General features: G+C 38.3%; 1 protein-coding gene across 1 annotated transcript; it reads right to left on the bottom strand.

The window, feature by feature from the left end:
- Nucleotides 1-44658: 44658 nt before the first annotated feature.
- Nucleotides 44659-71723, bottom strand: LOC149828966 (Transducin/WD40 repeat-like superfamily protein). The gene is made up of 8 exons (XM_090017183.1): nucleotides 71652-71723; nucleotides 71395-71491; nucleotides 69760-69813; nucleotides 69591-69646; nucleotides 61220-61253; nucleotides 51482-51569; nucleotides 49854-49945; nucleotides 44659-44727 (listed from the first exon to the last, which is right to left on the bottom strand). The coding sequence occupies exons 1-8, from the start codon at nucleotides 71705-71707 to the stop codon at nucleotides 44659-44661; spliced, it is 546 nt and encodes a 181-aa protein (XP_089873309.1). The 5' UTR covers nucleotides 71708-71723.
- Between the last annotated feature and the right edge of the window lie 366 nt (nucleotides 71724-72089).

Genomic DNA, 72089 nt, shown 5'->3' with positions numbered 1-72089 from the left:
GAAAACTTCCCAAAGACCCGGGGTCCTTACAGTTCTAATTCCAACTAGATAGCCCAAACACCACAAACAAACTTGCAACCATCATCCATAAGAACCAAAACAATTTCTTTATTTATGAATAAGAGTAAATTTCAGAGACAATGTTTTTATTCGACTGAAAATAAAGTAACAACTGAAAAAGCAAGAATGATTGAAGAAAGAGTCACTATGTCCCCTGCTGAAGCTGTCAAGCCCAAGTATGACTCTCATCCATTCTCAGTAGTCAGACCAGCCTCACTGTTTACCCTTTCCTGTGAAAAAACCAACAAAGTAGGGTGTCAAACCAAAATTCTGAGCACAACTACTTCTAAAGAAACCAAGTGAGACAAAGAACATGGATAAGATTTCATGTAATAATTTGAGTGAATGCAGATATAAAATTTGCAGAATTTAAGTAACCATACATGCAACCAATTACATATACTCACTAGTCGAGAACAGTAAAGTAGTACCATATATCAAAAACTAAATAACCAAACCTTGCAGCATGCTTTCAAGAAGTAAATTATATACTACCACCATATCATATCATGATATAGAGAACAATTCAAATATTCATGATCTAATGCATAACAGGAAAATGCATGATTATGTGCAATGCATGATTCCTTTTGTTATCTTTCACTAAATTTTCATCTTTCCATATGCATGCCCTATTAAATGGGCGCAACTTTAAGTTCTTTTTAATTACCGTTGCCCGCGGATACACCAAACGGGTACAATCCCCGAGGTCAAGTAGGTCCCTAGAGTAACTTAGCACACAATTTGTATTTTATTACTTGGTTCCAACATAACCCTCGATCGAATCACCTTCGGAACATTAGACTTCTACATCTAATGTCGGAAACACAAGGGACACCTCACGCCTACAAGTGTCACTTCCTTGGTACCATAAACAACAGTTGTATCAAAACACATCACTCCCGGGTAAAGTGGCGGACTCTCCCTAAAACCGTAGCCAGGAGAAAGAACCTCAATATCGGGTTCAGGGGACAAAATTACAGCACACGGAGTTTTTGTATCCTCACAGTCTCTCCAAGACCGGATCTCTAAGATTCTCATATTCCAGATGAGATATCACAGAACGTATATTACATTGTTCTTATCCATTATATTTTTATTTAAGTCAATTCTTTAGGTTTGCAACACCATATGCAAAAGTAAAGTGAAAACCCGCATTCTCCCTTACGGGGACCCTTACGGGACACCAGCTCGTGAGAACAACTAGAACAGTGTAGTAGTGTGTCATACCAACTTATGTGGTTTAAGTGATGCAGTTAAAAACATATGTGAAAATAACCAAACCCACGGCTCTCCAGGCCGATGACGGTCCATTTAGGCCATCAATGCATCACATAACAAAACAAAAGTAGTGCTTTATTTATAACACTAGGCCAAAATGCCAAAAGCATATGCACTCATGTCATCATAAACCCAAACATATGCATGTCATTACTCATTCATATGCATTTTCACTATGTGTGGTACCTACATCATATACGTGTATTAACCAATGCATATTTCTTTTGAATGTGAGTGCACATGTAAAACTTCACATATTTATTAAGCATACATGCTCAAGAAGAAAATCAGTAACCGAGTCATGCTCGCATTCATGATTGCACAACCAGTATCATGAGATGCAAAAATAACATTTACCAATTACAGGGCAGAAGTGTAAGCTTTGCCATATGCTAGGGAAGTTAGTCGGGCTTACCAATCCCAGACTCGCCAACCTCCTAGCTAGAAATGTAGTCAATTCAGTTCAACCAACACATATCAACCAATCATATTGAAAAGACAGATTTTCAGGAAAGAAAATACAGTTTGCACAATTATCTTAATGCGCACAAGGATCGACCAACATTATCAGATCATTATCCAAAGCTCAGGGTTTCAAGAAACATTTACATGGTGCTTATACACAAACCCCATGATAAATTTGTCCATCAAACCCAATTATGTATGCAATACAGAAACAGACCTGATAACTTTCATGCATGAGCATCACTATCAACCTATCATGAATGAACAGGATTAACATTATGAATAAAATCAACCATTACGAACACAATTTAGCTTAATGCACGTGTCCCCACACGAATTCAAGATGCGTATCTCACGATTTCAGCGTGAGTACAGCCCACGCACACGCAGTTTTATAACAGAAGTTTCATTTTCTGCTCGGCACTGAAACAGCCCACGGAAGATGGGTACCCAACAAGTATTTTCCCAGTAAAAATTTCAGTTGGAAACTATTCAGATTTCCCTTTTCTTAATTCTGGACAGAAAGGTCGATTCCCCTTTTCTTTGTTCATTTGTACTATAGGCCAGCAAAAGCAAGTCATTCTTCAATTGTATGCATACTTTAGGAAGTGAAGTGCATCATGTGATATTGATCTTTTATAACTAATTATGAAACCAAAACAGGGCATTGTTCTGCATATAAACTAAACACATAAAATACAACAAACTGTAAATTATATACCCACAAAATGTTTGGCATCTCTGTATATCCTCTGTGAGTTCGATCACTTCCCAACAATGGTGGGTGAGATCAGTTATTACAATGGCATATGACTAGCGGTACTATACTACTGGTGGTATCTGTTAAAGTGTCCACTGAATAAAATTTCCTGACGCGTTTAAGAACTCGTTAAAAAGGGTTGGCCATTTTGGGCAACAGAAATGTGTGGTAACCCCACACTTACCCACTCTCTTTCTATAGACCGTTGGTTTATATATATGGATAACCCACGCATATAGGCACAGCTGATATCTAGAAGCAAAAAAATTAGCTTTATTCTATGTCTGGGAAACTCTTGATCTGCTAACCAGCAGCTCACATCTTATAACTCTAGTAAGACCATATCTGCCTAAGATAAAAATTCCAATGTCTGAGACAGACCATTAACAACTTAAGAGCAAACTTTGAGTCATAACTTAAGAAATGATCAAACTCCAAAGACAGAGAATGCAGCAACCAATAAGCTGACAATAACCCAGTCAGCTATCCAATTTAAGTGTAAAAATTGTCCATCACTCTTTGAAAGTTGGCTCAGAGAAACAACCTACTACTTTAATAAATATTTGCTTAGAGCTTGCCTCAACACGTTGGAGTTTGCTAAACAGAATCAACCTAATGAGTCAAAGAAGAGAATTAATGCACATACTTTAGTTATAACAACTCAATCCACCAGATGCCTTACACATCCATCATATCTATAGTTAACAAAAACATCATTCTTAACAAATTTATAAATCAAACGGGCCATTATCACCAATAGAAGTCTAAAGAGTTGCACAAACAAGAAACCCCCTTTATATCAGAAAAATCAAAATCGCACATCCCCTTCATAATGGAAATCTGAAATCCCATAGCGAATTTGGATTTTCACGAAATCGAAAGATAATCCCCCCCTCAAATTGTAAAACTGAAAACCCCCAAATCGGAAACCCTTAACTGAAAAATAGACCCCCAACCATTAACTAGGGTTCCGAAATGGGGTTGACAGCAAAATCCCCAAATCGGTTGTCGTCACTACCGAAACCCCCGAGTTTTCTCTCGAAACCATACACGGAATCGAACCCCTGTTCGATCCCTCACCAAGACTCAATGAAGAACCGTACCTGTTTTCAGTGGGTTTTCCGACGATCGGAGGCTGGAGACGCGAGTACGAAGCCGGCTGAAGTCGCCCCTCACTGTTGTCGTGACAGGGATGCTCGTCGTGGCCTTTAATGGCTGCTAGTTGCCGCAGTTTTCCGGCGACCACCTCTTCTCCAGTGCACGCCCAATCGACAGAGCGAGAAAGAGAGAGAGAGAGAGAGAGAGACCGAGTGAAGAGGGCGAGACCCCCCTCTCCACTCCCCCTTTATCGCCCAAACCCCCCTCCCCTCTTGCCGAGAGGCGCGGGGTCGGTTACGCTCTGCGTAACCCCCCTGCCCCTTTCTTTTTCTGGTTCTTGAAAGCAAGAATCGTGCCCTAGGCACGATTCCTGTTTAACGCCCCTTTTTAAAAAAAATGAACTCGGGTCCGGGTCCGAGCCCGCGACCAGCGACGTTGGGTCCATTATTAAAATGGACCCGGGTCGCCTGTGAATGACGGATCCTCAGTTGGATCCTTGTGGGTCCAACTGTGGGTCCGACCCCTTTGTACCATATATATATATACTATTAATTATTTATTTAATTAAAATTTAATATTATAAGTATAATTTAACACCCCATCGTGGGTTATTTACGGATTCTTTTATGGATCCGAAAGGTGGATCCCGGACCCATCTACGCACCATCGTAAATAGTTATCCCTCGAATTATTTAATTAATTAAAATTATTGCACTTATATATACATATAAGATTATACGAGGTAAATTTATTCGTGAAAATCCCTTTATGGGTCCTGGATCCAAAATTTGGATCCCAGGCCCAAATCATATAGAATCCCTTAAATTTTTCGGGTATTACATTCTATTTCTGCAAACATGTGTTCATGCAGATGAATTAATTGTCATATGATAATGTTCATGAACCGTTGGAACATTTACGATCTCACAAGTCTCCACTTCACAAAATGCATAATGAAACATGCATGATATCATGTCCAACAGCTTACTATGAATTATGCAAGCATCATGAAAAGATAATCTTAGCCCTTATTCAGTCGGAAAAATGTTATCTTCCACTTGGCCTAAAAGCCCCTTTATCCAAGACCACTGGTACAACACATTGAGCAAATATAATAGGAATAATAGCTTTGCAGAACAGCTGATGCCACCCATGAGGACAATAACAAAGAATAAATTCCAATAAACGCCTGCATGAAAATGACAAAGTCACTGGTTCAAACGGAGCTCCCTACTTTCATTTTTTTTATCCTAGCAGAAGAGACAATGCCATCAAAATCTGAAAGGTACAATATCCCACATATAAGGTTTAAAATGCTAGCTATCCCTAGTAGCATTTGCTTGATTTGATCGTCTGATATAGAATGTAATGCAAATTGTAATATTAAGTGCATGTGATCACAGAAGAGCTTACCCACAAATATGATCAAAGTTCAAACTGAACCAGATATTCTCCTACTAGAACATCAGAAAGGTGCAAAAGAATATATATATATATATTATTTCATTGCAGAATTTATATTAAGAAAAGTTCAAATATATCTTGGCAGAATCTGTCACCAAAAGTTCATTTGCACAATCAAAGTTGACAACAAAAACACTTTTATGATCAACTTTAGTGAATAAGAAGCAGTAACTCACATAAGATGGTTCAGAAGAGATGTAGCTAATATCAAACAGAAGAACATGATCACTGCTGCGTGAAGAACAAGCAACCTGTACAAATGAAAAAAAAATCAATTTCATGGGATGTGAAGTGCACAATTTAGAATTTTAGACATTCCAATTCATATGCATTCATAGCTTCACACCGTAAGCAAGAAAGTTGGACCACTAACCAGTCCAAGTTTGACTTTTTAAGCTTCAAAATCAAACAAGTATCTGCTTTCTTGAAGAAAAAGAAGTGATGATATCCAGATTATAAAATTATTTGTTTATATCTGTCTTTTACTTTGTATTACCCTCATGTAAAAGTTACTTTAGCCTTTTTATATTATAATAGAGTTTCTTTTATTTTATATTTTGTCATGTGAAATGTTCTCTAGTTTTTTTGAATTATTATAGTCAAATATATTTAACCTCTCTACTTATTCCTTAGTGATATTTTAAGCTCTTTAGTCTTGCCCTTTTATGTTGTCACATGTGGCTATATAACAAGTTCGTGTATCTCTTTCATAATTACCAAAGAAGTAGATGCAAGAAGCAATGCATGAAACACGAAGTGAGAAGCAAGAACATAAGAAATGATTGGATGCATAAAGCATTAGCTATGGGGTCAACTAAAATCCTAGGCTGATAGCTGTTGTGGACCCTCTCTTGTGACCAGATTCCCTTCACTTCATGCCCCAGCTGAGGAATCAGCAGTTGGGTGATTGTTGATATAATAATGAGAACTGGTGTGTTGTTTTCTATAGATTCAAAGAAAAGCATTAAGAAGGCCGGTTAAAGCTACTCAACACACTGGAAGGGTGGAAGCCTAATGGAGAACAAGATCAAGTTGCTTGGCTGGCCTATTACATGGGAACCTTTAATGCATCTTCATTTTGTCAGATCTTGCTGGAACCAGGGATGGATTGATTTCAGAAGCATGTTATTTGATGCTCTAGTCCTTCTCAAAGGGCTTAAACACTTTCATGGCCAATATCTTTAGACAAGCTATGCACTGAAACCAACATTAGAAAAAAAGGGTTACTTTTGGCCAGAAGATGTTGGATGTTTGAGAAGGACAAGGAAAGTGCACCACATCTTTTGGTTGATGTCCCTTCATGCAACATTCAGTCGAAAGGTCAGTTTATTCCTTGAATCTTGCATAAGATATCTTATTCCAGGTCCACTAATCTTCATAAGCAAAAGACATGGAGGCCATATGTGGAGATGGTGGATACAATCTGCATGGTGGTTTGTTTGGCTTGAGAGTGATAACAGTATCTCTAATGATTGTGCATCTCATCCAAAGTGTATTCACGCCCAAGTGATACTTGACATCAATGCTTTGGCCAAGTAGAAATGGCTCGGACCGGCATTCACTGGCTAGACCCCATTTAGGATGTCATACATGATGCTTGAGAATTACAAATAATTTGTATGTGTGACACTTTGTAGTGGATGTTTTCGTCTTTATAAATAAAAATTGTACTTTTCCCTTGTAGACATAAAAGAAAGAGAGAGAGAGAGAGAGAGACGTCTTGATTGTATTAGGTCTAATCTCCACTTGGTTAAATAGAGATTAGCCAAAAGAATGAATTTACATATGGATCCCTCATTATTTAGATAATACCAAAACCAGCCATAAGTATAATTAAACTTTAAGAGGTCGACTTATCTTAACACTCCCCCCCAAGCTGGAGCATAGATATCAATCATGCTCAGTTTGCTGCAGCATTTTGAGAAACCGGACCTGGCGAGAGGCTTTGTAAAAATATCTGCAACTTGATCCTCAGAGATTACATGCTTGGTAAAGATATGTCCAGCTTGAACCATATCTCTTATGTAGTGGCAGTCAATTTCAATATGTTTTGTCCTCCCATGAAATACCGGATTATTTGCTATATATGTAGCCGCCTTGTTATCACACATCATCACCATAGGAGATGAAACCTTTACCTGAGATTCGGCACTCGACCTAGCAACCACGGTTTGCTTCTTGCTTCTCCAAGAGATTAAGTTACCTCCCACAAATACAGAAAATCTTGTGGTAGATTTCTTATCCTCTATAGACCCGGCATAATCAGCATCAGAGTAAGCAACTACCTCCAGGGTACCCCCTTTCTTGAATAATAACCCTTTTCCAGGGGAAGATTTTAAGTACCTGAGTATCATCATTATAGTGTTTCAGTGTACCACTGTCGGTTTGTCCATGAATTGGCTAACCTTGCTTACGGCCAAAGCAATATCAGGTCTAGTCACATATAGTAACTTCCCTACCAATGAGCGATAACTCCTGCTATCAACAGGTTTTGACCCCTCATCCAATAAATAAACTTTGTGATCCATGAGAATATTTGCTGGTTTAGCTCCCAACATTCTTGTCTCTTTTAATAAATCAAGAACATACTTTCGTTGAGACAAAACCACTCCCTCACTGTTCCTGGCTACTTCTATGCCCAGAAAATATCTAAGTGGACCAAGATCTTTGGTAACAAAATGTTTTTGAAGATGAGCCTGTGTAGCTGCAATATCTTTCATGTTATCTCCTGTAAGGATGATGTCTTCTACATATACCACCATAATGACTAGACCTGAGTTAGTTTTCTTAAGAAATAATGTGTGGTCTGACCCTGACCTATTAAAACCAAACTTTGACATCACATCAAACAACTTTTGAAACCATGCACTAGAACTTTGCTTTAGACCATATATCGCCTTTCTTAATCTGCACACCTTCAGACACTCCCCCTCAACCTCAAACGCAGGAGGTTGTTGCATGTATACTGTCTCGGACAAATCCCCATATAGGAATGCATTTTTCACATCTAGTTGACACAAACTCCATCCATGGTGAACAGCTACTAAGAGAACAAGATGAATGGTGCCCATCCGTGCGACGGGAGAAATGTCTTAAAAAAATCAACACCATATGTCTGAGTATAACCTTTTGCTACTAACCTGGCCTTGTATCTTTCAATTGAACCATCTGAATTGTACTTAATGGTATATACCCATTTGCATCCAACAATGTCCGCATCCACTGGGGGATCAACAAGGTCTCATGTCTATTGAGATAGTAAAGCATCCATTTCATCTTGCATGGCCTGCTTCCACTTGCTATCGAGTATTGCCGTTTGATAACTCAAAGGAATAGTTTCAGCAGATAAGGCTGAGATAAATGCTTTCATCTGATTACCAATTCTGGCATCTGACACAAACTGAGACATAGGATATAAGGTACATTGTTGTGTCCCCTTTCGTAGAGCTATTGGCCTGTTATCATCAGCATGCATGTCATTGCTATCAGGAGCACTTACCTTAGGAGAAGAAGAAGATGGAGACACTGGAGGAGGTGGAGCTCTACGCACATACACCAATGGAGGATTGTGAAATCGTGAGGTAGGTGGAGTTGGATTCGGTAATGGGGGCACTGATTCCAACGAAAAAGGAGGAACGGGAAGAGAAAAGGAGTCATCTTGATCAGTTTGCAACTGAGCACCAGTACTGAAATAATATGGAATAGACTCCAAGAAAGATACATCTGCACTGACATACTCCCGACGGAAAATCGGATCATAACATCGATACCCCTTTTGATTCTTAGGATAGCCTATAAACATACACTTAGTTGCTTGAGTGGCTAACTTATCACGATCAGGTCTGAGTTTGTGCACAAAACAAACGCACCCAAATACCTTGGGCGAAAGAGAGAAGAGAGGTATATTAGGATATAGGATTTGCAAAGGAATTTGGTCTTCCACGGATGATAAAGTCATGTGGTTGATCAAATAACAAGTTGTGATAACCGCATCACCCCAATATGAAGCAGGAACATTGGATTGAATCATAAGGGTGCGGGTTATATCAAGGAGGTGCATGTGTTTTCGCTTAGCCACCCCATTTTGTTGGGAAGTATAGGCACAAGTGGTTTGGGGTTGAATGTCATGGTCTCGATAAAATTGCAATAGTGCTTTGGTTTTAAATTCAAGGGCATTATCAGTGCGAATAATCTTGACAACATATTCAAACTGAGTTTTTATTTCAATTACTAATGATTTGAGGATACTACAAACTTCAGATCTTTCTTTTATTAAGAACACCCAAGACAACTTAGAAAAATCATCGACAATAATAAGGTAATAACGACATTGGGTCCTGGTAGGAATCTTATTGGGATCCCATACATACACATGAAGAAGTTCAAAGACCTTATGACTGCACTGACTCTGACTAGAAGAAAACGAACTCCGATGATGCTTGCCCAACTGGCATGCTTCACACTGGAATGATGTAGTAGACGGAATTTGAGGAATGACATGACGAAGCTTCAACAATGAAGGAAGTCTGAGACGATGATGCCACTGAACAGGACTCGAAGAAGAATCAACTGCAGCATAAATGTTTCCCACAGGGTGATGTAGATAGTAGACTCCATTTTCTTCATATCCTCCACCAATCTTCTTCCCCGTCAGCAAATCCTGAAAATGACAGCACACAGGATCAAATATTACTCTACAATTTAGTTCTTTTGTAAGGCAACTCACGGATAATAAACTTTGAGGAAATGAAGAAGCATGAAGGACATTTTTCAACTACAAGGAAGAAGATATAGAAAAATTTCCCTGACCAATAACTGGGAAGGAACTCCCATCAGCTAATGAGACTCCCCGATGTGCAGTGATAGCCTTTATATCTGAAAATTTTTTAGAGTTTCCACATAGATGTCTAGATGCACCAGAGTCAATAATCCACTTACTATCATGGGAAGAAAGATGGTCTCCAGTAGAGTAGGCTACACCAGCTACTGAAGAAGAGGAACTTGAAGGACGATGAGAAACCAGCTCCTCATATTCTGCACGGCTAAGAGTGATAGATTCACTAGGAGAATTGGTTTCATGTTCCACCTCAAGTTTTGTAGCATTAGCTTTTGGAACATTTGGCTTCAATGGAGAAAATGCAGGCCATCCATGTTTATCCCAGCAACGATCTTCTTCCACAATAGGTACATCGGAGTTTACCTCTACCTCCCATACCTCGTCCACGACCTCTGCCTCTAACATTCATAGTATTTCCTTGTCCATAACTAGATGGTACAGCTAAAGCAAATGACAGAGATGCAGGTTGAGATTGTGGAAGAGAGATGGCAAGTCTACTCAATCGATTCTATGCATCAGCAAGAGTAGGAACATCAGACCTAGTCAACATTTGAACTTTTGCAACTGAGAATTCTGATGATAGACCTGTAAGGAACCGAGCAACCATAGTCAGTTCTTGATGATCCTTTTGTTTTGAGCAACACAGAGGCCTATAAGCATTCAGCCTTTCAAAGTCTACCTTAACAGAGGCATAGTACTGCGCCAATGATTGATCACTTTACTGTAAATTATATATTTCTTGTTCAACTTGGAGAATACGACTCACATTAATCTCTTGAGAGTACGTATCTCGAATAATGTCCCACATCTGTTTAGCCGTATTGTAATAAATTAAGTCATTTGCAATATGAGATTCAATGTTATTCATGATCCATGACATAACAATGTCATTATCTTCTTTCCAAGTATTATATTTTCTTGTCTAGTTCAATTTGAACTAGACCCTAAACTAGTGAAGATCCAACTAGATCTTGACTAGTTGATATAGCCGTTGGAGCTAGTCCAACGGCTACAATTAGAGTCATTGGACTAGCTCCAACGACTCTCTATGGAGCTCCTTAGAGCTCCTCTCTCTCCCTCTCACTTTGTGTATAAATAAGGGTCTAATGTTACAATGCTTTTTAAGCATTTCATGTGAATGAAATAAAGTTTATTATTTTATCTTTTGTGTTCTTCTATTTATGCCCTTTTGTGGGTTATGATTGTAGTGTCTTGAATAGATACCTATTACAAGCATTTGTGCTTTCATGGAAGATCTTCATTTCCTTACACAATTCTCACTCAATTCTCCACCAAATGGCCTGAAACTTTTCCAGAAATGCTTATATAAAAACAAAAGGAAAGGAATAGCAGTTGATGCTAAATCAAACCATTTTTACAAGTCAAACAAGCAAAAAATCCAAAAATAGGTGGGTAGACTCTAAGTTTCTTCGAAACACCTTCAGAATTCTATTAAAACATGTTGAATCCAAACAATGCTTGCCATAATGAGATCTATGCGTAAATTTTGTATTTTTTTGAGCTTCACATTTTTATTGGCTGATGTTAGCAATCCGTATGGCTGAATTAACATGCTGATAAGGCAAGAAAGGCTTGGATTCTATATGATATTAACAATTTTGAACCTCAAGTGACTCTTATCCTCATCAATGCTCATAAGGAGGTGATAGTTGTTGGAGGTTTCTTAAAACTCGGAATCTCACCTTGAAAGTGTTATACTACATGCTTCTTTCACACATTTGAAGCTTTATTTTGAGCTTGCTTCCAAAAAATAGAAATCTTGCTTCATTCATTATAAGAACTGGACTTCCTTGATATTGGAAATGTTTATCATTCAAAAGGATTTCTACCTTCCATTTTTCAACTTTGTATTGTAAAATTTGCATATATAATGAAATATTTTTTATTAAAAGATGTCAAATTCGTTAAGTAGAAAAGACAAGTTTCAGCTACATTTTTATGTCATTTTGTGCTTGTTTCCATTATTATTCTTACTCACATCCTCTTATGCTTCCTAAATGCTTCAAGCTTCTTTTTTAGGGATGTTAAGATAAGTCGACCTCTTAAAGTTTAATTATACTTAAGGCTGGTTTTGGTATTATCTAAATAATGAGGGACCCACATGTAAATTCATTCTTTTGGCTAATCTCTATTTAACCAAGTGGAGATTAGACCTAATACAATCAAGACGCCTCTCTCTCTCTCTCTCTCTCTCTCTCTCTCTATATATATATATATATATATATATATATATATATATATATATCTTTCTTTTCTGTCCACATGGTATCAGAGCCATCGGCCTTGGGAGCGTGACTTCGGGGTTTGCGTCAAAGTGTGCATGAAGGGTACCAGATCGCGTGAAAGGGACTCAACCTAAGGTGTGTTCGGTATTTGTTTTTGGAACCGAGTGGCATAGATCTGATAACAGATCTGCAGTCTGACAAAAGTCATGACTCATATCTGTAATCAGATCTAAAAGTCGAGGTGAAATATGGGTTTCAGTGGACCAAATCTGATGGATACAGGTACGGGTGCAGTAATGTCATCGTGAAGTTGGTGACGACCAGATGTGTCGTGGGTCAGTTTTTTTTTGGTTGTTGAGAAAAAAAAACAGGGATTCTTATATCGTCGTGGATCTGCACACATTTTTTTGGATCTCATCGTATGTTCAGGTTGCTGCAGTAATGTCGTCGGGAAGTGGGTGACGACCAAATTTGTCGTGGGTCAGTTTTTTTTTTGGTTGTTGAAAAAAAAACAGGGATTCTTATATCATTGTGGATCTGCATATTTTTTTTGGATCTGATCGTATGTTCAGGTTGCTGTGAAGCTTATATCATTGTTTTTTTAAGGTCATGGTTGATTCAGATCTGATCGCAGATTTGGGTGTCGCGGTGAAGGCAAATCACCATTTTGAATCTGTACATTGTGGAGCAAATCATTTAAGAACTGAAAAATTATTTTTTTGTGTGCACATGGTCATCTATTGCAGCAACGATATTGGTTGTGGCTTCTTAGTTCGTGTTATTCATCATGGGTACAACAACAACAACAACAACAACTACGCCTTCAACCCAAAACAATTGGGGTCGACGATATGAATCAGCAAAGAAAATCATTCTGGGTCTTCCACATGAATCCTTCTCCTCCAATCATTTCTATCCAATGCCATGTCCTCAGTGAGGTTCAAAGCATTCATATCCTTTCCTATCATTTCCATCCAAGTCTTCCTAGGCCTACCCCGACCTCTTTTAACTAATATATTTTCCCATTTCTCCATCCTTCTAACTGGAGCATCGTTAGGCCTTCATCGAATATGTCCAAACCACTGTAAACGATTCTCTCTCATCTTATTTTCAATGGGTGCAACGCCTACCTTCTTACGTCTCTCCTCGTTCCGAATCTTATCTTTTATTGTATTTCCACACATCCATCTAAGCATACGCATCTCAACTAACCTCATTTTTTGAATATAATGTCTCTTGGCAGCCCAACATTCCGTACCATATAGTAAAGCGAGCCCAATAGTCATCCTATAAAACTTTTCCTTCAACCGCAATGACATTCTACGATCGCACAACACTCCAGTTGCACTTTTCCATTTCATCCACCCAACCTATTGGGGAATATAAAGCCTTCGCCAATCCTTTCTCATACGGTTCTTCAGTGAAATTAAATGAAACAAACTATGCAAGGTGGTCCAGAACTTTTATGATGTCCGTGTTCGGACATCGTAGAAAACATATTCTGTTGGAATCTGAACCAAATGAGGATAAAGTGAAATGCTGAAAATTCGAAGTCCAGAGGAACGAAAGAATGGAAAATCACCTGGAGTTTTGAAGAAAAGGCGGATAATTTTGAAAAATCGTCCAGGGTTTTTGAGAAAAAGGAGATATTTCACAAAAGATGGAAAATGAGGTATTTTGGAAAATTGTTCGGTATTTTGAAAAAATTAGGAAAAATATGAGAAAATAAGGCAAAAATGAATATCATACATTCAATTACAAACAATTATGCACATACAGCAATCCCTAAGAAGCTGACTCTAAATGCATCAATTTTGAAAGGGCTTTAGGACCCTAATCCTGACTCTAGGCTCAGATCAACTGTGTAAAAAAATACAAAAGAAAAAGAAAAAAATAAATATAAATTATTATATATTGTATTATATATAGTTACGTGGATATATACACTTTTTAACACTCCCCCCTCAAACTTATGGTACAATGAGCAAAAGTTTGTTTAAGAGGAAATGATATCTAGAAGCAGCGAGGGGTTTGGTGAAGAAATCTGCTAATTAGTATTTTGATGTAACATACGGCAGATCAATGGTTCCATGTAGATACTCCTCTCTGACATAGTAACAATCAATTTCAATATATTTGGTGTGTTCATGAAATGTCTAGTTGTTGGCAATATAGATCGCACTCTTGTTGTCACAGCACATGACTGAAGGTTATGTCACTTCAACTCCTATGTCAACCAGCAGTCTTTTAAGCCAAACTACCTCTATTGTTGTGGTGGTCATGGCTCGGTATTCATCTTCGATGAACGAAAGAGAGACCCTCTGCTACTTTTTGCACTGCCACGAAATCAAAGATTTACCTAAGAAAACACAAAAACCAGTGGTTGAGTGCTTGTTATTGGGATTACCTCCCCAGTCAGCATCAGTGTAAGCAATTAAATCTAATTAAAATGAAGCAGACAAAAAGAGGCCTCGTGAAAGAGAAGACTTGATCTATCTAACAATACGCAAAACTGCTCCCATGTGAACAAAAGTGGGAGCATGCTGAAACTGACTAATTGTGTGTACAGGGCATGCTATATCAGGTCATGTTCTTCTGCTAAAGTTTAGGATGCATTCTGTTTTGGGTTTAGCCTCTTGGGTTCTCTCTCAGTCTTTATGTCACCCCTTTGGATTCCAGTTTCGGTTAGATTACTCGAGTTATTAAAATACTTAGAATAATAAACTCCCGAGTAGTTTCTTTTGTTACGGTTAAAGTGGCTTTACGTGTACCCACAGGAAAAATAACAAGACAAACAATTACTAACTTTGAGTAGAGTAATTTTTATATGTAATCGAGTTAATTTACGCTCTGCTAATGTGATTGTTGTTTGTCAAGCACATACTTGTTCAGATGATTTTGAATGGATGTTTCTTGTGGTGCGTTTCTTGAACCGATTTATATTAAGATATAGAAATGTATTGCATATGACTTATGTATGACTGCATCTTGGTGCATACTTGTTAGTGAGTACACACCTATTCCTTCAGTGTTCCTATTGCTCAAGTTGGTTGTAATCTGACCCTACTATTTAAACATTTCAAGTGAGGAATAGATGGCGCGGAATGGTTGCGGGATGTCGTCGGGGCCTTGATGCATGAATTTTAATATTCTCGAGACATCTTTTGGATAATTTAATTATTTCAATTTAAACTCATTTGTAATAAACTTATTATTTTATTTGATATTAGACTTTAGAAGATATGTGGAATGATATTTGTGGTATGAATGCATGTGATGTGCCTGAGACGTTTAACCCAAGGCAAACTAATTATCTCTATTGTGTTTCAAAAAAAAAAAACTGTCAAAATTTTGGTTTAAAGTTTTGCGGCATTTTGTGAAGTGTTCCAATATAACTTGTTGAGACGTGTTTATAAGGGCAGTTTGGGGTTTGTGTACTATTGTCCCTTATTTGTTATTGTCTTTTATATTGTGGGTCTTTTTGTAATTTGACGCGGATGTTTAATCTCAATTTAAGAAGAGATTAAACCTAATACGATAATCACTTTTTGGGAGTCGACTTCAACATGGTATTAGAGCATGGTGAGGTCCTTCCCACCTAAAGCCTATTGACGTCTACCCATCTTTTTCAGCAGCAGCAGATCTGGTCGGTGCCCTAGCCTTCTACATCATCGATTAGGTTTGCTTATTTTGGGTGGAGGACGTCTGTCAAGGAAGGGTCAGATCTGATGTTGGGTCTTTGTCAGCCGAAGCACCGTTAAAATAGGTATGGTGTCGTTGTCAGAAATATCCACCTACAAGGGTTAGAGATGAGGTAAAGAGAGAAGAGAGGGGTCGGCGGCAATAGGGTTTTCCCTCTTCTACTTAATATTTATAAGTGTTGTACATAGTATGACATTTACACAAGAAGTAAAAACAAATTACAAACATGCCACCGCCCACGCATCCCAAGATGGATCCTTAGAATGCGGTGGGGTCGGATCCATGATCCAAAACTAACAGCCTCCCTCAAGTTGAGTATGGTCTTTGATCATGCTCAACTTGCCTTTGAGTGCCCAAAACTGATGAGTGGATAATCCCTTGGTAAAGATGTGAGCAACTTGCATATCTGACCGAACATATGCAGGTTCAATTTCTTTTTCTTCCACCTTTTGCCTAACAAAATGTTGATCGATCTCGATATGCTTCGTGCGACAATGAAGGATGGGATTGAAGGCAATATTAATAGCACTCTGATTATCGCAAAGAAGCATAGAGGACGAGATTGGTTCTTGTAATTCTTGCAGTAGATGTCTCACCCATGTAACATCGGTTGTTCCTGCTGCCATTGCACGATATTTTGCTTCAGTATTAGATCGTGCCACTGCCTTTTGCTTCTTGCTACTCCATGTTACAGTATTATTGTCGATAAGAATGCAATACACCGAAACTGATCTTCACTCGTCAGGATCACCCGCCCAGTCCGCCTCTGTGTAGGTGAATAGTCGATGCCCTGACATATAAGTTGTGTCCTTGGTGTACATCAAGCCATCTCCAATCGTACCCTTTAAATACCAAAGGATCCTTTTTACTCCTTCCATATGTACATCTGTAAGAGCATGCATAAACTATGAAGCCTGATTGACAAAGTATGCTATGTCAGGCCTAGTGAATGTTAAGTATTGTAACATCCCTACAACTTGACGATACAAAGTAGGATCATGATAAGTAGTGCCTTCTTTAGCACTTAGCTTATGATTTAAAAGGCAAGGTGTGCTAATTGGTTTACAATTCTCCATCCCTGTAGCAAGTAAAATATCAATGGTGTACTTATGTTGGCTCAATGTAATAGTCTCATGTCGACTATCAACTTCCACACCCAAAAAATATCGCAAGGGACCCAAGTCTTTCATCTTGAATTTAGCCATCAGCATAGACTTAACCCAAGATATGTGAACCTCATCACTCCCTGTAATAATGATGTCATCAACATATATAAGCACCCAAACAATAGCTGAATCACTTTTGAATATGAACAATGAATGATCTAGAACACTTTTAGTGAACCCATGATGTTGGATCTCCGTGGAAAAACTCTCAAACCAAGATCGAGAAGCTTGTTTCAAGCCATAAAAAAAGCGTCGAAGTTTACATACCCAATTGGATGAATCATGCATACTATAACCAGGTGGTTGCTCCATGTAAACTTCTTCCTTTAGTTCACCATGCAAAAAGGCATTTTTAACATCAAGTTGACTGAGTGACCATCTATGTTGTAATGCCAATGCAATGATAATCCTGACGGTGCCCAATTTTACTACTGGGTTGAACGTTTCATCGTAGTCCTGCCCATACTGCTGTGTGAAGCCTCGTGCGACCAGACGAGCTTTATAACGCTAAACACTGCCATCCGGTTTGTGCTTGATCTTGTACACCCATTTGGACCCTACAACATTCTTGTTATCTGGCCTTGGTACAATTTCCCATGTATTGCATTCATGCAATGCTTCCATTTCCTCATTCATCGCCTCTACCCAGGCACGGGAATGTAGAGCATCATGAAAGGAGGAAGGTTCTGTTTCTTTGGACACTCTGGTTAAAAATGTTTGAAAATCCAAAGAGAAATTGTTATAACTTACCCAGCGATCTATAGGATGTCTAATCCGAGTGGAACGTCGTAGAGGAGTCTCATCATTGACTGGATGAGCTCTACGAGAATAAACAAGACCAGAAAAATGTGAGGATGTTGTTGTAGGAGGAATGTCTTCCATATGCGATTCCACATCGAATGTATAGGGTTCATTGTCTGTCAATAAAGATGAATCCTCATAAGGCAACGAGTCATATAAAAGTGAGTCACTGAGCCAAGGATCATAACTGTCCTGTGTATCTGTGGAAGACGAACCCAGAGTGTCAAAATTTTCATCATAAAAAACAACATTTCTAGATACCCGAATTTTGCCTGTATGAGGATCATAACTCAATGAATGATCAATGTGAACATAACATACACAACCAAAAGGATGTAGTTCTTCGTATGATGGATGACAATTATAAAGAACAAAATATGGAGAATTATCTTCAAGGATGGTCATGGGCAACCTGTTGATAACGTAAACAGCTGTATGGAAAGCCTCGGTCCAAAGAGAGAAGGGAATACCCACAGTGTGCATCATGCTCAAGGTTGTCTCAACAATATGCTTGTGTCTCCATTTTGTTGAGGGGTATGAGGGCAAGAAATGTTACGTGTAATGCCATGCTCCTTCAAATATTCACTAAAATCATGAGATATGTATTCTCCCCCCCCCCCCATCACACTGGAAATATACAACATTGGTATTGAATTGGTTTTGGACTAATGCATGAAACTGTTTGAACAACTTGAAAACTTCATGTTTGTTTTTCATGAAGTAAATACAACTAAAACGAGTGTAAGAATCAAGAAAGAGTACATAGTATCGAGATCCAGAAAGAAAGGCAGTGGGCGCAGGACCCCAAACATCTGAGCATATAATCTCAAAAGGCTTTGTTGCTCTTTTATTGATACCATGAAAAGGAAGTACATGACTTTTGCATAAATGACAACTTGGACATTTTGACTCTAAACTGACTGCGGGTATTAGACCTTTAGCAGACAACTTGTCAAGAAAAACTTGACTACAATGACCCAAACGAAGATGCCATAAGTTTGGCTTATTAAGTTTCAAGACTCTAGATGAAGAACTATGCTCTGTGGATCGACTCAAAAATGTTGGAAAGGAAGGAGCTGAAGAAGCCACGGCTACGGAAGACGACGTCTTCAAAGGCACATGAGATTCTTCAAAGACGTACATGTTCCCGCGCCGTTCACCTTTAGCGAGCGTCTTCTTGGTGTAAAGATCATTAAGATAAACAGAAGGAGTAAATTCAACGGAACTATTTGTTTCATCAACTAATTTAGACACAGATAGAATATTCTTTTGAATAGCAGGTGTGAGTAAGACATTTGACAAGGGTAATTGAGATTCAGGCAAAGAAAGGGAGACATTTCCAGTGTGAGAGATGGGGTGGTGAGATCCATCTCCTATGACTATAGTGTCATTTCCAGTGTAAGGAGTCAAGTGAGAAAATTTACCTGCATCAGAAGTAATATGTGCTGCTGCCCCTGAATCAATATACCATATACCATCATCATTTTGACGCAAGTTCATCTGATTGAAAGTAGTCATAAGGATATTTTGTACGTCCTGTGGAAGAACCTGTCCCTGAGGAGTGCGTGCAAACGTCTGAGTTGCCCTCTGCCCTGGCCTCCCTGTTTTGTTCCGGTTCTGAGGATTATACCAGCAATTTGCTTTAACATGTCCCCGCTTTTTGCATAGAAAACAAGTAGGAACACGTCCCCCTCGTGGTACACTGCCTGAGCCAAGGCCTCCTCAAGCTGGTGTAGGTAGTAATCCTCATTTGTTTATAGTTGTTCCATTTGGACGAGGATGAGTAAATAAGGCTCCTGTTTGAATAGGCGTATGCGCCATCATCACAGGATGAGTATCATCTGACGCGTGTTCCTGATTCAAACTGACCTCATATTGCAAAAGCTTAGATTGAAGATCATCAAAACATGGAAGAACTGAGACAACCTGGAGTGTTGTGCAAAACATGTGATATTCAGGTCCAAGGCTACCTAATACTTGTTGTACCATGTCCTTATCTGATACAGGACTTCCAATGGCAGCTAACTGATCTGTAATAACCCTGACATCCCCCATGAAATCTGTAATAGATTTGTTTCCTTTTCGCATGGATTGGAATTGCCAGTTCAGTTGCAAAGCCCGAGATTCAGAGACCTGAGAAAAGGAATGAGCTAGTCCATTCCACAACTCGGCAGCAGATTGATCATCAGAAATAGTTTGTAAAACACGATCAGAAAGTGTGGAAGTTATGTAAGCAACTAATGTCTGATCCCGTTGTACCCATATGTCATAAGCAGGATTGGTGGTTCGAAGTTGACTCACCTTCCCATCTTCACCTGTTATTTCTTGCATGATATGTGTGGGTAGGGCGGGTGATCGCCCATCTAGATGCCCATAAAGATCATGATTGCGAATAAAAGGCACAATCTGACGTTTCCAAAGTAAGTAGTTATCATGAGATAACTTATGGGTCATGAGGTGAGTAAGAAAACTAGGGTTCAACTTGGAATCCATGGATTATATGAAGAATAAGAAGCCAAAACTGTTCTAACAGTGTATTGAAGAGGAGACAGCAATGCTGCTGTGTGCTGAAATGATACCAGCACACACGTTACACAGAGAAAAAGAAACAGCAATGTTGTTGTGTGTTGAAAATGATATCAGCACACACGTTACACAGAGAAAAGGAAGCAGCAATGTTGATGTGTGTTGAAAATGATATCAGCACACACGTTACACAGAGAAAAGAAAGCAGTGATGCTGCTGTGTGCTGAAAAAGATATCAGCACACACGTTACACAGAGAATAGTAACGTGCGAACCAGAAAAAGGGAAAGAATCAGAAATATTTCGGAGAGAAAACAAAAAAAAAACTCGGCAGACTGAAACAGGATGTTAAGACGTGCGTACCAGAAATATTGAGAATGAGAATCAGAAATATTTTGGGGAGAAAACAAAAAAACTCGGCAGACTGAAACAAGATGTTAAGACGTGCGTACCAGAAATATTGAGAATGAGAAGAAACAAAAAAAAACTGGAATGACGTGAAAGAGGCGTGAAAGAGGATTAAGAAAAAGGAGGAAAAGAAGCAAAGCTGATTAAGGAAGAAGGGACAGAAATAAACCCACGTTCTTTAGCAGCACGTGTTGGTCTTTAGAGGCCTTCTAGATGATTGATTTCCGCGCCTGTGCTCTGATACCATGTCAGAAAAATCCACCTGCAAGGGTTAGAGATGAGGTAAAGAGAGAAGAGAGGGATCGGCGGCAATAGGGTTTTCCCTCTTCTACTTAATATGACATTTACACAAGTATGACATAGTGTTGTACATAGTATGACATTTACACAAGAAGTAAAAACAAATTACAAACATGCCACCGCCCATGCATCCCAAGATGGATCCTTGGAATGTGGTGTGGGTTGGATCCATGATCCAAAACTAACAGTCGTGACAGGAATCTGGATCAGATCTGATCGTTGATGTTGATGTCGAAAGTCGTGAAGGTTGTTTTTAAAAGTTGAAAGAGATCAGATAAATAGAGATCGGTGGATTAAGTTCCGCATGATTGTGGTATGTAGCAGATCAGTTTTATTTGTTTAAAAGATTGGATACTCATCTAGGCAAGGTTGCCCTAGATCGTGTAGTAGTCAAAAAAAAATTGTCAGATATGAGATCTAAGATCATATCAGTTGGTGCATCAATTTGTGAGGTAAGGAAGGATTGTGTTGTGGATGGTTTTTTTTGAAAGAGGGTTGAATTTTATCAGTTTCGATGTGCTGCATCCTTTTATTAGTAGCCCATCATTGAAAGATGTGTCTGCCTAATCTGTTCCATTAGATTTTATTAGTGCATCAAGATTTTTTTGGTGACATCTGACTATAGTAATATTTTTTTTGGAGTTATATCTGATCTCAGACTGTGTGAAGGTCCAGTGGCTGTTGTGATATTTTAACTATTGTTGTAATGGCTGATTTACAAAAAGGGGAGCAGAAAACAGAGGCTTCGACAGATTATATAGCCTTCGCAATTCCTTTTTTGTATGGTACATCAGTAAAATTAGATGAGACTCTCGAACATTTATGATGTCAGTTTCAGGTCATCGCAGGAAGCATATTTTGTTGGAGTCTGAACCTAAAGAAAAAATTGGAAAATATGCAACGTAGGAAGAGAGGACAATGATATAGTTATGTCTTAGATTATGGAGAGTGTGCAGCCACATATTGTTGATGTCTTATTTATTATTCTTCAGCCAAGTAGATGTGGGATAACTTGAGGGATACATACAAGAAACTAATGTGAGTCGCATTCTTCAGGTAGAACAGGAAATCTATCAACTGCAGCAAGGGGATCATACATTGGCACAATACTACGCATCAGTAAAGGCTGCGTTTGAGAGGCTGAATGCACATAGACCTTTGTGTTGCAACAAACAGAAGATTCATCAGGGGCAGACCATGGTGGCTCGATTTCTTACTGGGCTATCATCAGAGTATTTGATGGCTAAAGTTCAAATGTTGACAGGATCAAACGTTCCTACACTTGTTGATGCATATAATCAACTGAGCAGGCTTGCTATGTCTCTTCCTAATTCTCAATCGGAAACCCAGTCCTCTGCTCTATCTATTTCATTTGGTCGTGGTCGAGGAATTGTCTAAATTTCAGAGGAAGAGGTCGTGGTCGTGGTACTGGAAGCAGGGGCAAGTTTCAATGCTCCTTATGTGGCAGATTTGGTCATTTAGAAGATTGACAAACATGGCAGGCCTCCTCCTTCGACAGCTAAAACTGCTCTCAAGGCTCAAGTGGTCAAATCAGATGCAGATTCTTCCAATATTAATTCTACCAATGATCCAGTGACTCTTGGCAGGGCTGAATATGACGAGCTTCTAGCCTTACGTCCATCTACTTTGAGCTCTTCAGTAAATGATGTTGCGTGCTCTGTAGGTGATGACCTATCTGGCCAAGGTGGTAGGTGGATCATTGATTCAGGGGCATCTAGACACTTGTGTGAAAATTCGTGTAATTTTTTAAGTTTAAAGCTTGTTTCTAATCATAAAAGGGTAGTCCTTGCTGATGGCAGTTCTTCCCCAATTGTATGGCAAGGAAACATGTCTATTTCCCCTATTCTTCAATTGTCAAATGTTCTTCATACCCCTTCATTTTCACAGAATTTATTATCTGTCAGTCGAATAACTAAAGAGTTGAACTATAGGATGATTTTTTATCCCATGTGTTGCACATTTCAGGACTTGTTGATGGGGAAGAGGATTGGTGGTGGCTATGAGGAAGGTGATGTTTATTATCTACATCAACCAGTGGGTTCAGTCTATTTTGTGGCATCATCTTCAAGTCCTTTGTTGTGGCATCATCGTCTGGGTCACCTTCCAGTGTCAAAACTTCGTTATGTCATTCCTCATATATCTTCTTCAGTTTCTTTTCAATATGAAACGTGCAATTGAAAAAACATCACCGGAGCTCTTTTCCCTCCGGTCAGAGTCCATCGAGTCAAAGATTGTTTGATCTTCTTCATGTGGATGTATGGGGTCCTAGTAGGATTCCTAGAAGGTCTCAGTGTCGTTATTATTTGGTTATTGTTGATGATTTCTCAAGGTTATCGTGGGTGTTCCTGTTAAAAGATCGGTCTCAAGTTATTGTTATTCTCAAATTTTTAATTGTTGAAATAAAGACTCAATTTGATGTGTGTGTTAAAGTTCTTCGCACCGATAATGCTCTTGAGTTCAAATCCAAAGACTTACTTCAATTCTAGTATGCAAATGGGATTCAACCTCAATTTTCTTGTCCTTGTACATCCCAGCAAAATGGCGTGGCTGAGAGGAAACATAGACAAATCTTGAATGTTGCTCGTTGCTTAATGATTCAATCTAATATGTCTGTGTCATACTGGGGCGATGTTATTTTAACTGCTGGCTTTCTCATAAATCACATGCCTTCAAGCTCTGTAGAAGACCAGATCCCTATTCAAATTCTTCATCCAGAGGTTCCTCTTTTTCTCATCTCACCTAAAGTTTTTGGATGTGTGTGCTTTGTGCATAAGTTGGGTCCTAATCGAGATAAACTTGCTTCGCAGTCTATTAAATGTGTTTTCCTTGGATATCCTAAGAATCAAAAATGATATTGTTGCGATGATCCTACATCCCATAAAGAGTATGTCAGTGTGGATGTTACCTTCTTTGAGAATATTCCCTATTTTTCAAGTACTACTCCAAGGTTACAGGAGAGCCATGGCGATATCCTTCCTCTTCCGATCCCTCCTTTTCCGTTAGTCTTTTCCTCCTCAGCCTTTGGCTCCATCCTCTGTTGTGTCTTGCTACCAAAACCCTCCTATAGTATACACTCACAGGTTGCCACCTACCTCAATGCCCCCATTATCTACTTCTCCTGAGGTGAGTATCCCTGAATATACTGAAGTTCCTGTTCTTGATGATTTTCTTCCTATTGCTCTGCGCAAAGGAAAGAGAGAGTGCACCCTTCATCCCATTTCTTAGTTTGTTTCAGAAGTTAATCTTGGTGCATCCATGAAGAATTTCATTTTCGCTTTGTCTGCCTCCTCTGTTCCGCTCCATCACAGTCAAGCTCTTTTAGACCCCAAATGGTTGCGGGCTATGCAAGATGAGATGGATGCCCTTTGCTCTCGGGGCACATGGGACTTGGTTGATCCCCCTGCTGATGCCGATATTGTTGGCTGCAAATGGGTATATACCATTAAATTTAACTCAGATGGGTCACTTGAACGGTACAAAGCCCGGTTGGTTGCCAAAGGCTATACTCAGACCTATGGCATCGACTTCTTTGAAACTTTTTCCCCAGTTGCTCGTCTTGACACTATTCATCTCGTCCTTCCCGTCGTTGTTCACTATGGATGGCACTTATGTCAGTTGGATGTAAAGAATGTCTTCTTGTACGGAGATTTGCACAAAACAGTCTACATGCAGCAACCCCCGAGCTTTGAGGTTCAGGGGGAGTGTCAGAAGGTGTGTAAGTTGAAGAAAGCTATTTATGGACTGAAGCAAAGTCATCGAGCATGATTTCACAAATTATTTGAGGTAATGTCGGTTTTTTGCTTTGTCAGGTCAGCTTCAGACCACTCCTTGTTTATTAAGAAAACTAGTGTTGAAATTGTTGTTATGGTGGTATATGTCGATGATATCATATTGACATATTGACAAGGAGCAGTGCCCAAGATATTTATGCAACAAAGGCTCATCTTCAGAAACATTTTGTTACTAAAGAACTTGGTCTCCTCAGATATTTTCTGGGTATCGAGATGGCAAGAAACAAGGAGGGCTTAGTTTTATCGCAAAGGAAGTATGTTTTGGATTTATTAAAAGAGACTGGAATGCTAGGAGCGAAGCCAGCTAGCATTCCTATGGATCCCAAAACTCATTTGTTTGATGAGAAGTCTGAATATGTTGATAGTGTCAGTTTTAGGTCCTTGGTGGGTAAGTTGTTATATGTGACTGTTACTAGACCTGACATTTCATTAGCAGTGAGTAAAATGGTAAAGGATTGTTGTTTAAACAAAATTCCTCCTTGGATGTTGTTGCTTACTCTGATGCAGATTATGTGAGGTCCATTGAAGATAGAAAGTCAACAACTGAATTTTGTGTTTTTGTGGGAGGAAATCTAATTACCTGGAGGAGTAAGAAACAAATTGTTGTAGCCTGGTCGAGTGTTGAATCTTAATATCGAGCTATGGCTCGTGGATAAAATCAGTTCTAACCGATCTTCAGGTGAGAGTATCCCTACCTATGTTGATGATGTGTGACAACAGGTTATATTTGCAAAGATCATATATCTTCTGAAGATCAAGTAGCTAATGTCTTCACCAAGGCTCTGACGAGGTCTAGTTTTTCTCATTGTTGTGACAAGCTGAGCATGATTGATATCTATGCTCCAGCTTGAGGGGGAGTGTTGAGACGTGTTTATAAGGGCAGTTTGGGGTTTGTGTATTATTGTCCCTTATTTGTTATTGTCTTTTATACTATGGATCTTTTTGTAATTTGACGCTGTTGTTTAATCTCTAGTTAAGAAGAGATTAAACTTAGTACGATAATCACTTTTTGGGAATCGATTTCAACATAACTAAGGGATACAATACAAAAGTCAAAATGAAGTACCCATGTGACGTAGTTAGATATGCACAATCCAAACTTGATTCCAACCCGAAGCCTAATCGATCACAATACATAAACCAGAATGGGGTTAACCGACTTTGGCATGAATCAAGCATGTTGCAAGGCATGCTTGATTAGTTACATGAAGGTTACCAGATAAGTATGTATATTACTAACATTGAAATCAAGGAAATTTCAGCAAATAAACAGTGTTTTGAAAATCAAATTGGCATGATTCAAACAATCATAACAGGTACAAAGATATGATTCTGCCTATTCAACAAATTTCAAGGGATAATTGAAAGATATTCTTGTAAGGAAGTATGGGGGTTCACCCCTATTTATACACAAGAGGCAGTCACAATAAAGTTGTTGGACTCTTCCAACAGCTCTATTGACTAGAACTCTACGTTGACTAGTCCAAAAAAAAACCCAAAACTCTATTTGGTCTTTGACCAAATAGTCCCTACAAAAACATAAAAGGATAAAACAAAAAAATTAAAGAAAAGTACTAATGTGCCCTTAATGGGCGCGGCCTATTACAAGGATTGAAATGACCAAAATACCCTTAATGGGTATTTACTTATTACATCATTATAAATAATATATATATATGAATATATATAATATACACACACAACTTAACACTCCCCCGCAAACTTACAGTAAAACATACCGAAAGTTCGGAAATACAAAAAAGAATCAATGGAGAGGATCCAAGTCTTCAAGTGTCTTTATTGAAAATTTTCACCTTTATGACGCATCAGAGAATTTTGCAAATATAAGTCTTCAAATATCTTCATCGGTGATCATCCCCAAATGCCTTCATCGATTATCTCCATCTTCATGATATGATTATCAAAAATATTTTTTTCTCAATTCTCAAAAAGAAATAAACAATCATGTATTAATAATATCCCAAATTTTTAGAAAAACACTTCACAAAAAACAAATCATCAATTTATACTAAAAACGGCATGCATATAAAGTATAACACTTCAAAAAAGAACCCTCAAGAAAAAGGGAGTTAATTAAATTTATGCATATAACAATGTGAACAAGATAATCAATACGAAACATATATTCAACATATTTAATGCACATAATAATGAATGAGAGCAATCACAAAAATTAGAACCCATTAGAATTCACTCTCACAACCTAGAATGGATTCAAGTACAAAAGACCAAATAACAATCTTTAAAACACACAGACACACACACACACACACACACACACACACACACACACACACACACACACACATATATATATATATATATATATATATATATATATATATATATATATTATCAATGAAAGGCATGAAATATATGTATGTTATCAATGCAATGTTTAAAATTTTATCAATAAACATTTTTTCATACAAGGAAAAATATATATAGTAAAAGTTTAAAAATTTCATGGAGAGATTTTAAAAATCCCACATAATAAAAGGAATGATACTTGCAAACCAACACCAATTCACGAAAAATAAGAAGATATTTAAAATTTCACAAATATCAAGAAGTAACATTTTGCAAACCTCAACATTAGTTTGACCACCACAAGCAATCACCTCACTAGACCTCCAAACCTCAAAATTCGTGTATCAGGTACTAGAACAAGAACATAATCACAATGTCCCTCATGGGCATAACAAACACACAAAAAGTGTGAATAACCAATGGGTGCACGTAACTCATTACAAAAAAATGGCATCGCTTGTCTACATAAAATGACACCTAAATAAGAGACTGAAATGAAATGGGGATCTTCGAAACACGAGCTTAGATTAACAAGAGCAAGTGTCAAGAATGACACTAAAGCATAACCCTTAAAAAGGGTATAACTGGAAACAAAATAAAAATAAAAATGTATTCTTTATTGATATGAAAAACCAATTGCTTAAGAAGCATTGGAGTAAAATACAAGAGGGGCTGCACCCCTTTATATACACAGCTGAAAGAGGACTCAATAGAGCTGTTGGGCACAATCCAACAGCTCTATTTAGAGCCGTTGGAATGTGTCAGTCCAACAGCTCTATTGCTAGTCAAGTCTGGACAGGACTTGACTAGCAACAGTCATTCTAGTTCAAACTGAACTAGATGACATAAAGACAAAAAATAAAAATAAAGGAAAAAAATTACAGAAATGAAAGAAATGAAAAATGTATTTATATATATATATAATAATATAATATTATTATATATACATATATGTACATTTTTACATTTTAACACTCCCCCTCAAACTTACGGTACAATGAGCGAAAGTTTGTCTAAGAGAAAGTGAAATCGGGGAGCAGCGAGAGGCTTTGTAAAGAAGTCTGCTAACTGATATTCTGAAGTGACATATGGGACGTAGTGACAATCCATTTCGATGTGTTTGGTGCGTTCGTGGAATGTTCTGTTACTGGCAATGTAGATCGCACTTTTGTTGTCACAACACATTTGTGAAGCCTTTGTTGCTTCAACTCCCATGTCAGCAAGCAGTCGTCGGAGCCAAACTACTTCCATGGTCGTGGTTGACATGGCTCTGTATTCAGCTTCGGTGGATGAGAGAGATACCTTCTGCTGCTTTTTGCACCTCCACGAGATTAATGATTCCCCTAAAAAGACACAAAAGCCAGTGGTTGAGTGTCTGTTATTGGGATCACCTCCCCAATCAGCATCAGTATATGCAATTAAATCAAGAGAAGAGGAGGAAGATAAGAAAAGTCCTCGTGAAAGAGAGGACTTTATGTATCTGATAATACGCATGACTGCTCCCATATGAACAGAAGTAGGAGCATGTTGAAATTGACTTGCTGTATGAACAGCATGTGCTATATCTGGTCTGGTAATGGATAGATAGGAAAGTGCCCCGACAAGCTGTCTGTAAGGAGTAGGGTCTGCAAGAAGTTCTCCATCATCAATCTTCATTTTAACATTAACAACTTCTGGAGTGCCGACTTTCTTATCATCAGTAATACCAGACCGGAAAACAATATCAAAAGCAAATTTAGTTTGAGATAATAAATATCCTCTAGGAGAATAAGCAACTTCAATGCCTAAAAAATATCTCAACAAGCCCAAATCAATCATTTCAAAATGAGATTTAAGAAGTGTTTTGATTGTTTCAACTCCCTGTTTATCGCTTCCGGTGATGATCATATCATCCACATAGAGAAGAAGCACAATGATCCCTGCATCAGAATTCTTAATAAACAAAGCAGTGTCAGTTAAACAGAATTGAAAACCAATATCAATCATAACACGACTAAACCTATCATACCAAGCTTTTGGTGCTTGTTTAAGTCCATAAAGAGCTTTTTCTAAGCGAAGGACTTTACCCTTAGGAATACTTAGACCAGAAGGGGGTTCCATATATACTTCTTCAACTAACTTTCCATTTAAAAAAGCATTTTTGACATCCATTTGAAAAATAGACCATTTTTTGATAGAAGCTAAGGCAATTAAGGTTCGGACAGTAGTTATACGAGCCACCGGATCAAAGGTTTCTTCATAATCAATCCCATATTCTTGGGCATAACCTTTGGCTACTAAACGGGCTTTATATCTTTCAAGAGTACCATCACTCTTGGTTTTAATTTTATAAACCCATCGACATCCTATAGTTTTCTTCCCTGGAGGAAGATCTTGAATATTCCATGTAGAAGCCTTTTCAAGTGCATCTAATTCAGCTTTCATGGCTTCTATCCATTTGATATCATTTTTTGCTTGAAAATATGTGGATGGTTCTTCATATGAGTGAATTAATGCAATAACTGCCCTATATGTGGGTGAGAAAGACTCGTATGATACAAACTTTCCTGGAGGCCTCGAGATTCGGGTTGATTGTCTAGTTGGAATGTTAGAATATTTCTCAAGTGCACATGGAGGATTAGACTCTTGTCGCCTGGAATATTGAATACTAGTATCTCTATGAACTTCTTCATTTTCAACATTAAGATCAATAATTCTTTGATCATCATCAAAGTTACAGTCAAGGTCATATTCATTAGATGTTGATGTTAGATCTAGCAAAAAGGAGTACTCAGTGACGTCTTTTAATTTTCTAAAATCAAAGAAGCTCTCATTTTCAAGAAAGGAAACATTTCTAGACACATATAGTTTATTATTTTTGAAGTCAAAACATCTATAACCTTTCTGGTTTTCAGCATATCCTAAAAAGGCACAGGGAATCGCACGAGGGGAAAGTTTATCATTTTTGTCAGTAAATATGAAACATTTGCACCCAAATATTCTTAGTCTAGAGTAGTCTGGAGAAATGTTCATAAGTTTTTCAATGGGAGTGATATTTTGTAACGAAGAAGATGGCATCCTATTAATGAGATATGTGGCAGTTAAGGCAGCTTCTGCCCAAAAGTCTTTCGGGACTTGATTTGCTATTAATAAAGTCCTAGTGGTTTCTATAATATGGCGATGTTTTCGTTCTGCCAGTCCATTTTGTTGAGGTGTATAAGGACAAGATCTTTGACGTGTGATGCCATGCAATTTAAGATCATTTTGAAAATCTGTGGATAAGAACTCTCCTCCTGAATCTGTGCGAAAAATAATAATATCATTTTGAAACTTGTTTTTAACCATATTATGAAAAGTTTGAAAGTATGAAATACTTCAGACTTATGTTTGAGAAAGTACATCCACGTATGTCGGGAGAAATCATCGACAAAAATAACATAGTAAACAAATCCTCCTTTAGAAATTACTGGTGCAGGACCCCAAACATCCGAGTGTATTAATTCAAGTGGTCTTGAAGATAAAAAGATTCTGTTCTGAAATGGTAATCTTTTCATTTTGCCGAGAATACAATCTTTACAATCAAATGATTCAGAGTTACAAAATTTCCCTAGATTTGGAAAATGTTGGATTTTGGCTATATGTGGGTGACCAAGTCTCTTATGCCACAGTTTCAACTCTATTTTTTGAATATTATAACAAAAAGCTTTCTTCGGCATTTCCAAAAAATCCATGTAATAGAGTCCTCCTTCTCTATGGCCTTCCCCAATCAGCTTGCCTGACTGGCAATCCTGTACCCAACAACCATGAGAAGAAAAAGAAATATTACACCCATAATCAGAAATTTGAGATACAGATAAAAGATTTAAATTTAATTTGGGAACATGTCTAATTTCTGGAATAAAAAAATTTTTTGTTTTATAATTTTTTTCAAAACTTCCTATTCCTTCTATTTCAAGAGAAGTCCCATCAGCAGTCAAGACCGTTGACACACTTGTTTTATTTTTAACACATTTGGATAGACTTTGATTATTTGGAGTCATATGAAAAGATGCACCAGAATCAAGAAGCCAAGAAATTTTACCTAGATCAGAAAAAGATGAGGCTGCTGCGCCGGTTGAAGCTTCAGATGAGGAAGAGGCACCTTTGATGAGAGGCTGAAGAATCTCCATTAGTTGGGCCAGGGAAACTGGTGCATCCTGATCTTTAGGCTCCGATCCAGCAATTGCAGCTCTTTTTTCTCTCAGCTCCTTAAGTTTGGGACATTGTGGCCTATAGTGTCCTGGTTCATGACAGTGATGACAAATAACTTTCTTCTTATCATAGTCACCATTTTGTCGGTTAAAGTGAGGAGGCCTATATAATCGAACATGATTCCCTGGTCTAGACACAGCTAAAACGGAATCATCTTTAATTTTTAAAGAACCTTTCCGGAGACGATTTTCTTCCATTGTTAACTCTTCAATAGTTTCAACAATAGAAGGAATTTTTCCCCGGTGAAGTAGGGCCGATTTAGTGGTTTCAAATTCCGGCCTTAATCCAGTGATAAACTGGTAAAAATGTTCGGCATCGAGTTGTTTCTGACGAAGCTTGATGTCTTCGGCACAATGCCACTTTGGTTCTAAAAGGGAAAGTTCTACCCAAAGTTCGGACAACCCATTGTAATATTCACGAATAGTTTTGTCTCCTTGTGTCATCATTCGAACTTTTTCTTGGAGGTTGCACACGTGTGCAATATCTTTAAGGGAATACATATTCTTAAGGTATTCCCATGCCTTATCGGCATGATCAAATTTGGCAAGGCTTGAGCATTTTTTAATGTCAACGTTATTGATAAGCCATGACATTATCTTCGCATGAGATATTCTCCATTCTTTCCATTTCTTCTCGTATGAGGCAATAGCCTTGATTTTCTATTCTTCTGATAGAGGGACCTCTTTATCTCCCTCCTTTTTAGTAAGAGATAGCTTAGGTTCCGAATCGAAACCATCCACAATCCCCCATAAGCCTTTTCCCCATATATGGTGCTTCATGATTGAAGCCCATGTTACATAGTTCGTATCGCTTAGTTTCATAGGCATGATGGTGACTTTATCATTGTCATCCATCGATTACAAGGAGAGAAAGAATAGGGATAGAAGAGAAACAAGAAGGAAAATGAAAAAGAAAGAAAAAAAACAATACAACAAGATGTGAAATCTTCTCCAATGAAGTGATAAAACACTTCTCTTCAAGTGGCGAACACTTTTGCAAACGGGCACGAAAACCGAGGCAGATTTTCCTCAAGATTTAGTACTTCCGTGGCTCTGATACCATGAAATGAAATGGGGATCTTCGAAACACGAGCTTAGATTAACAAGAGCAAGTGTCAAGAATGACACTAAAGCATAACCCTTAAAAAGGGTATAACTGGAAACAAAATAAAAATAAAAATGTATTCTTTATTGATATGAAAAACCAATTGCTTAAGAAGCATTGGAGTAAAATACAAGAGGGGTTGCACCCCTTTATATACACAGCTGAAAGAGGACTCAATAGAGCTGTTGGGCACAGTCCAACAGCTCTATTTAGAGCTGTTGGAATGTGTCAGTCCAACAGCTCTATTAAGAGTTGTTGGACTGTGTCAGTCCAATAGCTCTATTGCTAGTCAAGTCTGGACAGGACTTGACTAGCAACAGTCATTCTAGTTCAAACTGAACTAGATGACATAAAGACAAACAATAAAAATAAAGGAAAAAAATTACAGAAAAGAAAGAAATGAAAAATGTATTTATATATATATATAATAATATAATATTATTATATATACATATATGTACAGTTTTACATTTTAACAGAGGCAAACCTCAATATTCAAGTATATCAACTACTAAAACAATAGCACAATACAAACACACAAAAAGTGTGAATAACCAATCGGTGAACATAACTTTTCACACTAAGGATATCAATTTTAACAATTTTTCGAAACACCATGGTTTCAAAAATAGATAGTTATTGTAGATAAATATAATTATAGGCATTTGTTGTAATGACCCCAACTCATACCCCTTAAAAACGCAAATTTTTAAAACCATTGCGAAAATATTTTCAGAGACCCAGAGCCTTTACAGTTCCACTCCCAATTGGATAAAACAACCAACTACAAGAGACCTTACATTTATTATTCATACCAAACCAAACCAAACTTTTATTGAATAATTAATGATAGTCTCGAGACAATCGCATAAAAAAATCACAGTACAATAACAATTAAAAATAAATGAAAAGTAAAGAAAAGCAGAGTCACGTCCTTCTGTAAAGTTGTCTAGCAAATGTGTAGCACTCGTAGCTCTCTCAGAAGCGAGTCGCATCACTAATCCCCTACGACTGCGAAAAACCACAAAAGTATGGTATCAAAAATCCGAGGAATTCTACGTACGAATCCCTCAAATGAAATAAATGAGCATAAAGAATACAGATAAGAATTAAAGCAATAACTTAGAGGAATGCAATTATGATAAATACATAATTCAATTTAGCATTAATGCAATAGGGAACAATTATTAAACATGAGAGAACATTTAATAAATAACAGGGTGCATCATATACGCAATACAACCATTTAACATGTATTAGGGAACAAGATCATGCATTCACCAACATGTACCAATTAAGAGAACAGGTAAATATGTATCATCTAATGCATAACAGGAATATGCATGACTTCAGTGCAATGCATCAGTAAATTATTATCTTTCATTATAGTTTTTCTTTCATATGTATGTCACTATTAAATGCACACAATTTAAGTTCATTTTTTTAATTACCGTTGCCAACGGATACACCAAACGGGTAAAATTTTTCGAGGTCAAGTAGGGTTCTCAGAGTAACTTAGCATACAGGTTGTATTTTATTACTGAGTTTCAAACTTAGCCCTCGATCGAATCACCTTCGGAACATTAGACCTCCACATCTAATCTCGAGACACTAACGACATCCACATCCAATAGTGTCGCTTTCTTAGTATACCAAAACAACAGTTGTGTCTACACACCACCCCCTAGGTAAAGTGGCGGACTCTCCCTAAAACCGAAGCTAGGAGAAAGAACACCAATATCGGGTCCAGGGATAATAAATAAAGCACACGGAGTTTTTGTATCCTCGTGGTCCCCAAAAAACGAAACTCTGAGATTCTCATTCTTCCGACAGATCTCAGAACATATATTACATTGTTCTTTTATTCTTATTTGATTATTATTATCTCATTTTTTTAATTTGCAATTCAGCATGCAAACAAGGACAAAACCTCGCATATTCCCCTGCGAAAACCATCACGGGACCGTCACCCGCGAAAAAGCATAGAACAGTGCAATACAGTGCAAAATATTAATGTGATTTTTGCGATATATTTAAAATAGATAAAAAGGGAGCAAACCATAACTCGAGGCCCACCAGGCCCATGATGATTCATTTTGATCATTAATGCACCATATGCAAAGACCATAACATGTCATGTATGAAATAAATCACATGCTTTCTAAATGTGCATTCATATATGCGCATGAAACAAGGATATTAATAAGCATGTTTTCTTTATGTGTGCATATTCATGTCGATGCATGTTTCCACTTATTAGTCAGACATGCAAACATCCTTGCAGCTACATAGATAGGTACCCATATCCATTTAAGTTGGTACTTGCACATAAGACAGATATGCAACAATTCATAACAGCACGTGTCTTAAATATATACACAAATTGTAGCTCATGTGAATACCCAACCAACCGTATGTACGTGAAAATCTTAACCTTTTGAATATACTCGTCTCATACAATTCAAACGCAACACCTGGAATTTTTTAAACTGTGTAGGTAACCCATATGTAGAAACCCCTCTTTTTTTATAAGACACTATACCCAGCTGGGCCTGGCAACAGGCTGCCGATCCCAACCGGCCAAACCAGCCCAACCAGACCCAGCTGGCTGAGACTCCAACGGACCACATTTTTTTTCTCTGAAAACACCCAACCCAGCCAACAGCAGATCGGTTGGGGTTTTTTTTTAAGGTTTATACCCAGCAGACCAGGATCGGCTGGGTCTGGTCTGGGCAGACCTTGGCCGGACCTGGCAGTGGACTGCCAGCCTGCCAGGCCTATCCCAGCCTGGCCCAAGGGCTGGACTGGATCTGGTCGATCCCTGCCAGCCCGGGTTAGCCAAGCCAGCCCAGCCTAACCCATTGGCTGGGCGTGGCAGCTCATGCACAGGCCCAGCCCTGGCCTGTGTATGCTGTCAGGGCTGGACAGCCCACCAACACAAAAATATATATATAAAACAAACAAGCCCACCAGCATAATCTGGAAAAAAAATTCAAAAACAAACTATACATGTACCATGCAAGGTTCCATAATGAAACACACTGTAAACATTCCCAAGATTGCTGATGCAGGGCAGGACCCGATTGGGCCCATCGTGCCACTCGATCCACCACACAGGGCAGATGAGAGACCCCGTGACTATGACTCACCTGCAGGGACGGAGCCACGACGCAGGGAGGTACCCTTGCGCACCTACGTCAGGCGTGGTGGAGCTCACGCGCCCCAGAACCAGCTGCAAAGAAGGACTGAATCGGATTGTGGGTCGGATCCAAATCTGGACCCACGACCCGATCCAGTAGACAGTCTTTAAAAGGCCTGTCTAGGGTTGCGTGAAGATGATTGAAGATTAAAAGAAGCCCAGCCGACTTTTAATTTGCTGCAGTTTTCCTTTTCCTTTACTTATTTCCTGTTTTCCCTTGCATTCTTCCCTGTTTATTGCATTTTTCCATTGTTTATTGAGACATTTCTGAGTTTAATAAAGAAGTTCAGCCCCACCGATTTACGGTGGGCCATTATTTTCTCTCCTCCTTCAACGTGAGCTGCATCAAAGTGGTATCAGAGCAGCGGGTGTTCCAACCTCATCAGCGGTATGGCTCTTGAGGAGGGAACCGATCCGGTACAAAGCGAAGTGCGTGAGGAAGCGAGCAGCGAAGATCCCATGCTGCGTGTCATGGAGGTGTTGACAAAAATCCAGGAGAATGTGTTGCGCGTGACCCGAGATGTGGCAGGCCTATCGAAGAGGCTGGATGGGATGGACGACCGGTTGACAGCACTTGAGGCGCGAAAGGGAACGTGCGCAATACCAAGTGCTGACGTCGATGAGTGCGTGTTTGCAAATCTGAACCTCCAAGGGGCTGAATCACACCAGCCGATGCCTCTACAGCGAGTGACCGCGCCTGTTTCAGCATCTACGAAGGGTCCAGACACCTCGCGACAGCACCAGGGGGTCCCACCGAACAACGATGCCCTGGTAAGAGCACCCCACTTCCGACAAAGGCTGACTGCGCCTGTTTCACAGGTGGACCCGAGCCTGCAGGGGCCCAGCGGCACGCTGGGTCCACCTGCAGGCCAGGGTGTGTGGCCAGGCGCAACAGCAAGTGCGCTGAGGGTCGGCCCGAGCCTGCAGGGCCCCAGTGTTGCGCTGGGCCCACCTGCGGGCCCAGGATCGTGGCAAGGACTCGCTCGGGCTGTGTCGCAGGGTGAGCTGAGTCGGCAGGGGCCCAGCGTCACGCTGGACCCTGCTGCTGGCCCGGTCCTATCAGTTCAATTTGGGAGAGGCGAGCATTCCTTCCCCGACCCCACACGGGGAGGCTCCGTAGCCGCATCCCTGCGAGCTGGAATGGGCGAGCCTTTGTTGATGGATCCAGATCCAAGAAGATCCAATCCAATTGGTAATGTAACAGGACCCAGGCCTGTGTCACTGGGACCAGCCATTGGGTCTCAGGGAACGGGTTTGGGTCTAGACACCCCTTACCCAGCCTACCTAGTTGGTTCTGGTTCGCGGGCAGCCCCGAGCCAGAACCAACCCACTAGTCCCGACCCTCAACAGATACCTCAGACCGACCCTAACCCATATCGGACTCGGACGGAGCTCCAGTTTGGATTTGAGCCGGGTCAAAACCAGACCCATAATGCTATGGATCGGGGATCGAGTTCAAACCAAGCTTCTTATCCCCACAACTCGAACCTCGATCCAACCCACTCATATCTGGGTCCGACGAGTAGTGTAGGAGTGGGCCTGATTCACATCCCATCGGGCGAGTCAACCCATCCATATACCCACCAACCCCCATACCCATACCCATACCCAAACCCAAACCCAGACCAACCTGTTTACCCAAACCTGACCCAAAACCCGACCCAATATCCGACCCCATACCATAATCCTAACCCACAACCATATTATACCAATCCTACCCGTCCGGCACCAGAACCTCAACCAAACCCTCCCCCGAACCTTGGACTTCCCGTCATTCCAGTACCACCATACCGGCCACAGATGGTGCCCGCCCACGGGCAAACCCGACCGAGGCAATGTCAGCAGGAACCGGCGCGCCCCGACCGCCGACCCCCCATCAGGAGAGATCGACAGCACCAGCATCCCGGCGAACAATACCACCATATGGGCAATGAAGCAGCTTGGGACGATGACATTTTCTGGAACGAGCATCCTGCAGGGATAGTGGAGCCGCGACAACAGAGACCACCAGACCACTCTTCCACCTATGGCGTGAAATTGGATCTTCCGGAGTTTGCGGGGCGATTCGACGCGGAGCAGTTTTTCGACTGGTCTTATGCAGTGCAGTTTTTCTTCGATTATCACACAGTTGCTGAACACCGTCGTGTTTCGTTAGCTTCTACACGATTGAGAGGCCTAGCACAGACATGGTGGGTGGAGCTACAACGATCAAGGGAGCGGCAGGGATTAGAACGCGTACAGTCGTGGGAGGAAATGCAAAGATTGATGCAGTCAAAGTTCGTGCCTTCGGATCACGCCGAGCGAGCTTACAAGGAATACCTGACCCTGCGCCAAGGTTCCCGAACTGTAGCAGAGTACACCGCGGAGTTCCATCGTCTTTCCCTGCGTGTGCAGATCGAGGAAACAGCTCGCCAGCAGGTCACGAGGTACATTTCGGGTCTCCGCCCTGCTATCTCTGATGATTTTAGTTGTGTCACAGTCGAAACATTAGATCAAGCCAGCAGTTATGCCATGAACATCGAGGACAAGCTGAAGCGGAGGCAGGAATATCGGACGACCCGTAGTGAGCCCTCCAACCGACCCAAGCTGAGTTTCCCAACCAGGGGAGCAAGCTCCCCTAGTGACTCAAAACCTAGGACCGACCTTAGCAAATCTAACCAGTCAGGTCCAGCTTTCCACACCCGGTCCAAAACCAAACCTACTGAGTCGACCCTTCGTTGCTTTAGGTGTCAAGAGTTAGGACATGTCGCGTCCAAGTGTCCGACCGTGAGCAAGAACACCCATCTAGTTGAAGGGATTGTCGAGTCCGCAAGTGAGAGTGATAGTGAGGACAATTCATTAGTTGAGGTTGAGGATGAGCGGGGAGTTATAGAGTTCGACGGCAACGTCGAAAGTTTGTTGTCCATCCGTCATGTGTTGACCACACCTCGAGAATTGACCCCATCGAAATGGCTAAGGAATAACATTTTTAGGACTCGATGCAACTGTGAAGGTCACGCTTGTGATGTCATCATTGACACCGGAGCATGTGAGAACATGGTATCTGAGAGTGTGGTGTCTACCTTGAAACTCAATACCGAAAAGTTATCCCAACCCTATAAGATGGCCTGGTTCAAGAAAGGAAATGAGGTTCCCATCACTCAGCGTTGCCTAGTCCGGTTTTCCATGGGGGAACACTACCACGATGAGGTGTAGTGTGATGTGGCCCCTATGCATGCGTGTCACATTCTTTTGGGACGTCCCTGGCAGTTTGATCGCCAGACCACTCACGATGGCCGCAAGAACACTTACTCTTTTATCTTTAATGGCCATAAGATCGTCCTTCTACCAATCCGAGAGACGGGTTTCCCCACAGTTGACAAACCCGAGCGAGTCCCCCGACTCGCAGGCCTCTCGTATCGGCTTTTCCTGGACCACTGCCAGGAAGATGGCTATTGTTATGCCCTGGTGGCTAAGCCAGTGATGAGTTCACCTGTGTCCATTCCTGCGGATGTTGCCCCTCTTCTCGAGGAATTCCGCGACGTTATGCCGGATGACCTTCCTGATGGATTACCTTCGACAAGGGTGGTTCAGCATGCCATTGTTTTTGTACCCGGGTCGAGTCTACCCAACCTTCCCGCTTATCGCATGAACCCCTCCGAACACGCGGAGTTGTTAAGACAGGTTCAGGAATTACTGCAAAAGGGTTTCATTCGCGAGAGTGTTAGTCCTTGTGCCGTGCCTGCCTTACTCCCAAGAAAGATGGGTCCATGCGCATGTGTGTCGATAGTCGTGCGATCAATCGCATCACCGTCAAATACCGTTTTCCCATTCCTCGTCTAGATGATATGTTTGATATGTTATCCGGGGCCTCCATTTTCTCTAAAATTGATTTAAAAAGCGGATATCATCAGATTCGTATACGCGAGGGAGACGAGTGGAAAACAGCATTTAAGACACGTGATGGATTGTACGAGTGGTTAGTCATGCCGTTTGGGTTGTCTAATGCCCCCAGTACCTTCATGAACATGATGACCCAAGTTTTGCGTCTGTGTCTTGGGAAGTTTGTTGTTGTCTACTTTGACGACATCTTGGTCTATAGTTCTTCATTGTCTGATCATTTGAGTCACCTGCGTCAAGTCTTAGATATTTTGAGAAAAGAAAAATTGTATGCCAATGCCAAGAAGTGTGAGTTTATGACATCCAGTGTCGTGTTCTTAGGGTTTATTGTGTCTTCTGATGGCGTCAAGGCCGACCCTGCTAAAGTCCGAGCGATTGTCGGTTGGCCTGCCCCAAAGACTATAGGAGAGATCCGTAGTTTCCACGGGTTAGCCACCTTTTACCGACGTTTCGTGAGAAATTTTAGTACCCTTATGGCCCCCATCACGGAGTGCCTAAAAGGTACTAGCTTTCATTGGACGCCAGCGGCGAGCAAAGCCTTTACGATCATCAAGGACAAAATGACCAGTGCCCCTGTCTTAGCCCTCCCCGATTTTAGTGCAGTCTTTGAGGTTGAATGTGATGCCTCTAAAGTGGGGATTGGCGCCGTCTTGAGTCAGAATCGTAGGCCTGTCGCCTTCTTTAGCGAGAAGCTGACTCAGGCCAGGTGCCAATACTCCACTTACGATGTTGAGTTTTATGTCGTTGTACAAGCCCTTCGTTATTGGAGGCATTATCTCATTTACAAGGAATTTGTCTTGTACACGGATCATGAGGCATTGAAGTACCTGAATAGTCAGAAAAAGTTGAGTGTCCGTCATGCCAAGTGGGTCAGCTTCTTGCAAGAGTACACCTTTACGCTTCGGCATCAATCGGGTACCCTGAACAAGGTGGCTGACGCTCTTAGTAGGAAGAACAGCCTGTTGATGACTATGTCGGTGCAGGTCATAGGTTTTGAACAATGCAAAGAGTTATACCCTACGGACCCTGATTTTCACAAAGTCTGGGAAGGATGCACCTCTTCCGCTCGTAACCTTGACCCCCGTTTTTGTATTCATAACGGTTATCTCTTCCGTGGCAACCAATTATGTGTACCCAATTTCTCCCTCAGGCTTCAGTTGATTTCTGAATTACATGAAGGTAGGTTAGCAGGGCATTTCGGGCATGATAAGATGTTCGCTCTCTTAGATGAACGATACTTTTGGCCCAAAATGCGCAAAGATGTTGTCAAGTTTATCCAAGGTTGTCATGTGTGTCAAGTGTCCAAGGGTCATCGTCAGAATAGTGGTCTGTACACCCCGTTGCCCATTCCTGAACGACCGTGGGAGCATGTGTCCATGGATTTTATAGTGGGCCTTCCCCGCACACCACGTCGTTTTGATTCAATTTTAGTAGTTGTTGACCGGTTCTCCAAAATGGCTATCTTTATTCCGTGCAAACGCACCACCGATGCCTCTTTAGTCGCTTCATATTATTTCAAAGATGTCGCCCGTTTCCACGGGCTACCTCACACAATCACTTCCGATCGCGACACGCGTTTTATGAGCCACTTTTGGAAATCGTTATGGACCCTGTTAAAAACTAAGCTCCAGTTCAGTAGCGCGTATCACCCCCAGACTGATGGTCAAACCGAAGTTGTGAATCGCACCTTAGGAAATTTGCTACGGAGCTTAGTGGGCGAAAACGTCAAAACTTGGGATCTCGTTCTGCCTCAAGCCGAGTTCGCCTATAACAACTCCATTAACCGGTCCACTGGTAAATCTCTGTTTCAAGTAGTGTATGGTCGTTCTCCCACCCATGTCGTTGACCTCGCCCCTGTGTCAGATCTCTCAGCTCCAGCTCTGGATGCCTTTGATGCCGTTGAATATATGCGTGACATTCACAGACAAGTCCGGACCAAACTTGTCGAAAGCTACGAGACCTACAAAGCTTTCGTGGATCAGGGTCGTCGTGATGTCCATTTCGAGGTCGGTCAACTTGTCTGGGTATACCTGCGCCCAGAGCGTTTTCCCGTTGGTACCTATAGCAAATTAAGTCCTAAGAAGTATGGCCCCTTTAGGATCCTCCAGCGGTTAGGTTCGAATGCTTACCTCCTTGAGCTGCCCGATGATTGGCATATTTCCCCTATTTTTAACGTGGTTGATCTATATGCTTACTGTGGCAACAACAAGTCGACAGAGCCGACTTCTTCCCAACCAGGGGAGTATGATGCAGGGCAGGACCCGATTGAGCCCATCGTGCCACTCGATCCACCACACAGGGCAGATGAAAGACCCCGTGACTATGACTCACCTGCAGGGACGGAGCCACGACGCAGGGAGGTACCCTTGCGCACCTACGTCAGGCGTGGTGGAGCTCACGCGCCCCAGAACCAGCTGCAAAGAAGGACTGAATCGGATCGTGGGTCGGATCCAAATCTGGACCCACGACCCGATCCAGTAGACAGTCTTTAAAAGGCCTGTCTAGGGTTGCGTGAAGATGATTGAAGATTAAAAGAAGCCCAGCCGACTTTTCTTTTGCTGCAGTTTTCCTTTTCCTTTACTTATTTCCTGTTTTCCCTTGCATTCTTCCCTGTTTATTGCATTTTTCCATTGTTTATTGAGACATTTCTGAGTTTAATAAAGAAGTTCAGCCCCACCGATTTACGGTGGGCCATTATTTTCTCTCTTCCTTCAACGTGAGCTGCATCAATTGCATATACATGTGTTTACAGATTTAAGGCTCAAATATGCAGAGTTAAACATGGTTACATTCACATGACTGTAAACAAATCAAATCATATGCAAGTTCATAAGTATAACAGGAACATTAAGCCACTTGTGTATGCTTATTCAACAATGCATATGTATTCAATGTTTTCAACAAGCACATCATTACACACACGTTTTTCTGAAAAAATCATGCATACAACATGATTCCAGCATATATTTTCATGCATATAAACCACCCATATCAAGATCCATCATGAGAATCAACACCCATCAAAGTGGTTTCTAAAAGAATCACTCATACGTCAAATAAAATTCTGTTATAACATGTACCGAATTTTTTTTATGAAAAAGATAAAGAAAAGCAAGAAATTCAGCCATGGAGGAGGACCCATAGATCATCCTCCATGCGTTTTTGAGAAATCAGCCATATAAACAATTTTCCATGGATTTCCATCCAACATAATGCCTAAAATCGAACCGGCATTCGATTTTTCACTTTAATCCAAAAGAGGAGACCCGTACCTTTGCAAAAATTGAAGAAAATATGAAAAACGATGGTGAAAAAGGGGCTAGATGGCTGGAGAAGAAGAGTCTTCTTCTTCTTCTCTCTCTCTTTCCCTCTTTCTTGCTACTTCCCTTCTTTCCTCTTTTTTTTTTTGTTTTAAGTAAAGAGAGTGAGAGGGGTGACGCCCCTCCCCCTTCTCCAACCTTCTCTAAGAGAGTTTCCAAAAAAGATGAAACTCTCTCTCCATCTTGTTTCCAATTTTTTTTTAAACTCTTCAAAAAGTTGACTTTTCTACATTTGGTAATTTTTTTAACTTTCTAATTCTTTTAAAACTCTCTTAAGTAAGAATAAGAACTCTTTTAAGGAGTCCTACTCAGCCCTAAAATAAAATTCGGAATTAACATAAATTAATTAATTATTAATTATTAATTCTTAATTCTTAATTATTTAAAAATTATCTAAAGGCTCCCAAAAATAACCAAATTAACCCAGAAGGCTCCTCAACCTTATTAAACTCCAGGCTAAAGCTTTTTATTGAATTAAAAGCTAGAAAATGTTGGACTTGGATTTGGATCCAGATCCAGATCCAAACTCCAAACTCATACCCAAAACAAAAATTGATCAAGATCTGGATTAAATCCATATTTAAGTAGGTCTTAAATAAGATCCAAATCCATAATAATTTGGATCAGATGCATTGGATCCAATCCGATCCAACTTCGGATCCAGTTCGACAAACTACTCAATTTTCAGAAAAAACGCGATTTTTGGGCCAAGCAGAACTCAAATCAAGAAAAATAAAATGTCATTGAGCTCAGAATTCTAAGACGCATCCAACGACATATTACACGAATATCAAATTTTGAATTTTGCCCGAAAATAACCCGAATTTCGCTCAAATTTAAAGGACAAAATTAAAACTCTCTATCTCGCTTCAATTGGCTTGTTACGACCTTGTAGATGGGACTTGAGCCAAGCCCAGACTCAAAGACATCAGTCTAAAAATGGAGTCTCAAATGATTTTTCTCCCAGACTTAGTCATTTGGCTAAGTACCAAAATAAGCGATATTACATCTATCATAATAATATTGACCAAATATACAAATAAGTGATTCAACACACTCAAAGAACTAGAGATCAAACAACCGTCAGTTAGAGCCAAACCATAAGCTGACAATCTAAACAAACCAAAAGAAAAATTGAGGTGTACATAACTCACCCCAAGCAAAAGCAACATGAATCTAGAGGTCAATCAACTATCAATTAGACCCAAGATAAGTGACAACAGGCCACTCATAACCCTTAGAAGTCTAGATTGATAAGATGACATGAGGAGCATACATAACTCACCTCAACGACTAACCCTAACCCAATAACAACAAGAACAAAAATAATTAATGCATCATATAAAATTATGTGATAACAAATCAAATTCCATAAAAAGGTGATACAAGCACATGGAAATCAATTTCCAAATATGGGGGTTCATACATAAGAACTTATTTGAAAAAATAAGTTTCAAATAAAATCCAATAATGGTAGATGAAAAACTTGGAATGAATAGGCCTTTAATCACGAACAAAGTCCATCAAATAGATACAAAAATGGACAAACATCAACAAGGAACCCACTATGGGATTCACTCACAAACCCACAAAGGGAATACACACAAGAAGGCACAATATAAAAATAATATTTCATTTAATATCACAAGTGTGCAAAAGGAACTTAACACTTAAAACTCGTGAGGTATCAAGATGCAAAAGCAATCATACGATAAGACAAGATGTCCACCAATTAGAGCCTTCAATTACGAACAAGCATGTCAAACAAATAGAAAAAAGGGCAAGTACTAAAGTGAACTATAAAGGAAACACTTATAATACCCATAAAGAGCATACACAAAGAAAACTCTCATAATTCTAAAATTAATATTTTATTAATACCATGTATGCAAAAAAACATAATACTTAAATCTCATGCAAAAACATGTATGATAATGTTCGTTAAAAAATCATGAGACTAAGAAATAACACAATCACAAGAGCCACAAAAAGGGTCAACAAGATAAACTCACAATAACATAACGATTTTTAATCATTTTAAAATGCATTCAAAAAAGTGAATAATTCTCATAAAAAGAAATCATGCTCAATACCTTATGCACGAATAGACAATCTCATTCATCAATGTGAATGTAAGACAATCACAAGTGTAGAATGATCATATATCAATATAAAAAAACATTTATTCAAATTTTAAAAATAACAAGGTGTCCATGATAACTAAGATCCTAACCACATATAATCTTAATACTTCACAAAAATTTTGTGTTCCACATAAGAATCCATCAAAGAGAAGATAAAGAAAAGAAAGCAAATTCAAACACAAGCAAAACCTCATAAAACCATAGTTGTAAATGACACACAAAATCATTTTAATATAAATATTTCAAATAATTTTAAAGTATTTGACAACTTTTCAAAAAAATGAAACAAATTTCAATATAACAATAAATACAAACGTGATTTGACATTTATGAACATAAAGTGTTTGAATACAACAACAACAACTACTACGCCTTCATCCCAAAACAATTGGGGTCGGCGATATGAACCAAAAAAGAAAATCATTCTGGGTCTTCCATATGAATCCTTCTCCTCCAATCACTTCTATCCAATGTCATGTCCTCAGTGAGGTTCAAAGCATTCATATCCTTTCCTATCATCTTCATCCATGTCTTCCTAGGCCTACCCCGACCTCTTTTAACTAATATATTTTCCCATTTCTTCATCCTTCTAACTGGAGCATCATTAGGCCTTCGCCGAATATGTCCAAACCACCATAAAGTGTTTGAATAAAACATCTAAATGCCAACAACACATGCTCAAGAATACTAGATCATATACATTCATATTAACTAAATTGAGTTCAAAAAATCTAACATTCCAACTAGATCTCATAAAATCATACACATATCAAACAAATTTTATAAACCTTATAAAACATTTAATAAAAATAAACCCAACAATAATTTTGAAAAGCATATAAAGACTCTAGTTTTTAACAAAAGTAACAAATAACCTTTCAAAATATAGGAAAAATGAGTCTTTTATTATGCATAACGCATGAGATAGATAACTCAAGTAACACTAAAGATTTAAGATAAATATCGGGTCAAGATTTTCCTTGAATCCAAGTCACGCAACAATCATGAAGTTTTATGAAGCACGAACTTGAACCAAAGAATCCCAAGACCCGAAAAAGGCAAAATACCAAGAAGGATTTCATGGCTCCGATATCATGTAAGAAAGAATGTAAAAATACAAAACGAGGGCCTCTAAGAGCTTACAAGATCATAAACACAAAGTGCACATGCACTTACACAAGTCCAACCAAGGGACAACACAAGAGCACAAAGGCACAACACAAACACTAAGTGCATTCAAGACATTAAAGAACTAAAGAGAGAAACACAAGAATATAAAAACTATTCATCTTATTGAGCATGAATGCTTAAGCATTAAAGAACAAAAAGGGGTTCACCCCTATTTATACACGAGGCAGTCACAATAGAGTTGTTGGACTGTTCGAACAACTCTATTGACTAGTCAACTCAATGTTGACCATGCTGTACGTATCGTTACTTTTGTGTTTTGTGATATGATACACACTTGTATCGTACGATATGTATTGCTACTTTTGTGTTTGCGAGTGTGTATTGTATTTGTATCAGGTGTATCGTATGATACACCCATGTATCGTACGATACATTGTCAGCGCACTTAAAAAAGGCCAAAAGTTTCTTTTTTTAATTTTAAGTTTAAAAGGCTTCTTGAGGGACGAATTCTCCATACGTCTAGAATCCGTTAGAAGGGAACCCACGCACCTTAGGTTCAGTGAGATCAATTTGGGGGCTGATTTGTCCGCAAGAGAGAGGGATTTTGAAATATTATCAAGTAAAAGTGCATTTCCACCATTTTTTCACTCAAGTGGGTTAAAATATAAAATCCCTTTTTTTTTGTTTCTTATTGATTGTTTTTGGGGAAATGTATGTTTGGTGCTTCTTATTCTTTGCTTTTTATTGAGTTTTTTAATTGATTTTGTTTTATTTTAGATCCTTCGATGTCGTCTTCACGTTCATGTCATATTAAAAATGATCCTACATGGCAATACTGCAAAAGCATTGATAATATACCATGACTAGGGTTATCATTGAATTTGAGATGTTTGCTTTGTGGTGCTATGATTAGAGGTAGGCTGCATAGATTTAAGCAACATATTGCAGGTCAAGATCAAAATGTACGTCCATGTGATTTTTCATCTATTCCTACAACTTTTCGTGCCGATGTTATCGCCAAACTAGAAGAAATTTGAAGAAGAATTTTGCAAAAAATGCAAAGCTGAAGGACTTCTAACCATTGTTCCAGATTCTGAAGATAAAGATGATGATGAGAGATCATCGAGCGACAATTGGATACAAAACTGAGAAAATACTATGCAGATGTTTGACAAATAGGCTCTAAAACATGGTTTAGTTTTAGGATCTTTATAGTTTAGAAGTTTAGAACTTTAGAGATGAAGATTGGCATGTAAGACGTTGGTTAAATGTAATGTTTTTAATTATCATGAACACTTATTGGTTAAATGTAAGGCCTTAATTCTATGTCACATGGGTGCGGGTGCGGGTGCGGGTGCGGTTAGGTCTATGATCTTGGGGGCAGTTTTCTCCATGTAAATTTAAAAGAAAAAAAAAAGATGATGGGAGTTAACATTGAGTTTCCTGTTTGATAATTTTTAGGACAACTATAGCTCATATCAAGAATTTTAACAAAGTGAGATCAAATTTTTAAATTATGAGCAAAATGTTGTCCTCCAAATGAAAACTTCTTTTAAAAAGATAAAAAAGAGTCATTTTAGCCTCATAAACTAGGCAGTCGAACGTAATAACCAGAACATTGAGCTGCTTTTTATGAATAGCTCATATGTGAAAACATATCCGCATTGGATCTTTTCTATGGCTGTTGCCGCTACACGACAAAGGAAAACGTGTGTGGGAGGGATCAGGTCATGCTGAACATGAGCAAATTTTTGCTCATGCCGACATCGTGGTCGTCCGTTTTGTATTTTGAAAAGACAAAAAGTCAACAGATCCGTTATATGCTACGTGGCATTCATCCAAAATGCCCACGATGTTGGCGTGAGCATGACCTGATCTGCTTCGGTGTGGGAGGCCCAAAACGGACCACCCCATTTTTTGACTCAACGCCCCCCCCCCCCCCCCCTACCTACCTTCCTTCCTTCCAATCTCAGTTTCTTCATTTTATGTTTTATTCGTTTCCGAGCAAGGCTGCTTAACTTGCCTTCATCACGAGGAAAGACTCGGTTCCATAATCCCACACTTGTTCTTTCCATTCCCTTCATCAAGTCCAACGTCAAGCCTTTTCTTTCTCTCTATCTGTCAGGGTACTTATACAAATTGTTGGGGGCTTATCTAAGAGCCAACTCAACCTGACAAGCTTGCGCGAGTGAAAAAAAAACATCTGAAAAAATTGTTGAGTGATTTTTCTAAATTGGATCACCAAAGGCAGAGAGGGAATGAAGCATTTGATTTTGACAGTTTTGTTGTTGAGTTGGGCAGCCAAGGTTAGCAAGGGAGATGTGACAGTTAAGGTGACCGTGAACAGAATGGTGGCTTTTACCGACGATCATTTCGTGTGCGCAATTTTAAAATTTTTGGACACGAGGACAAAGCTATATATATATATATATATATATATATATATATATCCAGTGTGTGCATATATCAGCATGAGTGTTTTTACAAACTTTGCAAATTGTACTTTTTCCCTTGCGGAAAGGGGGTCCGGGGGCTCCCCCGGTGCGGGACCGCGGGCGGGGGTCTAGGGAGGGTCGTAGGGGGGCAGCGCCCCCCGGAAATTTTTTTTCTGGGGCTTATGTTTGAGACTCATGCTATATATATATATATTATAAATATATAAAAAGATCTTTTTTTTTTTGCCCTAAAATGGACATTTTTGGACTCAATCAACGTTGACCGAGTCCAAAACAAGGACGAAATCGACCTCGACTCGTTGACCGAGTCTGACTCAGCGTTGACCCAGTCTGACTCGGTGTTGATTGAGTCTGACTCGGCGTTGACCGAGTCCAACTCGGCGTTGATCGAGTCTAGGCAGTGTCCGAAGCCGCACCCGTGTCGGGGCGTGTCGACTCGGGTGCGACACCTCCCTAGCCGAGTCAGTGTGACATAGCCTTAATTGTGTTTAAAATTTAAATTATGTAGTCTTATTTACATTGTCAGATATCAGTTGCATGGTTTGTTATTAATTTAAATTATGTAGTTTCCTTCATATGTGAATTTATGGTTGTATTTTGTGCAATTCATCATTGTTTAATGTGATATGATTTTTTATAATTTATGCTGAATTTTTCTGATTTTTTTTTTATTTTGATTTTTTTATTAGAAATTTACGATACGATACAGTGTTACTTTGGGCCCGACTGATATGGGTAACAATACGATACTTACAACCTTGATGTTGACTAGTCTAAAAAGAACTCAACAACTCTATTTGGTCTTTGATCAAATAGTCCCCGTAAAAACAGAAAAGGACAAAAAGAAAAAATAAAATAAAAGTACTAATGTGCCCCTAATGAGCATAGCCTGTTACAAGGACTGAAATGACCAAAATACCCCTGATGAGTATTTACTTATTAAATCAGTATAATATATATATATATACAACTTAACAATTCTTCCTTTCAAAAGTCTAGTCTCACATAAGCATTAAAGGTGTGTGCTTGTATACACGATTGCAAAAATGATTGCATACTTTCAAGATAGATCCTTATTTTCATTATGCATAAGAAAGATAAGTAATGGCAAAGAAAAAAACATAACACAAGAACCTCATCTTCATTAGACTGGTTCCATCGGACAACATCAAGTTGCTGAAAAGCAGATAGATGCAACAATTGTTTTGATTCATCCTCAAGTGAACCTGTGAATAGCCAAATCAAATCAAGCCTAGTTCACTCTAAATAAAAGTCAAAACAAAAAGGCAGGGAGAGGAAGTTTGATATTTGTCAAATTAGCACAAAAGATAAACCCAGACAAGCATAATTGTCCCACGAACCTTAAGATAATTCTTGGCAAGAAATTGAGATTGTAAACCATACAACACAGTGGGCATTATCTTTGTGAAAAGGGATAGTAAATAAGATGTGTTTCAGCAAAAAAGGTCAAGGTTGGTTGAATGGTCTTCAGGTGACAAAGCATAGAATTTATGAAAAAGAGAAGGATTGACCAGTTGTGAGTTTAAAATACGAGTATTGATGGATGTCTGCTAGCACATAATTTATTGATGTTTTCTCTCCAAAATCTCCTCCACCTTTTCTTTAGCTCCAAACCATAGTCACCAGTATCACTGTATTTTGAAAATATCACGATATTATCATTGTTTCAAGGCCAGCTGATATTTTCAAAATATTGCCATACATAAAATATAGTGACATTTTCCCCAGATCTTCAAAAAAGTATTTTTAGCCAAAAATATTTTTACATATTTTAAGCATTTGTTTTTTTTTTTTGTTTTTTTTACATCTTAAAACTTTTCTAATTGTTTTTTTATAATTTTTCACAAAAAATACTATAAAAACCTATTATTTCTTATCTTTTCTCAAGATTTTCAAAAAATATATTTATATTTAAATTTTATATTTATATTTAAATTTTGTATTTATATATTTTAAGTATTTTTTCTAATTTTTTTGTTTCTTTTACATTTTAAAACTTTTCTATTATTTCATTATATTTTTGCAAGAAGAATACTATAAAACCTATTATTTCCTATATTTTTTATTATACTTTATATTTTTCCAAATTTTAAAAGTTCCAATGTTTCCCCTGATTTTCCCATGAAAAGAAACTCAAAAAAATCTCGAGAAAAAACTTGCCGAGAATGATATCAGTGACTATTCTCCAAAGTCCAAACATACCTGAGGTCTTTTACACTAGTAGCTGCATGACTTGATGGGAGTTGACTTCTAGATTCTATGTTGGACCAACATATCATGACTCAATCAAAATACATGATTTTATTCTTCAGAAAAGAAAATAAAAGGACCTGCTAAGAATTGGTGAAACAAAGTAGCTCCATGATAATCTGGAAAAGATTATGGATAGTAAGGGTGTCAATTAAAAAAAAAGTCTTTCAGGCTTTTGTAGTAACACTATTCATGGAACACAAGCATACAGAAGTATGAGACATCACTGTCTCCTCAAAATTTTAATAAAATGTGCCATAAAATGAGTACGCAAGAGAAAAACTCAAACTAATTCTTCCTAGAAAACAATTAGGGTGGGTTTATATAATCAACGAAAAGAAGAATGAATCCCAATTACATCTAGGCAAAAGAGTACATAACAACGAATTAAAAAATAGCAAATAGAATATAACATGTGACAATAATCAGATGCATAATCCGACAAACCAAGAAAAGAAAAGTCAAATTTATGCTTCTGAAGATGAACTTACTTGAGAGACCCTTTGCCTGACAATAGAGGGATTCAAAGTCATACACAGACAAACATCCAGATTTTGTTACAGATGCCAGATATATCCCCTAATAAACTCCAATTATCACTTTGATATCAACAAATTTAGCTTGAAAAAACAAAGAGATAAAGAGAAATATATAACATGATGCACTCTGCATAATATTTTTTCACCTTGGAACGGCGAGAAGGATTATGAAAATCAGGCTGACAATTTATCAATAACTTATTTGTTTGCATTTCAGTTCAAAACCTGAAAATATTGTGAAGCAGAGGAATGGCTTATGTAAGAATATTCATTGTTCATGTTAGATTGTGGTATAAATATTATTGTTGTATAATTATCAGGGGCATTTTTGTGTCAATACATGTATAATAGATTAAGGAGACGCCAACCCTAATCCTAAGAGGGTCATCTCACTTGGCTGCCTATTACTCTTGTGAGTCTTCTCTCTATTCTCTTCCTCTTCTTCTTCACATATTATCATGTATTTCTATGTTTGCAAAGAAATGCAAGGAATCATATATTGGCGTGAAAACCCCCAATAAAAAGTTGCTAAATGTAAGCATAACTGTTGATCCTTAATAGAACAGAAACTATAATAAAATAATGTTACAATGCACAACAATTCTGACATCTTAAAGGGAAGCAAAAAAACCAAAAGGAATAGATTGACAAACTTAAATAAAGAAATAGACATCTATAATCATCTTCCACAGTCAGTGATATCACAGTTCTTTCACATCTTGAGAAAGCCAGCTAATTCGTTACTGCATTTTTTAATCTTATAATTATATATTTTTTAAATTACCCAAGATTTTTTTGATAAATGCCAATTACTTTTAAATGCTCCTAAAAGAATCCCTGCCAATACTATTGTCAGGCCAATAATGTTGACTATCCTCTTGTAGCTGTTAAAATGTATCATTCAACTTATGTAATCTTATATATATTTTATATATATAAAGGATAATACATATTCATATATGGTATATATGCATATGTATTATCCTAATTATATATATAAAATATATATTTTTCTATTTATAGGCATAAGGGTAGTTTAGTGATTTCATAGTTTTACGCATATTCCATTTGGAATATGTTTGTAATTTTTACTTTTATTTTTCGTTTTTATTTTTCCCTTTTTTAGTGGTTTGCGCCACCTAGGGAGGCTCCCCAAAGAGTCGTTGGGGAGCCCCCAACGGTCACAAATGTGACCGTTGGGGGCTCCCAACGACTCCTTTGGGAGCCCCCTAAGTGGCTCCTTGCTCATATTATAAATAAGGGTTTTCCCCTTGTAATTCCTTCACTCCTTGGAGGAGAGCTTATGCTCCATTGTATAGGGTTTTTACCCTCTTCTTCCTATTTCGTCAATAATATTCAACTTATGACTTTAAGTCATATTTATCCCTTTTATGGGTTTATGTATTAGCACTTGATGTGCTTTGTTGTTCCCTTAAGTGGGTATATTCGCACTTAATGTGCATGTGTATGGGTTCATTATCGAACCTAAAATATTCAAAGTCACTTTCTAACAGTAGCTACAAGAATAAGTTCCCTTTCCTCAAGACGAAAACTCAAGATACACTTCTCAAGGAATATTTGTAGGGAATTCAATATTTGCTTATAAAACTCAAGGTTATTTCATCAAATTTGAAATGTCAAACTCTACACCACCATAAACACATGAATATTACAAAACATAACGTTGATGTGCAGTTATAATGGAAACATATGCCTAACTAATGGATGTGTGTATGTGTGTGTCACACTGTTGCATAGAAGCTTAGGGCATCGAGGGTCATGCATCACACTATATGAGACATGGATTGCTGGGTACCCAAAGACATTGATATGTCGGATCAAGATCACTCATCACTATAAATACAGTAGGTATATGCACATTCCTCAATATGTATTGACTAATGATCCTAACACAGCACAACAAGGCCTCTCATCTCTGTCTGCCAATCAATCTACACTTCATTTGTGTCTGTGTTAAAATTTCACTCAAGCAAAAGTCAACAGTTGGAACACGACCTAAATAGAAGACTCCGATAGCTATAGGCCAGAAATCCACAATCCAATGAACCTCGTAATTATGGACCAGAGTTGTAATAACCGCATTTTTTTGGGGAATTAATTGGATTTTTTTTATAGATATAATGCGTAAACGGTTTGATTTGGGCCTGGGATCCAAATCTCGGATCCAAGACCCATAAAGGGATATAAAATAAATTAAATATAATGCGTGGATCCAATCTGCGGATCCACACTATTGGAGAACTTCGGACCCAAATCGCGGACTCGGGTAAGCAAAGGATCCACTGATCCAGATCGCAGCAGGCTCGCGGGTCTCGAATCCGGACCCGGGTCGCGCCCTGCGATACCGATAAGTAATAGTTAAAAAAAACGTCAATTAAAGGGCAGGGGTCTGCCCGATAAAATGGAGGGAAGGCTGCGATTAGGGTTCTGAAAGAACCCTAACACGATGGAAGCAGGGGGCGGGGTCGTGCGAGGCCGCCGAAGGGAAAGGGGGGAAAACCTATCCCCTCCCTTTTCGGGGGCTGCCCTCCTGCAAAAAGGGAGTCCCGAATTTCTTGCTCTCCCTCTCCTCTGCCCCTCATCACCCTCTCGACCGGCATCGCGGTTGTGGAAACAGCAGGCCGACCATCGACAGCAGCCTCCCGATCGCGCCCTTCACAGCAGCAGGAGCAACCAGAGTCGACCGACCATCGTCTCATAATAGCAGTCTCCGATCGTCGGAAAAAGCACCGGGAAGAGGTAGGATCCTGTACCTTTTTCTGTAGGTCTTGAATGAAGTCGGTGTGCGATTAGGGTTTGTCAAAGAAAGGAAACTGAGGGTTCGATTGAGTCTTGGCTGCCGGAAAACCAGTCAGCGAATTGAGGGGTTTCGATAACTGCAACATCCAACGAATAAGAACCACCGAAGTATTTCTTGATCGGTGGGTCTTGGGTCGGCAGGTTGTGTTGGATGTCCAAGAAACCCTCGGATCGATCCTCTAATTTGGGGATTTTTGGTATTGAACAAAGAACCCCCAGATTGGGGGGGGTCCTGCAATCAGAATGCTACGAGCATGGTTATTGTTTCTTTTAATTGTATTCTTGGTTCTTATGTGTAGAATTTGGGGGTTTCTATTTTTGTTCTGATTTCTATTAAGAAATTGGGAGGCGGAGGGGGGATTTCGGTAGACACTAAAGAAATCCCCAAACCCAACAGAAATTGGGGTTTCTTGTCCTAGAAACTGATGGTGGTTCTTGCAATGGAATGTGGTTAAGAGAGTGGGGGTGGTTTGTGTGTTTTATAATTTGAATCTTGAAAAAAAAAGGGTGTCGATCGAAGCTTTCCCGTACGATATTTTTTTTTTCTCTGGAGGTGTTGATCATGAATATGCACCCGCATAAGTTCTGAAATTGGTTCAGAATGTGAGTTGTAAATGTGGATCTTGGACTGATATAGATAATTACAACATTTTCTTGATTCCTTGTATGTTCTTGAAATACAAAGCATATATCCTATCAGATCCGAAGAAATCAGTGTTATTAAATGGGATTTGAAGCCTTCATTTTTCAGAAGTCATTGTTAAACTTAGACAAGGGAAGATGGTTATTGTTTTGTTGGTGATCGTGTGGGTTTGACATTGTTTGTTCAATAGGGTAATGAGCATTTTCATTGTGTAATTGGAGCAACAAAGATGATAGGAATTTCTTATGAATCATGTTCTGTATACGAAATTCTACTTCTTATATTGTGCCATTAGTATTACCCTTTAGCGTTGTTCCAATGTGATATTTTCTTCTTTGATATTGTCTGTGTAATGGTAGATGCTTTTATGAGCAAGATGAAATAACAGAATCAATGTTATCATTTGTTTATACAATGGCCCATCACTTTTACATACCATTAATGCTATTGCCCATTTGTATGTCTGCATCATTGTCATGTTATCGCTAGTAGATTTCAATTGTTGTTGAAGGGCGGTGAAGGCCTCCCAACTAAAAGAGGATGGCAGAGAATGAGGGAGGCACCTTACTGATTGGGAGTTGGTTATGCTCGGAGCAGTAAACTTGGACTAACAACAACAACAACTAGGCCTTCATCCCAAAACAATTGGGGTCAGCGATATGAACCAAAAAAGAAATTCATTTTGGGTCTTCCACATGAATCCTTTTCCTCCAATCATTTCTATCCAATGCCATGTCCTCGGTGAGGTTCAAAGCATTCATATCCTTTCCTATCATCTCCATCCAAGTCTTCCTAGGCCTACCCCGACCTCTTTTAACTAATATATTTTCCCATTTCTCCAACCTTCTAACTGGAGCATCATTAGGCCTTCGCCGAATATGTCCAAACCACCGTAAACGATTCTCTCACATCTTATTTTCAATGGGTGCAACACCTACCTTCTTACGTATCTCCTCGTTCTGAATCTTATCTTTTATTGTATTTCCACACATCCATCTAAGCATCCGCATCTCAACTACACTCATTTTTTGAATATGATGTCTCTTGGCAGCCCAACATTCCGTACCATATAGTAAAGCGGGTCTAATAGTCGTCCTATAAAACTTTCCCTTCAACCGCAATGGCATTCTACGATCGCACAGTACTCCAGTTGCACTTTTTCATTTCATCCACCCAACTTTTATCTTATGATTTACATCTCCATCAATTTCTCCATACTTTTGAATGATGGATCCCAAATATTCATTCACCGGTATTTCTTGCTCACCAAGCTTCACTACACTCCCATCACTACTTCGTTGCTTACTAAACCGACATTCCATATATTCAGTCTTACTCTTACTCAACTTAAAACCTCTAGCTTCCAATGTCTGTCTCCATAATTCTAACTTAGCATTAACCCCAGCTCTAGACTCATCAATCAAAACAATATCATCAGCAAACAACATACACCACGGTACATTTTCTTGAATTGATCTCGTAAGCTCATCCATCACTATCGCAAATAGGAAAGGGCTTAAAGCAAATCCTTGATGTAACCCAACCGTTATCGGAAAATTGGTTGTCACCCCTCCACAAGTGCGGACATTGGTTACTACTCCTTTATACATATCTTTAATTATACTAATGTACTTGAGAGAAACACCTTTCTTCATCATTGTCCACCAGAGAACGTCCCTAGGTACTCTATCGTATGCCTTTTCTAAATCAATAAAAACCATATGCAAATCTTTGTTCCTCTCTCTATATCTTTCAATAAGTTGTCTAAGAAGATGTATAGCTTCCATAGTTGATCTTCCAGGCATAAAACCAAACTGATTCTCCGATATCATGACAACCTTCCTCAACCTAGACTCAATCACCCTCTCCCAAAGTTTCATAGTATGACTCATGAGTTTTATACCACGATAGTTTGTGCAATCTTGTATATCACCCTTATTCTTATATAAAGGCACCAAAGTACTCTTCGTCCACTCATTAGGCATCTTATTTGTTCGCCAAATCAAGTTAAAAAGATTTGTCAACCATTCTAAACCTTTCTCTCCCAAGCATTTTCAAGCCTCGATAGGTATACCATCTGGGCCAACTGCCCTTCTTGATTTCATTTTCTTCAAAGCCTCTGCAATTTCTTTCTTTTGAATCTTGCGCATGAAGTCACGATTTATCTCATGAAAAGGAATGGAGAAGTCTCCAAGATCTTAAGCATGACTATCATTAAATAGCTTATCAAAATAATCTTTTCATCTCTCCTTAATCTCCTCATCTTTGACTAAAACCCTTTGCGTTTCATCTTTGATACATCTAACCATACCCAAATCCTTCGATTTCCTATCTCTCATCTTTGCAAGCCTATAAATATCCTTCTCGCCTTCTTTGGTATCCAACTTGTCATAAACCTCCTTATATACCTTAGCCCTCGCGTTTCGAACAACTTTTTTAGCTTCCTTTTTTGCTATCATATACTTCTCCAAATTCTCATTATCACGACTCTTACTTAGATTTCTATAACACTCTCTTTTAACCTTAATAGCTAATTTGACATCCTCGTTCCACAATGATGTATCCTTACCTAGTGGTGCACCGCCTTTAGACTCACCCAATACCTCCTCAGTAAACTTGGACTAGGGATCATAAAAATTTGGACTAATTAACCACGCATGATGATGTAATGACTTGTGGATGGTGTTGGTTATGACCAGATCTGGACATACTTGTTACCTCTAGGTTTTGGAAAAACATTCTTGAGGGAAAAAGGATCTAACATTATTAGGGATTTTCATTATTGATTCTGGATGCTTTATAGAGGACATTAATATACATGTGATCCATATGCCTCTGGAAAAGAAATCTGGTCAATGTGCTTTTGGAAGTATTTGTGGCTTTTGGGATGATCAGTTTGAAGACACTTGACTGAAGCTTACTATAAGTTGCTAATAACTTATAACTGAGAGGATATCATCTTGTGGATCATTGTAATCTGGTCTATGAAAATTATGATAGTGGTGTTTCATGTCTTTGCACCATGACTATATTTTAGGGTGCTATACAAACTGGCCTTGTTAGAGAATGCCTAGGTTAAGATATTTTCAATGTAAACAATGTCTCTACAATTTATTTGGTTGAGAGGAAAAACTATTTTTATGACATTGGTTGCATATCTCGAAAGATCATAAACTAGATCTTTGAAAACTTGGGAGGACTAATAGCATCTTATGTGCATATGACCACAGGGACTCGAATTTGGGATACTACTCAAACTATCTCTGACAAACCGAGCATCCTTATGTTAATTATTAATTAGCTTAATGTGTTCATTTTGTGGTATCGGCTCCTGATATTATGCAAGTTGTATTCTTCTCTCATGGAAGTCCATGAAATTTTATTATGATGGATAGAATTTAGTCGGCTGGACTGAATTGACTATTTTTAGCTAGAAAGATGGGGTCCGGGATTGGTAAGCCTGATCATCGTCCCTAGCATGTGCAAAAGCTTACACTTCTGCCCGACGAATAAGTGAAATGTTATCTTAGCATTTCATTGTACTGGTTGTGCATTTTTGAATGAGGTCATGGCTCGGTTAGTGATATTTTTAATGAGCATGTGTAATTTATGTGCACACTCATACACTCAAAGGAGATACGCATTGGTTAATACACATATGTGATGTAGGTAAAACACATAGTGAGGATGCATATGACTGGGAAATGGCATGCTTATGATTGGGTTTGTATTTGCATGAGTGCACATGCATTTGGCACATGTTAGCATGCTTTATAGTTTGTAACATGTGAAGTAATTAATGTCTACTAATATGTCATGGCAAAGTTGTTTTGATATAGGCGCATACATGATATGAATGTGTGCAGCCCTGAAGTTTCAATTGTTGAATCTGGGTTATATTCATGTGTGTGGATGTTAACACATGAAAAGGTTTCTTGTGCCTATATTGATAGGGCATGTTTATTTATCGTGCATTTATGGATTTGTTTTGAGTACATGTGCATACACGAAATTGATGTGTGTTTAGCATGTAAAATCAGGTATAAATGTCCTTATGTGCTTATGGATGATGGATGAATGCATGTGTGTTAAGTGATTACATGAAAGTCATTACACATGGATGGTGAACACATGCATATGACTGTGAAAGCTCATGCACATTGTTAAAATGGTATGAATGAATGTGCATTTGGAATCATGTTGGTATTATTGCATACATTGCAAGTTGTTATGATTTTTGCATACAATGCATCGATGGTCTAAATGAATCATCACAGGCCTGGAGAGCCTTGAGCTTGGGTTTGCTTTTTCTTTAATTGTTTAAATGCATCGCAAAAATCATATTTCATATTATTGTTTATATTGCATTGTTCAATGCGTTTCCACGAGCTGGAGTCTCGTGAGAGTTCTCGCAGGGGTAGATGCGAGCTTTTGCCTTGTTTTTGCATGTGAAATTGAAAGACTCAATAATTGGCTCTTAATAAAAAGATAATGAATAAGAACAGTGTAATATACGGTCTGAGATATCTCATCTGGAGAATGATGATCTTAAAGTTCCGGTCTTGGGAAGACTGTGAGGATACAAAAACTTCGTGTGCGTAAATTTGGTCTTCTGAACCCGATATTAGGTTCATTCTTCTGGCCACGGTTTTAGGGAGAGTCTGTCATTTTACCCGGGAGTAGTGTGTTGGTCACAGTTGTGAGTTTGTTTGGTACCAAGGAAGTGGCACCTGTGGGCGTGGGGTGTCCCTTGTGTCCCTGACATTATGTGGAGGTCTAATGTTCCGAAGGTAATTCGGTCGATGGCTAAGTTGGAACCTAGTAATAAAATACAAAGTGTGTGCTAAGCTACCCTGAGAACCTACTTGACCTCGGGAATTGTACTCGTTTGGTGTATCAGCGGGCAACGGTAATTGAAAAGAGGAACTTAAATTGTATGCATTTAATAGGGCATGCATATGAAAAAAGAAACTTAAGGAAAGATAATAAGAGGATCCATGCATTACACATAAGTCATGCATTTTCCTGCTATGCATTAGAACATGCATATGTTCTCTGTTTCTTTAATTGTTATATCTTTGGTGGATGCGTGATGTTTAACTTTCAATGAATGTTAAATGTCTTGTTGTACTAAGATTGTGCATCATGGTATGTTTTAATGTTTTTTTTATGCCTAATGGATGTACCTTGTGGTATGAATGCGTACCTGATGTACCTGAATTATGAATTGTCATAATTTCCTTCCTTTGAATAATTGTGTGGATTCGTAATTGTGGTTGTGGGATATATAAATGTTGTTATTAATGTTACCTGTCAGTTAACTTCTGATAAATTGTCGACTGTCGTAGCATAGCCCTTTACTTATTCTTGTATGTGCTGAAAATCATATATGACACCCATATCACATACTGGGTTCATGACATACCGCATTAAAAGTTACAGATTTGCTATAAATTTTTAGGTGAAGAATTGGAATTAGGAGCGGCTGCGGTATGAGGCTTCGATCGAAATTTTGGATTTATTGTTCCAGGGATAGTGTGAGAAACTCTAATCTTAATTTTCATTGATATTGAAATGAAAAGAACGTTTTGGTCTTGCTCCACCTGTAATGTTTTGGAATGCTTAGCCCTATGGTATGACTGGTTTTCGCTGTATAAAAAAAAATCTCAAAAATTTGGGTTAAGATTTCGAGGCGTTACAAGAGTACCAAGAAGATCAAAGCCAATAGAATATAAGAGTAAATTTGTGGCAGAACTATGTTTCCTTTTCAATGCTTGGAGCACTATATTGAGCTTCTCGCTTTACTATTTGTGGCAGATTACTTTTCCTTAGACATAATCAAGCTTGATTGGACCTCATAGGGCATTATATAGCATATCTGCAGTTCTAGAAATTAAACATGTCGTGTCAAGAATCAGCTGATCTTTGCACTTTGTTTACTTTTGTTTGCAAGAGAGTTGATGTAAAAAGATGAAACTAAGAAAACCCAAGAAAAAAGAAGGAATTTTCTTGATAACCACTGGATGAGAAGTTTTATGTACAAAATCCTGATGATAATGGTTACCAAATACATTGGCAAGTGGCAAGATAAACTACTAAATTTTATACAATGTACAGTAGAAGTTTTGATTAAATATTGCATGGAAATAAAAAAATGTGGCAAAGGCATTGATTATAATTAGTCTTTTCTGGAGTTCTAGACTAGGAAAAAGAATGTAGGCAGTCACCTTTGAGTCAAATTCAAGTCCAGAAATACCAGCCCTGCAAACAAAGACAGCAATGAGATAAAGATTGGCTGGCAAAAACAAGACTACATGATTTTAACATTAAAAGATAATGCACTAAGATCATGGAGTCTATAATGTAACATGCATACTTATTCCTGCCTGTTAGAGACAGAGAAAAAGCTTCAACACTCATGATTCTTTGAGACTCGAATCTAGTGTCACACTTTTCCTTTGCAACTATGTGCGCAAAACAATGAAAATATGACAAATTATGCAAGGCTATTATTATCATTCAAGTTATCTGGTCATACCTGTAAGTTTTCCCATAGAAATTCTGTTCCATTATATGCACAGTATTTGCTGCTACTGATTCTGTCTACTTCCATAAGGGTGATTACAATCATCTATAATGAGCATCTCAATAGTAGCAATCTTAGGAGTCCAAATTTTCACTTGGATAAATTCTCTGCCATACGTTGTTTATTTTCTTAAAGAACATATTTTTAGAGTATAAAGATAGTTGAACCATGAACAACTTGTCCTTTAGCATCCAAAATTTGTCTTTCGTCAGTCCCTTTGTAAATAAGTCAGCAAGTTGATCGGTAGTTCAGACGAACTCATGTTCAATCTCCTTCTCTTTGACTTTCTGTCTCACAAAATGTTGATCTATTTCAATATGCTTGGCACGACTGTGATGAATGGGATTAAAGGACATGTTGATGGCGCTTTGATTATCACATAGGAGGAGTGATCGGGAGACCGATTCTCCTACTTCTGTCAACAATTTTTTAATCCATGTTGCCTCGGTTGTGGCAGCTGCCAATAATCTATATTTGGCCTTTGTACTTGACCTGGTAATGGCCTTTTGTTTCCTACTACTCCAGGAAACTAAGTTCATGTCAATAAAAACACAATAGCCTGAGACTGACCTCCGTTCATCTGGGTCTCCTCCCCAGTCGGCATCTGTATAAATAACAAGCTCATGTGCATGTTATCCACTCATCATCTTTCTATACAGAAGACCATATCCAACAGTTCCCTTCAAATACCGAAGTATACGTTTAACAGCTTTCATATGCCTAACACGCGGCTCATGTATAAACTGAGATACTTGATTAACTGAGTAAACAATATCAGGCCGAGCAAAAGTGAGAAATTGCAACATCCCAACTATGCTACAATATCAAGTAGGATCCTCGTACAACTCTCCATCTTGGGAACTAAGTTTTTGATGAAGAATGCTTGGTGTGCCTAAAGGTTTGCAATCTTTCATACCTACCTTACTGAGAACATCAATAGTATACTTATGTTGGGTGAGAGTCATTCCTTCAGTTGTTCTGTCAACTTCAACTCCAAGAAAATATCGCAATTTACCAAGATCCTTCATCTTGAATCTATGATTCAGGAGTTCTTTGACCTGCTCAATGTGATCATTAGAGTTACCTATAATGATAATGTCATCGACATATATCAATAACAAGGTAACTACATCTTGACATTGAAATATAAACAGAGAGTGATCGAGAAGAGACCGATTAAAACCATATTTTTGTACTTCAAGAGAGAAACTGTACGCCTGTTTCAAACCATATATAGCTCTTTTTAACCTGCACACGTAATCCCTAGAGTCCCCTTATGCATACCCAGTGGGCTGCTCCATGTACACTTCCTCCTTTAGATTTTCATATAAGAATGCATTTTCGACATCAAGTTGATTAAGCTTCCACTAATGCTCAATAGCTAATGATAATATGATTATGATGGTGCTCATCCTCACAACCGGGTTGAAGGTTTCATCATAGTCTTGACCTTGCTCCTGTGTGAACCCCTTTGCAACAAGTCTCGCCTTGTATCGTTCAATAGTGTCATCTGGTTTGTATTTTATTTTATACACCCACTTGGACCCAACAACATTTATGTCATGTGGTCTGAGAACAATATCCCAAGTACTACATTCATGAAGTGCCTCCATTTCCTCATTCATGGCTTCAATCCATCTCTTGGAATTTGCAGCTTGATAAAAGGTTTTGGGTTTATCTTCCTTATTTAAAGAAGTTAGAAAAAGTTGGAAATCCATCGGGAAATTCTCATAAGTAACCCACCTTTAAATGGGATGTCGAGAACGGGTAGACCTTCTGACATCAAGGATTAGAGTAGGTAAAGAAGGAGAATTCATTTCCTGGTTAGAAGTGAAAAGTACCTTTTCTTGCCGAAAATAAACAATACCTTTGTACTTTTCAGGTTCCAAGGATGGTTGAGATATCATATTCTCTGTTCAGCATCAAGCATAGTTTCCTCATTCTTTTGAATACATTCTGAAGAGCAAACATTATCAGTACTTGAAAAAAGTTCAGAATTTAACCAGGGTTGATAAGCCTCAACTCCAGAAGAAGTGTTAGCATGATGGTCAAAGTTTAGTTCATCAAAAACAACATTTCTAAATATTTTGATGCACTTACTCAAATGATCGTAGCACCTGTATCATTTATAATCATTTGCATACCCTACAAATCTGCACTTCAAAGACTAGTCCTAAAACTTATGCCGCATTGAACTGTCAACATGAACATAACATACACAACCAAATACATGCAAGTCATGATAATTTGGATGGACTCCATGCAAAGAAAAATAGGGTGATTTGTCTTCCAAAATAGTCATGGGCAATTTGTTTATCACATGGATTGTCAAATGGAAGGCTTCTGCCCAGAAAGTAACTGGAAGGTTACTATCATGCACATTGTACTCTCGACAATATGGCAATGCTTCCGTTCAGCAATCCCATCTTGTTGAGGTGTGTGAGAGCAACACACCCTTCTACTTATTCCATTAGTTCGGAGGAAATTAATAAAGTCATTTAAAGATAATTCACCCCCTCCATCACATTGGAAACAAAGTATATTTTCAGAAAAATGATTCTTAACAAGAGAATGGAAGTTATGAAACAACTTAAAAGTTTCAGATTTGCATTTCATAAAAAAGATTCATGTATAACGAGAACAATTGTCAATAAATATAAGATAATATCTAATCCCAGACATAGAAAAAACTGGAGCTAGACTCCAGACATCAGAACAAATAATTTAAAGAGGTCTTGAAGACCCTTTATTAATAGAATGAAAAAGGTAGAACATGACTCTTACACAAAAGACAACTAAAACATTTTTTACCATCAGCACTTAATTTTAAACTTGACTTGGAGATGAGATTATTTGAAACAAGCTTTTCAATGGAACGACTACTGCAATGACCTAGACGACCATGCCAAAGAAACACTAAAGACACTCTTAGAGGACGTTGAGGAGGGCGATGAGTTGAGCTTCAAGGTGGGATCAACAAAGTGAACACGAGTAGAAAGATCCTCTTGGAAGATGTACATATTTTCCTATCGTTTTCCTTTAGCGAACGTTTCCCTCGTGCGAAGGTCCTTGACACAAACAGAAAAATGAGTAAACTTAACTGAAGCATAGTTATCATCAACAAGCTTAGAAACAGAAACAATGTTTTTCTTGATATTTTGAGCATGAATGACATTTGAGAGGCGAAGAGAAGATTTTGACATAGGAATAACAGAGTTTCCAATATAAGAAATAGGTGATGAGATCCATCCCCAATGACTATTGTTTCTACCAACATAAGGAACAAGAGTTAGGAGCTTACCAGCATCACCAGTAACATGAGTTGTTGCCCCGAAATCAACATATCAAGTACCCTGATCATTCTGTTTTAAGTTCAATTTAGCTAAGGGAGATATCAACAACTCCACTTCTCCACTGGTCTTTGGATTATCTGTCACTTTCCTTGCCTCTGTCGATGGTGATTTTCCTCTGTTTTGGGGATTAAACCAACAATTAGCCTTGATATGTCCCCTTTTATTGCATAGAAAACATGTGGAAATGTTTCTTTTACTCTATAAATTAGGAGATATACTAGGTGTGGGTAATATGCCACGACTTCCTTATCCATTCCTTCCTTGACCTCCTTTTCCTCGAAAATGATAATTTCCACGTCCTCGCCCATAAGTAATTCCTGTGGCAAGGACATCTTGTATTCCAACATGAGCCTGAGTCTCTTCAGAAAACCTTTTCAATGTCATCTCATATTGAAAAAGCTTGACACGCAAATCTTCAAATGTAGGCAACTCTGGTAGACACAATAAGGAAGTAACAATCATATGATAATCGGACCCCAGCCTAATCAAAATTTGTTGCACCATGTCTTTGTCGTTGACTGCACAGCTCATGATGACTAGTTGATGTGTAATAGTCTTCATTTTATTCAGATATTCCATGATGGTCATGAAATCCTTTTTGAGCATTTGAAATTCTTTCTTCAAAAACAATAGCCTGGTCTAAGAAACCTGTGAATATGTTTGAACTAGTTTGTCCCATAACTGCATAGCCGAACAATCATCTGGAATAACCACGAGCACCTCTTGTGATAACGTAGAAATGATGTAAGCAACAAATGCTTGATCCCGCTTCATCCAGTCTGAATTTCTGACATACGTAATGAAAAATTCTACCTTACCATTCTTGTCTTCCTGTGATATGAATTATGGAGGAACTGGAATAGAGTCATCCAGATGTCCAGAAAAATCCTGACTTCTTATAAACGGGATGATTTGCCTCTTCCAGGTTAAGAAGTTAGAGTTGTTCAGCTTTCCAAATACAAACTAACTAAGAAAACTTGAGGAAAGGCCAGATTGAGAAGGGAACAAATCCATATTCAAGAAGAATGAAATCAAGAATGGATGAAATCAAAGAAAGAAATAGAAATTTTAATTGCAGACGAATATGTTGAATTCAGAACAGGAATAAAAACTGCTGCCTTTTTTTTAAATTAATCTGTAAATCAGAGGCAGCAAACCAAATCTGAACAAAATTCAACAAAAATTGAATACGTCACTTAAAATAGGATATTACGATTTATGATTCTAACGTGTGCCTCCCTTTTTTTGTTTTGGGATCACATCTAAATCATGAAAATAGAAGAAGAAGACGAAAGAAATCTGTTGAAGAAGGATTTGATCAGGATGTAAGATTAGGGCTAGACGAAATCACGATTTTTAGAAAATAGTGAGACCCAAAGGAAATAACGAAAAAGGGAGAGAAGTAAGAAGTCACATTTTTTTTAAGAAAACGTAAACAGACCTGAGACCTGAGATTTGAAGATAGCCTTATCAGGGTCTGATTTGAAGTTAAAAGAAAAATAAAAAGAGGGATTTGATCTAGGCAAACAATATAAGAATGAAAGAAAGAATTAGAGATTGAAACAGAAATAGTGAGAATAAGAGAGAGAGAGAGTCGTCTGTTGTAGAAAGCCAAATTCCTTAACAGTAATTGGCACACAGGTTATTTCAATATATTATAATGAATACAATAGTTAGGGTACCAAAATACCCTTTTACAACATGACTAAATTACATACTAGCCATTAATGAGAAACGTGAACAGTAAAATAGATTGGATATGGATCCCAGGTTGAGACCCAAAAGTAAAATGTTACTTTTTTTCACTTGCAACTTCATAAGTCTTTGCATGCAGCTGCCTATTATTTAAATTATTATTTTCATTATACTAACAGCTTCAACTCGGATCGAGAAATTATGAGTAGCTTTTATGATTGTGTTAAAAATTTGGTTTCTGATGCAAATGTTCGATTGAAAATTACAACACAAATTGATGCATTTAAAAAGGCAAAGGGGTTGTTTGGTAGAGAGGCAGTCGTTACAACAAAAAAATTAAAAAGTCTTGATAAGTTTGCAATTATGTTGTTATTTGTTAATATTTTCTTTATGTTTTATTATGTTTTTGTTAATTATAACATTCTTAATGTTTTTATCAATTTTTTATTATTTTATTTGAATGCAGCTGATTGGTGGAGTTCATTTGAGCACAAAAATCCTGAATTGATGAATTTTGCAATTCGAATTCTAAGTTTGACATGTAGTGCATCGGGTTGTCAGAGGAATTGGAGCACTTTCTCATTGGTTTGTAACTTTGTATTTTATTTTTAAAACACATTTGTATAAGTTTAATTATTTTATAATTGATTATCAATAATTTGAAATTATAAGTGCATACAAACGGAGGAATAGACTTGAACAAGAGAAGATGAATGTGTTGATTTTTGTAATGTATAATATAAAATTAATAGACAAATATGATGAAGGGGGCTACTAAAGACCCTATATGTCTATATCATATAGACTGAGACGATGAGTGGATTGTGGAGAAGGAAGATCCAGTGTTGCCTAGTGATCCCAATTGGTTGGAGGAATCATGGTTGGATCTGAACTTCGACATAAATGCCATTGAGCATGTGTCTATTGAAAAAGTCACTTAACCTCATGATTCACAAAGTGGTTCTAGGCAAGACAGGTCTTCAAGAGATCCAGGTAAAGCTATATTCCTTTTACCTTGCTATAAATATAAATGTATTTTTTTAATTAGATAAAATAAGTATTTAATACATGATTTTTTAATAAACAAAAAAGAAAAGCAAAAGAAGTGGTCGAGGATGTGGAGGAACAAAGTGCAGATGATAAAGAGTTAGAGAATGAAGATGAAAGAGAACATATTTATATGGATTCCTCAGCTGATGACATTGAACACTTAGATATTGATGATGATGAGACACAACAAGAGCCTAGGCCCTAATTCATATCATAGGGCTATGGGCATTTATATGTTTTTGGGGGTCTTTCATTTGCACTTGTGAATGTTAACACTCTCATTTTGAAGAGTTTTGGACAAATATATTAACATTTGGTTATTAATGCTAGCATGCATTTTCTAATTATGACATGATGTTGTTAATACTAATATGAATTTGGTTGCTAATGTTAATTTTTTATTGAATGAATGTTCATATTTTATTTATTAGATACTTACGTAGATCAAGTTGTTGCATTAATGTTACTTTTACATGTTAATCTCGTATTTTTTTAGTATTTATTTGTGATTTTTTTGTTGGTTGTTGCTTTATCAATAAAGCATTTTTTAATTTATTTATAATTTTATATAGTTTTATAGTTTGTTTTAAGTTGTCAAAAAATTTTTGAGGTTTACGCATTGCGCCTCACCTCAGATTTTGGTGGAGCACCTAGCTACGCCTCAACGCTTTTCACAACATTGAAAAAAGCTGTCCTTGTATCCGGTTTCCAAAAAAAGAAAAAATCAAATTTGTGTGTTGCACTCATGTTGTATGTTGTATGTTGTTGTACCCATATCTTTGACTTAGGTTTCTAGTCTCATGTTCAACACAAAATCAAATTTAAGAGAAAATTAGATCCTTCTATTGCCGGAACAATTAAGGTTAACTCATTAGTCCAAATAAAGGGAAGAGCATGAAGCAATTGGAAACAACCATCTTGTAGCCTCTGGCCAGTCATGCACTTTTACAACTTTGACAGTGTCTATACTGCAGGATATACTTTAAGTATCGAATCTGCACGTGATGCAATAAGGTAAACATCACCACACAAGCAAAATCAATTAAGGTAGCTCGAGCATAAACTTCAGATATAATATTCCAGTGAGACCTTCATCGCCAAATTTTTCACTATGGGTTGTAAAACCAATCCAAATTGCAGCTCTAGCATTGTAGTTCGGTATATAGGGAAAAGGTTAATGCATACTTTACTGACGTAGGGATAAGTGTACATCTGTATTTATAGGCAACTTTGTCAAAGTTTTACTAAGCCATATGTATATATTGTTGTATGCATGCCAAATCTCTAAAGATCTAGGCAATTGACAATATAAAAAAATGATAAGAAAAGGAAAGAGACAATAGACATTATGTGGCAATATATTAAAAACAACATTAAAAGAATATCAAAAGATCAGTTAACAACAATGAAAACAAGAACAAGATTTATCTTTCCAATTTTCTGGGGCATCATTGAAATATATTGAAAAAACAGGTGCATTTTTTAAATGTAACGCTAGAATGGCTTCCCTTCGTGACATTTTAAAAATGTGGTAGATATTTGTGACAATAATGCACAGCATAGCTTCAGAAATATATCAGCCCCTGCCACAAAATCCTGGCTTCAAAATATTAGCTAGTTTATCACAAGATAAAGTTACCTATCAGAAATCATACATTTCAATTGGTAATCAACCATGCACACTCCAAAAAGGAAACAGTAGAAGCTCATAAAAAAAAAAAAAGAGAAAGTTAAAGAATGAAGAGAAAAGCACTTGAAAAATCCCAGTCAACAACATGATGAAATAATGCACTACACAGTATGGAAGTTCTAATAATCTAAACATCAATGTTTGACTGTTGAAGCACAAGTTAGAGCATATGATTAGCATAGCACTGTTTGTGAGATAGAAAAAACATGAGTCTTTGTGTTTACCTTCTCGTGGTGGTTGGTCCGACGTCCATTGCCATAATACTTGATGCTAGATTCAACTGCAGGACACAAAAAACATGTTAAAGAAAGCAGATTATTTTTTCACCAAGAGCAACAAAAATGTGGGTAAGGGAGAAAAATAGGAAACTAAAAGATTATTTAACCTTAATACCTGTGTCAAACAGCTCTGACCACCAACTGAGTAAAAATGGCCAAAAGCACCTACCTTACATGACCAAATCATTGAGGGGTATAACATGTCAGTTTAGTGGATATGAATAAGCAAACAAAAATAAAAAATAACAGTACGTATATGATCATATCAATATTAAAAAAAGGCTAGTGATTTAAGACTTTTGTGATTATGCTGTTGTCTCAGTTACAAGCATCACAGTTACTATCACCATAATACATCTTCAGAGGCACCACAGTTACTGCAGGTTGCTTCTTAAGAATCCTTTGGTATTGGTACTTTGGTAGACATGGAAGTATCATCTAAATCATCTGAGGTTTGTATATATTACTACATTGTCATAAAAATCTATATTTTTGCAAGGAAAATGATGATGACCCTCTATATGCCAATTATGAACTATGTCACATGGACACAAATAAAAAGGTGAAATGTCTAGAGGACATGATATGAGCTTGAAAAGCTGTGATACTTGCCGGGAACCATGTGCATTTTTTACATTTCTTTTTGTATTTTATTCCTCTTTATGGCTGCTTATTGTGTTTTTCTTAATAATTTTGAGTTTGATCACTAGTTTGTGCATATATATACTTAAAGATGAGCATTACCTAATGATAAAGAGATGTTCATGCATAACAATATTGAATGACATATTTTTCAGCAATTTAATATTTTAAAATATATCTGCCCTCATGTTCTAATTTCCATAAAAATGACAATTCCATGTCTCATGTCCGTGTCCATATTCGTGACCATGTGCCACAGATTACAAATCACTCCAAGATGATGAACACAATATGGTATTTATTACAAAAGTGTTTATAACTTTGAATCTCACTTAGTCTTTGTTCCAGATGAGCGTGCTTATGATAGTATATTGAATCATGGAGCAAAATTCGGAACCCATATTACCTTATAGAACAAAAACGATCTAACTTTTTCGGACTAATGGGTGCATTCAAGCGCCACCTTAACAACAAACACATGATTTGCCAAATTCGCATCCTAAATAATGAGAATTCAGCACCAAGTCACGAATCTCATTATCTGGATTTTCTTAGAGAATGAAAATCTCGCAATAAATTAAAAAACAAAACTCAGAAAAATGTCATATGTTCAAATTTTAAGAATACATAAATATATATATATATAAGAATAATACATTGTTAAAAATAAGAAAACCTGTAAACAATAAATAATGAGAAAATGTAATGATAAAAAAACGTGGTATTTTCAAAGTAGTTGATGTTTTGGAAGTATCGCGTTCTTCGGGATTATATCAGTTTCTGAAAATCTTGAAATAAAAATAGTAAGATTGTCGAAAAAAAGACCTGTATTTGCGGCTACGGTTCAGCATGCTAATTATAAGGATTAGAAGATGGGGGCAACAACAAAAATGCAGTGTCTAGGTACGATCATTGTAATCAATAGGCATTTCGATTTTCGATAATCCTCTTCCTTCTTTCGATCCCGATGTCCATCGAGAATTCCCTGAACAGTTTTTTTTCTCTCTTACCGCATCGGAAGCAAACTATTGCCGAAGTGAAATTATCAAAAAACCCCAAAAAAAGTACAATTACGGGAAGAAATCCGGAAACTGAGAAATCCGATCACCTCGGAATACGACCGATGCAACAAACCAGACAGTTCGTGACGATACTTCCTTGGATACCTCCCGGTGATCTGAACCACGCTCCTCTTCCACAAAGGCCTGGAATTCCAAAGTACGCGACCAGGTTCGTAACATTTATCATGATCGATGAAAAACAAAAACGTAAGTTCTGTAATCGAGATTAATAGGAAAGAGGACCTTCGAAGCGAAAGCACGATCTGGGAAAAAAGGAAAGATGGAGGGAATTTGCAGATGATACCTGGGACATGGCCCCTGTTTGGTTCGAGGGTTTTCCCGAGACACGAACTCGTCCATGAGAACAGGGCTTCTGAGTTCTGAGTACCGACGGAGATGTGAGGAAATATGGATTTTTAGGGGGGGGGGGCAATTTGGGAGTTCTGGTTTCCCGCGCCCAAAGGGATCATGAAATTACCGAAATAGGCATCCACTTTACTCGACTGGCGTGGCGGGAAGTTCTCCCTTGTGCAACCCGGCTCCTTTGGAATCGTATCGTCCCAAACTCGATACGAAACAGGGCTGATTCGGACTGTTTTTCAAATCTGCTTAGAAAAACTTTAAATCCCTTTAAAAAGATTTAATATTATTTTAATATTTTACTGTCATGTGCATCCTATGTTAAAAAACTGGCCAATTCAAATCGACTCAAATCTGAATAGGAAGTGCCAATTCCCTAAAT

Source organism: Nuphar pumila, chromosome 9, assembly GCF_984573655.1.
Source record: "Nuphar pumila chromosome 9, dmNupPumi1.hap1.1, whole genome shotgun sequence".
Lineage (NCBI taxonomy): Eukaryota > Viridiplantae > Streptophyta > Magnoliopsida > Nymphaeales > Nymphaeaceae > Nuphar > Nuphar pumila.
This window is presented reverse-complemented; position numbering and strand designations above follow the sequence as displayed.

Excerpts from the sequence above, each read along its gene's own strand:
- LOC149828966 (XM_090017183.1), bottom strand. The coding sequence starts at position 71,707 with ATGGACGAGTTCGTGTCTCGGGAAAACCCTCGAACCAAACAGGGGCCA. Across the intron at positions 69,647-69,759 it reads GTCAGAGCTGTTTGACACAG|TTGAATCTAGCATCAAGTAT; the intron begins GTATTAAGGTTA and ends TGTGTCCTGCAG. Across the intron at positions 49,946-51,481 it reads TCAGGCAAAGGGTCTCTCAA|GTTCACTTGAGGATGAATCA; the intron begins GTAAGTTCATCT and ends GGCTATTCACAG.